We start from the raw sequence: 70,170 nt of genomic DNA, 5'->3' as shown, positions 1-70,170 counted from the left end.
GTTTCTAACCTGCCCTAAAAGTGCTGAACCAGCTTTGGGAGCCTGAAAATGCAGGGAACTACAGAGCAAAAAAGAGAACACAAACTCTTTGTTCTCAGTATCTCGTGATCTTAAAGTGCTCGGGGTGATCTCAGGGGTGTCAGGGCAAGGACAGAGCCACAGAGGGCAGCTGCTGGCTAGTCTTTTCCAGATCTCTTGTTCTGATTTTAATCTCCCCCATAACACCTCTTTTTTTGTGCTATGGTGTTGTAACTATTCCTAGAATTTGCAAAATTTCTACATTTCTTTCTTTATCCCAAAACTAAAACATAATTTTAACCACTTGGGCTAAAAGTGAATAATTTTGCCTTTTAAATACCTTTTAAGGCTTTTTTTTTCAGTTTCTACTCAAAAGAGGCTCGTGTTTGCTGAAAAGAAAGAAATCTTTTGATTCAGTTCAAACAAATTCAAACTCCTTTTTAATTAAGTATTTAATTTCTGAATGCTTACTTATTTTCCTGCTTTTTCCATCCCATTTCTCCCCCTTTCTCATTTCTAAAACACAAATAATTGAGGAAAAATCCCTTCTGAGCCACTTCTGTTGCTGCTGCCACCAACTGCCCCAAAGATGCTCCCAATCCCGTGCTCCCCTCACCAGGGAAGGAGTCTGCAGTGTCCCAGACCACTTCTGGTGTTCCCAACTCCATGTGCGTACCTGCCCAGCTGCATCAAAATCACAAGACAGACATAGCCATGGGGCTGGATTAGACAGAAAAACCCATAGCAAATCCAGCCTTGGGTTGATAGGACCCCAAAAAGGCTGTGGCTGTTCTATGAACTGTGTGAGAAGTTATCAAGGCAGAGGAGCATCACCCTGGGTGACCAAAGTGCTGCAGTACCCCAAATCGAGGATCCCCTCACAGACAATGTGTCTGTCTTATATTCTCTGTGTATTTATTACACAAATTCTACACATCTCAGGTTATAAATTACTCAAATGCATAATTAAATGTTTTCATTCACCAAAAAAAAAAATTGTATATGCAGCTGTTGAACACAGAAACTTTTCTCTCATGAGCCATCTCTGACCAAGGCATCCTCTGAGTGAGCTGCATCTTCCCCCACCACTCTCTTAAGCTGCACAGGAGACAGCCATTGTCTTTCCATTGATTTATTGATTAACAACAGCATTTTAGGTAAGTGAAGCCCAGTTGCCTTTAAGGGCAGAAAAAGATTGGGCTATGGTGTCATTCAGTGTTGTGGGCAAATGGAAAATTTTATTTGGTGGTTGCTTTCCATCACATGATCATCTGACATTTCATTTGCATTTCTAGAGGGCTTTAATCTATTTTAAGCTGGGAAAGGGAGAGGGTAGTAGGGCTGGTGGGAGCTCCAGTTTCCCTGAACAGCATGCCCTGAGTTGGGAGACTAAAAATGACCAGAGGAGCACCACAGGGATGGGGATTTACAGCAGTGTCTGGTTTTCCACAGCAAGAGTGAAAAAAGCTGAGGAAAGCAAGAAACAAGTGAGAGGGATGGAGTCATATCTCCAGCTACTCAGATTAAAACGTTCACAAGACAACAAGTTTCTTCTGGGCATGATGAACAAATCAGGAGGATGTTCAGCAGCCTGTGTAGCCCAGAGATCAAACAAAGTGATCTCCTCTGCCTTTTAAATGTATGAAGCTGAAAGATCTTAAGGGCAAATAAACTTACTTTGATTGCAGGGCTGAGATCTTGGAAGTCACATTCCTTTAATTTCCTGAGCTGGTTGCCTTCCCTGTGAAGGACATGCACAGGGTAGTGAGTTTTCAATGGAAACTGGTTTTGCCTCATTTTCCACTTCTCTCCTGTTACAAGGAAAGAAGTGCAGAGCTCCAGAGGCCTACCTGCCTCTTCCTATGCAGACAGAAAGGGCTGGGTGTCTGTTTTTAATTACAGCCTGAAAGAACTGCATTTAAAAGACAACAGAAAGCTATTTAATTAATACTTATCATTAGCACACATAGGAATGCCTAGCAGCAAATTGCAACAACAAAGCAATTCCTTTTTACTTTTTTTCCTTGCACTTTGGAAAAATTAAAAAAAATAAGAGTAAACAAATTATTTGCACCACGTTTGAGATGACATTTTGCAGAGTGAGAGTAGTGGGACTGTAGGTATTACCCTAGGAGAGCACAGATGTCTGAGCAACCTTCTCCATCTCCAGTTTTTCAATCTCCAGCTCTCTTGGCCAAGAAGCTTATCTTCATCCATCCATCTATCTACTCTTCTATCTCAGCATTTACACTGGGCTCATCCCCATGTCTGAGCGCCTACTTGTCTTCATACCTGTCCATAAATTACATGGGGGCCCCGGGGCATTATAAATAATAATTCAGCTCCCAAACCTTCAGAACACTGTTTTAAAGCATTGGCTTATAATTCACCACGTTGTGGGCTCCTCCCAGCTCATAAATGGAGTAGAAGGACGTGACAGCCCAGTCAGTGGAGTAATTGCTCAAAGATCAATTCATTGGGTGGCCACAAGCTGGAAGATGGGGATGGACATTGTGACAAAGCACGGCGGAAGTCTGGACTGCTCTGCTCATGGGAAAGAGACTCCTCACCCACAGCTCCTTTGGGATTTTATATTCCTCTCAATTTTATCTCAACCAGAGCAGCAGTCAGCGTCATTCCATGTCCCCCTTTAGCGAATAGATCTCTTAATGGCACTCTTAATGATTGGAGTGTTGAACCACAGCATGGCTCTGCTGGCAGATAAAGTCCCCATGGGGCACAGAGGCAGATGGCTTAGTGGGCAGACCCCATATGTAGTCCAACAGACCCCAAACCACACCAGGACAGGCACCGCAATCCCTTGTTGGACCTGCCAACTACAAGTGAGTTTGGCTCAGGACAGCAAGTTGCTTTGGTACATGTGAGTTATTGAGTAGAAACTCCAGCTGAGCCATGACCCTATTTCTCCGTCTCAACACACTGCATCTTCATCCCAAGACATTACTTTCTCCTTGAGGTAGGAATTAGGAACATGTCCCAGCCATGTCCCTCAGTGGGGGAACACAGTGTTCCCATGGAGTATGGTCACTGGTTTGTGGGCTTCACTATCTCCTCGGTGACCTGTCAGACGTGCTTGGGGTCAGGGACCTGAAACTGGAATTTTTGCTGGAGAAAAAAAGCAAGAGCAGTTGATGGATGAGATCAATTATTTGACAAGCCTGTCCTGGGTTTGTGATCAGCTCTGGAAGGTGCAGGACTAAAATACCATTAACCCCAGGAACATGTGAAGATGCCAGAGCCTGCAGCCACCCATCAGTGTTAGGTGAGGACCACTTTTTGTGTGACTTTCCTCCCTCCATTTTCCATCTTTCCACCACACCAGGCTGATCTTCCCTCTCAGCCAGAGACCCAAGGATGAGCAAGCAGAGCCCCAAGCACCAGTTCTGGGGACAGAGTGGGAGTTCTCAGTGTGAGAGTGGCCATGGATGCCATGGTCCCTGAGGAGGTGGTGTGACAAAGCACACCCATGGGGCCAGGTTCATTCCCACATCCCAGGCACCAGGCTGGCACACGTGGCTGTGCATTGCCCTCTATGGGAGCACAGACCCCCTGCGAGCCAAGCCTGTCTTGCTCCTCTGCCTTGGCTCCAGGCATGGAACAGGCTTTTCCTGCTATTCTTCTACTCCAGAAATCCCAGAGAGTGTTTCATAGTGTCCTACCCTAAAAAAAGTCTGATTTGGGCTGGGGGAGACGTAGCATCCTCACCCTAGAAGGGTACCCTCAGGGATGGTTGAGAATTAAACACCTTTTCACCCTGCAATGAGGCTGGACCCTTTACTCATCTTACTGCTTGAGGGGATGGGAGTATGGAATGCATTCGTCACGCTTTCTGCTTGCAAAACACACCAGGATTTTGGCAGGCTGCAAGTCCAGCCCCACTCACCCCATCCTTCACAGTGCTCCCCAGTGAGGGGCTGGGGTCTTTCCAGCCAGGTTTGCAACCTGTCACTTGGGTGCAGAACTGGGTGCAATTTCAGGCCTCTCCCCTCTCACAGGGTGTCTTGAGATATGATTGAGGGCTAAATTGCAACTGGGCCTGGCTGAGAACAGCAAGATTTGGGGAGGCAGCTGTTAAGGGCAGTGGGGTCCAATGAGCATAACATCCGCATCAGTGAAAAGGGAAGCTGATCATGGGGGTCAAAAGGGATCAAGAAGTTTCTTATTGCCACCCCCAGAGACGTCCTGCACCACCCCCAGTGCAAACCCATGCTTTGGGGAAGGGTTATTTGTGAGGATCAAGGTGCTGCTTAAATAAGAGGTATTTTGCTGGTTTGGCTCTTCAAGAAGGGTGAATGATGGCCTCATGAAACATCATTCCTGGACCCCACCTCCCAGCTGCTCAATCCATGCAAGTAGAGCTGTTAGCATCAAAAACATCCAAGTGCTGTGGTTTTTCTATCATTCTCAGCTAAGCTGTTTCCCTCATCCCCGTTAATTGGGATGGGGCAGCCTCAGCCTCCACCCTGGAGGAGGCACAGGTCCCTCCTCTCCTGCAGGGTTTCGGTGGGATGGAAGGAGGTGGCACAGAGCCAGCTGTACCAGAGGGAGCCAAGGAAAAGGCTGCCCGGGTGCCAGCAAGGCAGCTTGCAGCCCAGGCCAAGCTTCCCACTCTTCCCGCACATTCTGCAACATCCCAAGCTGAATCACTTCACAGAATTTACTTTTAGCCTGTTAAATGCCACTAAACCTTCAAATTAATTCTCCCATTACAGGACTTCCTTTGATGTCAAAGGGGGAATTTTTTTTTGATGGCAAAGGGGGATTTTTCCCCCCTGGTATAATTATTTCTATTTTTCTTCCCCCTTTTTTAGGCACAAGAGATTCCTGCCAGATGCATGACTTGTGGAGGCAGCTCCCACACAAGGTATTTATGTATTTATATGTATATGATGAGAACGTGGTATCGAAAGACCTGAAGTTTCAGGCAGAAGATAAAGGGAATTTCCCATTTCCTACTTGCTACAGTGGAAGTTGCCTGGGAAGAGTCTGAAGCATACTTGGACCCAAAAGCTGTGAGATACAGCACTGGAAAGTAGCTCTTTAAGATAAACTTGTCCAGGGAAAACTGCTAAATTTTTAACTGGAAATCTGCTATTTAAGACTATCACAGAGCAAGTTCCAATGCCTGGGAACAATCCCTGGCACTGCTTAAATTACAGGGATGGGTAAAGCAGATCCACTCCACTCTTTTATGTGTTTCCTATTGAGCATCTTGGGTGCTATTGGGATTGCTGGGCTGAACATCCCAGCACAGAGCCAGAATCACTGGATAATGCTCAAGAAGCAGGCAGCTGTGGGTAGTGCTATGACAGCTTTCTGTAGCTGCCAGTAATGATGGAACAGCCAGGTTTACTCAAGAGTTTTAATCACTTTTTCAGATTTATTAGGAAAAAGGGATACAATTGCAGTGCTCTGTGCTGAAAATGTTAAGAAATTATCCATATAATTGAACTCTTCACTGAAAATGTTATGAGATAGTCCAGTTACACAGGGAAGTGAATTCTTGCTAATAAATCATTGCATGGAGACTCCTAGCATAAGACAGGGCTTTTCTGGGAGTGGAGAATGAGCCCTGGGAATGTCCAGCTGTGCCCAGTAGTCAGGTCTGTGTGACTACCTGCCCTGGGGTACCGACTGACCCGTCTGTGCCTCCCACTGCTGTGCCACATCTTCAATCCGGCTCCGGAGCACCTGTACCCAGTCCTGTCCCCGCTCCAGGGGAGTGGACCTGGTCTCCATTGCTGTCAGAGCAGTGATTTCAGGGGGGATCTGGGGAACCAGGCCAGCTCGGAGAAGGGCATCCTGAAATTTGGCTGCAGAGGCTGGAGCCAAGCAACACCGGGGGATGCTGGAAAGGAATGACAAGCAAAGAAAACTTACAGTGTAAGCAAGCTGGGGCTGGAGATGCTGCAGGAGCAAGGGAATAGTCATGGTCCAATCCCTAATGCTCCTGACCATGGCTCTCCCTACCTGTGTGGCTGTGAGTAGTGGTAGTGAGCAGCCACGGCAGAGTGGGGGCACAGCAGGTACTGATTTTCCTCCCAGCAGCGCTGCATGGCTCCCACAATGTCCTGGTCAGAGGCTGAGCACGATCCCAGGGTCTCTGAGAGCTGTGGGGAAACAGGGAAGTTTGCACAGGGCACCACCACCCAACGTGTTTCCAGCTGGCTTTGTGCCACAGACACTCAGCAAAGCATGTGGAAATAGAGAGGCTGGAGGATGGGTTCCTTCAGAGACTGAAGGAAAAGGGGTTGCTGATGCAGCCTTGGGATGAGGCACTGCTGGAATAAACCACAAGGATGGAGAGTGGGCAAGGGGTTTCTGTCCACAGGTGCTGAGTGTGGGTGGGCAGGAGCCAGGACTCAGCTCCTCACCTCTGCACTGCTATTTCCATACTCTGAGGGAGTTTCTGAGGACTTGTACACCTCAGTGTAACAGCTCTTCTTGCTTTTAATAATAAAATTGTTTAGTATCTTTCTGCAGCACAAGCAGGAGTGGGCATTGGGCAAAGGCTGCTCTCTGAGGGAGAGCACATCGCAAATTGGACAGGAAAAAGCAGGATTTTGTACCTGGCCCTCTCACAACTCAAATGTTTGGTTTCCTTTTGTATCTCTCTCTGCTTTGTGTTTGTGCTCCCCTTTGCTGTAACAGCAAGGCTGAATTGCACCAAATTCAGCAGACCCACTCCCAAACACCCAATTTGTGCCAGCATCCAGTGTAAGATGCCTCAGTGCATGGCCAAGGATAGGCCAATTTCATATGCTACCTAAATAACTGCAGGTATTTTTTAAGTTACTTTTGTGAAGAAGAGAGAGCATTCTTAAAAAAAAAAATAAAAAGGGGTTTTTAATATCTGCATGCACACACATTGATATAAATCTGTTCTGGAGTCACACTTAAATTTTTGGTTGCATACTCTCCACTATGATTTTTTTTTATTCTGAAAATGAATTGGAAATACCTGGTAGCAATAATCTTACACACACACACAGAGGCACAGTGTTGTATGAATGAGGAACTGACTTTTCTGTGCAAATCCTCTGGCAGCTTCAGCCTTTTTGAGATGTTGAATTGCTCCATCAGAGTTTTTATCAGGCAGCTGTCAGAGCCCGAGAGCAGCCAGAGGATCCTCTCCACGTTGTAAGGCTCCTGGGATAACAAGGCAAGAGGTGAGGAAATTCAAACAGAGCGTGAAGCATCCTTGTGGATTCTCTGATGTCTCATTAGGGCTGAGGTCCTACCACTGTGTTTTTCTTGGTGGAAGCCAGGGTGGGCTTTTTGTCTTCCCTTTGCTCGCCTACATCCCAAGATCAGTCTTTGGGAACACAATGTCTTTTGAACCTCTGACCTGTCAGAGCAGTCTGACAGTGACCATCAGATTAAAACAGAAAATGAAGGGATGGCTGATGAATCAACAGCTTGACCACATCTGTACCATCACTGTGAGGAGCCCAGGCTAATAACACATTGCGTATTGGAGAACCAGAAATATCCAGCTGTTTACTCAGTGTTGCAGATGCTGCTGTGAGTCACCCAGCTCCTGCGTGACTTAATGAGACACCCAGCTCCCTGCAGGGCTGGCTGATAATCTCCATGAATTTATAGGGCACATATAGGGCCCCACTGGCCTATATGGCTGTGTAGCAATCAGCATTGCAACACTGCAGCAGAACTCTGTGCAAGACTATACAGGAGGGTCCCAAACCAATTTCTCTGCCCTGCCTCACTCCTGCACATTTACAAGCACCAAGAAATATTCATCCAGGTGGTTTGACTGAGATACCTTGTAGGGACAGACAGGACAAGGGCACCAATTTACAGTCCTCATCTCACCTCCTGGGCTCAAGTGTTGGGTTTGGATAAACTCTTCATAACTTTTAGCAGCTGACAATGCCCGTGACCTTTTGTCACTCCATCGTGTCCTACCTTGTCAAGTCATCAGGACTTACTCAGCCTTTTTTGTCCTTATCTGGGTGTCTTATGGGCTCAGTTCTGTTCCTCATCTTCCCACCATCATCTCCCAGAGCCTCCAGCCTCTAATCTTCAGTCTAGTCTGGGTGTAGCCTGCCCTTTGCTCTAGGCTGTCCCCTGTCTTAGGCTGTCCTAAGAAGGTCAGCATGCCTGGACTTCCATGACCTGCTCCTGGAGGTGCCTCCAACACTTTGATCCTGACACCCTTTCTCCTGTCCTTCTTTCTGCTGTTCCCACATCCTTCCCACATTCTTCCCACATTTCCTCTTCAACCTCCATTCCCACCAGCCTTGTGGTTCCATTACAGAACACTATGTTGACACCAGTAAGTTGAAGTGGGCCAGGGCACTGGTGCAAGTACCAGCCTCACCATCTAAGTAAGGGTTTTGCTTCTGTCCCACACCATCAGAGCTCTCCAGGAGAAGGTTGGGGCCCAGGTCATGGAGGGGACAAAGTTTTGGAGTGTGGATACGAGTTCTGTGGTTCTTCCTGACCTCAGGGACAAAGAACAGCCCCTGCCTGGCTGCAAAGACACAGCCTCTGCTGGGATTGTCCTGGGATTGCTCCTTGCAAGGTTCATCCACTCCAGACTTTCTGCTTCACCTTCAACTCTTCAGGCAGCATCTAACCGGAAAGTTTTCTCTGCCTTAGTTTAGTCTGCAGAGGCAGCAACCTAAAGAGGCTGTGCACTCTCCATCTTTGAAGGTTTCCTGCGCCCAAATGGATGAAGCCCTGAGCAATCCCACCTGACCTGAAGGCTGAACCTGCTTTAAACAAGTCCTAACCAGAGACCTCCTGAATTCCCCTCCAGAATAAATGTTCTCTTTAGCTACAGAAATATTTGCATGGATGCTTCAGATGTGAGCTGAACAATGGCAGCCCATGCAGCCATGGAGAGGAATGTGCAGAGGGATTCACTCATCCAGCTCCTAAGGAATCTCAAGAAATCTCCTCACCTGACTCTGCCCCCAAGATCCCAAAGTCTGGCACTTGCTGACCAGTGCTACTGAAGGGAGATGGGCTGAGAGAGAAGCCCAGTTACCCCTGGAGCTCTGAGAAACCCCACAAGTGCATGGCTCAGGAGGAAAGCCAAACTGCAGAGCACGGCCTGGTGATAGGGGCATAGGGACTTAGTGACTGCAAAGCATGGCAGTCCCTCCAGACTCCCAGGTCCTCCCAGTGTGTTTGAACAGCTTTTGGAAAATCCAGGTAGCTTAAGGCCACTGAGATACAACACCAAGGGTTTCCCACTTTGATCACTTGTTTGGAAGCAGATCCAATCCCTGGGGATCCCAGGATGGGAATGAAAGGGGAGTTATGTGCTTCCAGGTGTTTGGTTTCTGTACCTCCATGACTCTTCTTTCCAAGGCTTTTCCCTGCCTGCTGGGACTTGTTTTGCTCCGAGCAAGCTGCAGGCAGCCATGAACAAGGCATTTCTTCTGGACTTCTCTACCTCCTTCCTAGTCCTTCCTCTTGCTCTTTGTGGAACTTTCAGAAGCATCAACAAAACCCTTGTGACATGATGGCATTTTTAGTTCTCTAGCTGTCACATGTTGTGGAAATGTCCCTGTCTTGCTAAGCTTGCACAGAACGATCCCCAGAAACCCAGCACTGAACAACAAAGATCAGAAAATCAAGCCCTGAAAAGTGAGGGAGGAGTTTGATCTATCTCAGCTCAGCAGTCTGTATCATAAATGGTCAATATGAGTCACACCTCCTAATGCATCATTGAGTGGCAGAATTTTACAGGTAGAACAGAGTACAAGATTAAAAAAAGCCCCAGCAATATCTTCTATTTTTGCATTTTGGCCAGTTCACTACATACCTGGATATCCATGGCTGATGCTAACGTAGCCTTCACGCTCTCTGCCAGTGAGAAATCTCCATGTTGAACAGTCCTATGAATGATGTCATTGCTGTTCACCACAGTAATAAGTCGAATTGGGAGACCCATTTTCTGGGCAATACAGCCAGCTAGGGAAAAGAAGTGAAAAAAAAAATGCACAAGTGCTTGATGAAGAAACATTTGAAGGAGATTTAGCAAAGAAGTCATTGTACAAATTTATTGAGCATCTAGTTCAGAAGCAGACACAAATTATATTCCCTAGTGGACTCTGAGATATCTGACTTCAGTGGTTTGGTAGAGTACAGATTATAAAATCCAGGGATGCAAGGCTCCCCCTGCCATTGAACACAGACCCTTGCTCATCTCCACTTTTGCTGGTGGATAGGCAGGGGACAGAGAGTTCAGGCAGCTGACATGCAAACAGGTGAGATGAAGATTTTGAGCTTATGCCTCTCAGATGGAAGAGCAGTTCTACACCTATTTTGGGACTGAGGCAATCAAGGACTCTCATTTAGAAGGCAAGATTATGCAATTAAAAGCGATTCTCCTGACCATGCATTACCTTGCAAACCAGAGAGGACCAGGCAGGACTCCACACCTCTGTTAATGTCTCACTTAAGAAATCAGAGCCACAGTATTTTCCCGCTTTTCTGCATCAAACACATTCTGTCCTCTCCTAATGTGCCCACCCTCAAGATAGTTACAGTCATCATCAAAGGGTGGTTTGGGTTTTTCTGCACCTTGCAAATCATCAGTGACACCTAAATTGAGTAATAACCATACATGAGTAATAAAATATAAGTGGTTCTGAAGAAATCCTACCAGAGAGTGGGTGTTTTAATAAACAGCAATACCCAGTATCTGTAAAGTGCTTTTGGTCCATAGATCAGAGCATTCTCTCTCTCTTATCTAACCCATCTCTTTTTCCCTTTACCTGTGATATTTCCTCCTCCTCCCGTTGGCACAACAATTTCCACCATTGGCAGCTGGGTGGTATCCAGGGATGGGGTGCACTGAAAGTAAGCATAGAAGAAGTGGGCAATCTGCACCATAATCCTGGACCAATTGACAGAATTCAAACTCATCAGGTTGTATTTTCCAGCAAAATCGACATCAGCAAACAGTTCCTTGATTGGCTCATCGATTTCATCGCTGTTCCCATGAGCTGTCAAAAGGAGAAAGGAAAGATTAGATCTGCCAGCAGCAGTGCATCAGGCATGAGGTGCTTCTGCTCAGAAATAGGGTTGGTCTCAAGCCCTGGGGTTTGCTGTGGCCAGGAGTTGCCCATCTGCCCTGGGGGCTGTGTGAACCAGAGCCTGAGTGGCACCCTGTGGATGTCAGGTGGTTTCTGACACAGCACTCTGGGCTCTTGCCTCTACCAAATAGAAACTCGCCAGGAAGGCAAATGCTGCATCCCCTTGTGAGATGCCAAGGTGAGACCAGGCTGAGCACAGGAGTTCATGGGAACTCAAGAAGCTCAAGCACCCAGTGGTGATGCCAATCGACAGGGATGGCATGGTGGTAGGAGGTGGATCACCCATGAAGGCAAGAGGACAGAGGGAAGGGGTGGCTCCAAATCCTTTTAATGACAAAAAATGGCGCTGAATTTAGTTCAGCCAAACACCAACCACCTGCATGGAGGCTTGAACCAACCACTGCTTGGTTGTCAACCTGGGGATGTTGTCTCCTGTTAGCCAGATGTCTGGGCATGGTGATAGCAATGACCCAGCTGGCTGCAGTTGCTAAAGCTGCAAACCCCACTGAGCAGCCCCCTCAGACTTTTAGGGTCAAGGTTTTGACACAGCAGAGCCATAAAGTGGACAGTCCAAACAGCAGTGCCAACCAGCAAAGACGTGGACGTTGTCTTCAATGACAGTGGTCATCTGTAGTTCCTGTATCTGGGTGCAGAACCCCTTGGGCAGCAGAACAAAGATGTCCACATTCTTCTGCCCTCTCACGCTCTCGATGGCCGAGCTCCCTGTGTCCCCTGAAGTCCCTGTTTCAAAGTGAGGAAGCACCAAGAAAAGCAAACAATTGCTGTGTCAATCAAACCTGCATCACTGCACTTTAAGAAAAAGATACAGAGATGCTCCATGAGATGGTTTTGGCCAGAGCAGTCACCTTGGCATTGCCTGGAGATTATGAGACAATACCATCTGGGGCATCTTTGGGGAGGGCTGTAGGATGATGGCTCTCAAGGTAAAGGCCTGCCCGAGAACCTTACCTCCAAGGAGTCATACTCACCCACCAGAATATTGACATGCTTCTTCTTTTTCTCCAAGAAATACTGTAAAAACTGTCCTGTGCAGGACAAGGAAAGGTCCTTAAATGCATACGTAACACCATGCCAGAGCTCCAAAATGTTCAGCCCATCTTTCAGCCTGGACAGATGCACGACATTCTTGTGCCTGAATCTGCTGAAGGCTCTGTCGATCAGCTCTAGAGGGAAAATAGTAAAATGGTCTGTTAAATTAAAGGAGTGTTTTTCCGACCCATGGCTTCTTGCATCTGTGCTCTTTGTGCTCCTGGATACCTTTCTGCACAAGCAAAGGCTCTCAGTTGCTGGTGCAGTGACAGATATCCAGCAAGTTATTTGTGGTTATTAGGAATGAACCAGCCCAGCTTCATGCTATGTGATAACTCTGTGCTAAATAATCCCATGGAACATGCCACACAATCAGAAAACTATATTAAAACATAAAATACAGGAAACCCAAGTTTTAAACCAACGTGCCATTGAGACAGAGGTTGCAGCTGCCCTCTGGTGGAAAAGATAGCTCATAAGTGTTAGAAACAAAAAACACATGTCAAGGCAAGTGTGAAGCAGCAGAAAGCCCTGGAGAGAGCCCCACGGTGAGCAGGGCCACAATATCAGCTTGTTGCTGTCACCAGAACCCCAACTTTTACACAGGGGACACCTTTTTCACTAGTGCCAGCAAGGTGACACAGGAGAGCAGGCTACAGAAAGGAGCAGGCAATGTGCAGCAGGCTCCTTCTCTTGGTGGCTGTGAAGAGGATGGGGGAAAGGCAGGCAGATGCATGCAGACCCCCCAAACCCTCACGCACGTCCCCGCTCAGCTCACCGTTGAGCGCGTCCCGTGGGACCAGCCTGGCCGGGACGAAGAGGGAGCACAGCTCCTTCACCAGCTCAGGGTAGGACAGGCTGCTCCACCTTTGCAGGGTGTCCCTGTCCAGCGAGGGGATGTGCTGGGGCATGAAGAGGCCCCCATCGCGGGCATAGCCAGAGAAAAGGGCTCCCTCGAAGTCCGCGGCCCTCGTGCCTCCCCGTGTGCTGACGTACTCCATGGCTGCTGGGGAGGCACCGCAATCACTGCCAGCAACCCAAAGCACCCCCGCACCAGGAACAGGCCCTCATCCCAACACAACTCCCTCCAGACCTTCCCCCGTGGGCACACAGAGCTCCCCAGGGAACAAACCACCTCCTCCCACAGGAAGCTGGAGCAGCCGGAGTCAGCGCAGGACACTCGGCATTCTGCAGGAGGTGGAAAGGCTGCCTGGGATTTGTGCCAGGGTCGGAGCCTCCCTGTCCCGCTTGCCCTCCACCCTGCCCGGGGAGACACTTCCCGCCTGAGGAAAAGCCCTGGCGGCGCAGAAGTCGCTGCAGAAGCACGTCATGAACCTTTGTGGGCTGTTTGCAAAAGCTGGAGCTTTCAATTAAAAAAAAAGAAATCGCTGCGTTTCCAGAGCAGGCTGGTTTTCTTCAAAGGGGTTAAACTAAGGACAGGATTTGACGCGGCGTAGGAAGGGCAGAGCTAAATCCTCCGGACTGGCGCAGACCCCGCCGGGCGGCCGGCGCTGCTGGCACAGGCCTTGCGTGCCCCTGCCCCCGCAGCCCCGCGGCTGCGCCCGCCTCAGGGCCCTGGGCAGCGCCGCAGCCCCTCAGCGCGGCTCCGCTCGGCGGGGAAGTGCCCAGAGAAGCGGCGGCCACCGCTTCCAGCCCGGCCACCCTTTGCGCTTGTGCTCACGGAAAACTTGTTCCCGCTGCCGCCCGCCGGTGTTCCCGCTGCCGCGGCGCAGCCGGCAGAGTACGGCCCGCAGCAAGCCTGGGAATGGGAATAGGCGGGAGAGACGGAGCTCAGCTGCTTCTGCCGGTGCCAGGAGTCGGGACAAGGGGCAGCAAGTGCGAGCTGCAGCTAGGGGGAAATCTGGTTAAATATTAGGAGACAGCTTTTAACCTCAGAGTGATCGGGCACAGGGCATGGAGACCTTGTGGTCTCTTGTATAACCCTGGAGACATTCCTACTTCGAGTGGGGAAACATGGAGAAACCTGATTAAACCGTGAGTTTGGACTTAAATTTGAGATTGAAGCTGCTTAAAGGAGGATTTGGGTCAGGAAACCCCAGAAGTCCCTTGCAAGCACAATCAGTCTGGAACTCAGCTCTGCTCAGCCTCCCAACAGCCCTGTCACATCAACGGGGAAACTGAGGCACAGGGGAGAGAGGAGGCATGGGAGGGGTTGTTCAAAAAAATCCACCTCTTTGCGGGGAAGGGCTGTGCATCCCTTTGCTGCTTTTTATTTTAATATCATTAGCGTTTTTTGAAGGGCAAGATCAGCACAGGACCGGTGGCTGCACAAACCCAGGACACAGCTCAGTGCTGGAGAAAGCAAAAGGACTTCAGGCCAGGCAGGCAGGAGCAGAGGTACAAAGGATGTCTGATAACAGCCTGCTATGAGCCACGGAGCCCACATCTGCAGGAAGGGACATACCACCTGCCAAAGCACTGGAGTCTGACACTAAATACATCGCCTCTCTCTCTTTATTCTTATGGTTCTAACTGGAGCAATGAGAAAAATCTCTGGTAGACAGTGGTCCAGTCACTGCCCTGGGCAGTGGTGTGGAAAAAGACGATTCTGCACCCAACATCCCAAAAGACTCTTTCTGCAGGCTCTTTAGGTAGAGGCAGTAGGTAAATTTCAGGCTCTGGACAGAGCTGCTTTTGATGGTGTTGCTCAAGGTTGAACAGGGCAGCTGTAGCAGAGCAGGAAGCAAACAGAAGCGTTTTAATGATATATCTGAGCTCAAACAGTGGGCCAGAGCAGACCACACCTCTAGGAAATCAGCTAGGAAGGGAGCTACTTATCTATAATTACATAAATTATATCACCAACCAGCCTGCATCTCCGCACCATCTCTGTGCTCAGTATTCCTCATGACATTGCAAAGATGAAGCCTGAGCCACCCAAACCTGCTGTGGCCCCACAGTCCTCCCTGTACCTGTAGTCACCACATCCTCTTGTCACACTGGCACGCAGTGGGGTGCTCACCCTGTAATGGAGGTCTGTCCCCATTCCAGATGTGGATCCAGGTCTTTTCAGGAGGTTCTGGATAAAACAGCAAGTCTGGACCTTGTTCTTCAGGGATTGGTCCTAAATCAATGGTGAAACCTCCCCAATCACCATCCCTGGAGTCCCTGGAAGCTCCCGGTGATGATTTGCGTGGATGCTGAGGGGAGTGGCTGTTATCTCCAAAACAGTGTCAGCTCCTCAACATGCTCCACTGGTAGCTGACACAAAAACCTGCAAATAGTATCTCTGAACAAAACAGTGAAATATTAGAATTAAAAGAAATAGCAACAATTGCAGGATATGTGATTTGCCTCCTCTATTCCAACATTTCCCCTTCCCCATGATGGTGTGCCAAGGTGAATTCAGGATTTTCCTTCCTTACCCATGCAGTGGCAGAGCACACTTTGAGCTCAGCTCAGATTCAGGCTAGAACAAGGACAGGATCAAATCCATAGGCAGAACTGCACAAGCTGATAGTTTTTATTACCAGTGCATTTAGTATCACCAATGTACATCTTTGCAAGAGTCACCCAGCACACTTCAATGAGACCTCACCTATTCCTACCAGCATGGGACCTTACACCTCTAGGCATTCACTTACCCTATGTCTAATTCTCTTAATGTGTGTTTTAACTATGTGAAATTACTTCATTAATGCATCCAATTTTATTTTTCCAAGTGAAGAGCTTACAATGAGATTGATGATTCCTTCAGAATTGCATCCCTCTGGGATGCAGGAGCCCTGCAAATAAAAAAAAAACAAAAACGAAAACAAACAGATTACACCAGGATACCTGCTGCTCTGCATCTGCAAAGAGGCTGTTGCCATAGGCCTGTCCATGCCCTGGGTCTATCAGCACTGATAACCCTCATTAACAATGTCAGTGGTTAATGCTGGGGTACAGGGACTGCTGATGTGGCAGTCACAGGTGAGCACAGAACACAGCCTGGGACACAAACCAGGATGACACTGCCATTTACTTGGAGAGGTTTTCCCATGCTCAGCCCTACTTCATTTCCATGAACTCAAGGTTAGAGTGGCATTTCATTTTGGGTGGAGCTCTGAGCAACCTGGTCCAGTGAAAAGTGTGCCTGCCCATGGCAGGGGAGTTGGAACCAGATGATCTTTGTGGTCCCTTCCAACCCGAACCATTATGTGATTCCTTGAGTCAATCTATGATTCTTTAATATTATTTTGAATTTTTAAGAAAAAGAGGGGAAGAGTGTGTCCATGCTGCCTGTCAGGACTCATCCACTGCAGCAACAGATGAAGAGCTGGAAAATGTAATAGCCTCTAATTAACCTGGTCTTACTCACTGCCTCCATATTCCTGCTGGGATTTGCAATTCTGCTTTGGACCTTGCCCATTCCTGAGCAGTTTGTGGTCTCTGGACTCATGTCAGGAATCACCTGTATTTGCAAACCCCAGGTAAAGCTGCTGTCAGACTTTACCTTTTTCTTTTTTTTTTTTCCCCTTATTTTTTGGAATGCATCATTTTTCATCCAACCAGGGGAATTTCCTCAATCTCTCCAACTTCCAAAGGCATCCCAAAGCATAATGAGGACTGAGAAAGCATAAAGACATGTATAACAGCAATAATTCAAATTCTTCCTGCACAAATCCCCCTAAAATAGCATGTCCCAGCCCCAAACATTGCAGCACTCAAAGACAAGCCCAGCAAAACTCTCGGCTTCGCGTTTGCTGAGCAGCTTTCCCATCCTCTCCAGCAAAGCGTGCCCCTCTACATGTCCCAAGCACAAAAGGCACGTTGGGTCGCGGTGCCCGGCCCACTCTCCCGGCAGAGCATCCCCAGGAGCGCTGTGGACCAGCGGCTCTGCCGGAGCCACCGGTGAATCCCAAGTCACTAGATGGCGGCAGTGCCTTGTGTCCAGGATCCTGCAGGAGATGCACATCCCTTTCCCTGATCCCGTCCAGCCTTTCCCACCCTCGCATAGGTCCCTCCACCCTTCGCGTTACGGACGCTATCCCAACAAAAGCCGGGAAACACCTCTCCAAAGTTTTGGAGCTGAGAAAAAGGAAGCACGGGCAGTGTCCTGCGGCAGGAGGGTTGGATACAAAGCTGATGCAAGAGCTCATCGGGGTGGGAAGGAGGTTCTTCATGTTCACCCATCTTCTCCCCAGAGGATTCCATCCTGGGATTTTATTACCTTCTTTTTAGCAAGATCTCTCCTGTGCCCAATGAGACATTCAGAAAAGGGCACACAGAAAAGACCCCAACTCTCATCCAGGTCCAAAAAGCACCACATTTAATAAAAAAGCAACACGTAACCCTGAGCAGAACAAAAATGTCCCCATTACTCCCAGTCCTGTCTCTGCCCACAAGTTGTCTGGGGTCTGAAAACCACATTCAAACAAAAGCTTTCAGACTTGTAAGTGACCTAGACAACACCAGGCAGGTCCAGAAAGGCAGTGACCAGGATATCTGAGATTTTGCAGTGCCATTTACTGCCCTGTACAGAGTACCTCCTAGTGGGAAGTGTGTTAATTTGAGAAAAATTACAGGAGCGTATCACTGGGGGTTGTTGAAGTTATGTGTCCCCTGCCCTCTCATGTACAGAAGTGTGAACATTCACAGAGAGAACAGGGAGATTCTAGGTAAAAACTGCAAGGTTCTGGCCAGAAATCAAAGTATTTCAGTTGTGCCTTCTCAGAGGTAGGCACGACTTAGTCAGGCTCAGAATCTACATCAGGAAGGGGGCTAAGGAAGTTTGCAGAATGTCTTTAGTTGCACAGGCAAACATGCACCCAGAATTATTTATTTGATCCTCATATCAAGGAGATATTAGACAGAAATTTATGACTGTAAATAAATTAAACTGTACAAAGCTTCATCTGTGTTACAGCAAAGGTAGCTCTTTCCCCCACTTTCTAAACCTGGTCTAAATTGCCAATATCACAGCTGACGTGAGGCAGAACTTCCACATGGATCACCTCCTCTCATCTGCAAATGTGCACATACAGACTTTTCCCCCTCTGGTGATTTTGCAGGGCAAGGAGCTGCCAGCATGTTGGCCCTTTCCCCACATTTGGGTGCAACGCTCTTTCTTCAGAACGAGGTGTTTCACAACCAGGTCAAGGACATCTGTGTTGTGGTTTGTGTCTTGTAGGCCAAAGTGCAGGACCCACTCATAAAGGCAGAGCAGAAATGGAGCTCAAGGAATTGCGTAGTGCTGGCATCCCTGGTGGGATATTGGAGAAGCTGTTGTATCCTGGAGAAGGTTGTGCAATCTGGTTCTACTGTGCTAAAGTTTACATTATACCCCATAGCTTCTGCAATCCCATAGCATGTGGGCTCTATGACCCCCAATTAGGGACTGGACAGGAAGATGCTTTATCAGCTTCTCCAGGTGACTTTGGAAAAGTCAGGCTCCATAATGTGCAAAAGGGAGATACCTGTGCTCAGGAAGGCACTTTGACTATAAAAACACGTCATAACCAAGTGGCATGTGGACAGTGGCAATCCTGGGCTTTGTCCACAGCTCTGGTCTTGCTGGCACCATGGTTGTTCCCCATGGAGCACCTCTGTGGCCCTGAACCTGGCGAAGGCTCAGTTGCTGTCAGACTCCATGCAATTCTCTGCCCTCCTCGCAGCTGTGTCCTGCCTCAGCACTGACCCTCTGGCTGGTGCATCACTCTTGGCTCATTGCTTTCCGCAGCCAAGGAGCACTGTCTGCTAGGGAAGGTCTTGGGGGTTATTGCTTGGACTTTGCTTCATTTTATGTATAGATTGTGGTTATATATTTGCCTCAGGGAGAGACAGGAACAGACTCCTCCCCACGCTTGTCTGGCCCCAAGATGCTCTCCTTGACTAATCACTTGCGACCCTCTGTGAGGAGCACTGAGTGAGCCACTGTGCTTGATAAATCAGGATGAAAGGGAGCACAGCTGGGTGGGTGAGTCCTGGCCCACAGTGACAGCCAGGTGTCCCTCCAGGACTGGAGTTCATCTGACCACCTGTGGGCACTTAGAGGCTGCTGCCCTTTCCATGCCAACACGCCGGTCTCCTGCACTTGCTCAGATAAAAGTTTCCTTATCCCCACTGTGTCTCAGGGGCTTTTCATGTGCCTGGATCAGAGGGAAATGTTTGCACTGCAGATGTGCAGTGTGGTGCACATCTGTGTAGTGGGGTCTGATGCACCATTGGTTAAATCTTCACTGGCTCTGCTTTGGGGGTCTCTTCCAGACATTCCTCACTCAAGAACATTGACTGCTAATGTCTCCACTTCTTTCCCAACATTTTCTTTCCTTGTCCTGGCACAAACTAGTTCCATAAGCAATGAGCACCATTTTCAGTCCTTTACCCTGACTCCATAAGTTGGGCTGTGGGATGGAGGGCAGCCTCACCCCACCAAAGGCCAACCTGCTAGGACAATACACGTCCTCTGAGGGCACAAACAGAGGGTCCCTGTGCCTGGAGAGAGGCCACAGCTCTACACCACAGATGTTGGAGGCAAGAGAATGGGAAGTGGGTGGCAGAGCCAGCAGCTTTATTCCTATTGTAAAGCAAGTTCCCAGCAGCAAAGTCCAAGTCTTCTGTAAGCTCTGGTCCCCAGGTGATCATTGATAAGCAGAGCTAAGGCTCTTGTGCTATCGGTGATAGAGCCACCTTGACCTTGAAGAAGCAATACAAACCCTTTGCTCCCTTTGGCACTTTTGCAATAAGATGACAAGGGCTGAGGGCTGCTCTTCTCTGAATATCAGCATCGATGGAAAGCTTGATCAAGCAGCAGCTCGCTGCACAAGCTCCTGCTTTTGCATTCTTATCAGGACTCTGATAGTGACATATCTAATCTAAACCTATATGAAATGGTGCTTGCATATCTGCAGCTCGGAAGTTACAGCTTGGAGGCAGGAATCTCAGCAGACTGCCAAGGCCATTTTTAAAAGAGAAGAATCTGGGAAGGGTGCTGTATTTAATCTCAGTGCTGTCTTGGTAACACAGCACAAGGAAAACCAAGAGAGATGGAGAGTTCACGGCAGCAGCAGCATCTTCTCCATCTCATCCAACCTTTCAAAGCAATGCAACCATGTGACCTGATGAAGAAACCTTTGTTCATCAAAGTTCAAAATAATCATACCAGAGATGTGAAAACCTGGCAGCAGACCAAGTTTCCAGGTTCAAGGGCAGCAGAAATAGAATTACCCAACAATACTATAGGTTGAGACAGAGGGGAGCCTACGTGGGGATCTGTGACTGGCAAGCTTGTGACCAAGCTTTTTAAAAAAAATGGCTAGGGGTTTTGGGGTGTTCAACTGGACCTGCAGTAGAAGAATCCAGGACTGAATCACCCAAGGTCCTGGCTTGTAGCCTTTCACGTTTAGGCAAAGAAAATCCTGGTGTAGATCCCAACCCTGTCTTCCCAAAGCACTGAGGTGCTGGGCTCACTGGAGTCCGGGGAGTCACTGGTGGGGTAGATAAGAGAAGCAAGTGAGGTGATAGAGGGGAGATGCATGAAGACATTCCCAGACCTCCACAAGGCTGCTAGGGACCTTCCCCTGGACTACAGGAAGTGCCTCTCCCCATACTTTGGCTGTAAAGTCATTTTTGTAGTTCAGAACTTAATTAAGAATTTCAGTTTGAACTGAAGGAGGCAGAGAGGCTTTTTATTTTTTTTTTCTGTAGGAGCTATAAACCTCAAAATCTAGATACAATGTCCAGCTCACCAAGGAGTGCAGGTAGGAGAGTGGCTTCCCAGACACTGAGTGAAAGTGAGCTGAGCTCAGGAATCCCAGGGAAGGGTTGAGGGGATGTCATAAAAGGATGCAACTGCTCCACAGGCAGCTACTGAGGTGACAGAGCCAAACTCTTCCTGATTATGAAAGATGTTGTAACGTGAGGCACCAGTCACAAACTGCAGTTTGGGAAGTTTGGGATGAGCACCTCTCCTTCAAGAGGTGGGTCTCGGAGACCCAGGATGAGTGCCCAGGGAGACAGAGGAGGTGTGGTTTAAAATCTGGGCAAAACCATGTCGTATCCACTGATGATACCCTTGCCTAAGACATTCTGCATGTCCCCATCTCCAATTCAAGTGCAAAAAGCAGAAATAAGATACTTCAGTCTTTATTTTTCTGACAAGCTTCTAAGACCCTCTGCTTTATTTTCAAAGCAGCTTAAAGACAGAAGTACCTGCTGGCTTCCCTCAAGATGTAGCTTCCTCAACAATTTTTGAAAATGATCCATGCCTTTTCTCTTTATACAAACCAGATTCAAGTTTTAGGGTATGGATTTACTTTAATCAAATTATCAATTGACATGGCCTCATGTTAATGCAAATCGAGTGCATTTTCTTGGCCCTGGAAAGTTAAAAGGATATCATATTTTAAAAGATGCTGTATTCTGTTGGGGAGATGTAAAAGTATTCTGAACTTTGCTATTGAGATTAAGTTTATCTCACCTGCCATTTGCTCAGCAAGCCCTGCTAGATAATAATTACCTTGGCCAAATTTCATTCAATAAGCATTTCTCCTTTCTTTAGTACGAACAGCATATCTTTGCTAAAGAAAATAAAAGAACGTAGAGCCCAACAGAACACAAAGAAGTTTTATTTTTGTTCATTGATCAAAAATCAGTTGGTCACATTTCCAAACTTTCTAACAGCAATCCATAGTCCCCACTTAGCAACAGCAAATCAGGAGCACAGATATGTTATAGCTATTCTCAGTAAGCAGAGGAGGAGAGGATACCTACAGAAAACAACTTGGGTTCCAAATGGGGTGAATTCTCTCATGAGTTGTCCATTTCTGTGAATGGAAAAATTTCTGCCCTGTTACCAAGAGAGTCCTGGACAATTATAATCTCCTTGTAACATTTGATGAGTGACATCCAGCTCTTAGGAGCTTCATCTCCATGGACACTGTTGGCCTGGGAACTCTGCAGTTTTTTCAAGCCTAATCTCTCTCCCCATCATGCAAAGAGAGGGAACCTGAATTGCCTGGAGGAACAGCTGGAGGTCCAGGGCATGAAAATGCGGGAGGCACACATGTGCTTCCAGGTAGCCCATGGCCAGAAGATGTTGGCTGACAGGAGGCAGAGATCTAGCAGCTCAGGGTGCTGCCGGGACACAGCAAAAGAGGTCAGTCACCTCTGTCCCCATGAAGAGGACACTGAAAAGGACATGTTAGCACAGCCCCATGTGACACTGGGCTATTCACCTGAGGCAGGCATAAAAATGAAATGCAGTTCCTAACATGACATAATTCCTGAGGGGGTTAAATGGGAAAAAAAGCCAAAAAGCTGTTTGGGGAAATTGCTGAGTCAATCCACCCCTCCATGAACGCTCTCTGAACCTTCCTTGCTCACTCCATGGTGCATACGGATGATGTCCCTGCAGATTTTCCCCCCTCCCAGCCAACTTCATCCACTGTCCATCCCACCAGCCAAGGTTTTCCCTCTCTTGCCTCATCTGGCAGATTGCCTGTACTAATTAACCAGAAACTGAGGCTCATACTGCAGCACAGAGAGAGGGGCTGAGGTGGCAGCAGCAGGACAGACCGCAGCAGAAGGCTCTGACAGCATGTCCAAATTGGAAGGAGATAGGTCTTTTTCTTTCTTATACATGATTTCACTTCAAAAAAAAAGGACAAAGATGTGAGCTGACTTTGGGCTGGAGGAGGAATTCATTGAGGCAAGAAGCCCAGCCTGGGAGTTCAGACCCAGAGGATGGATGCTCAGATGTCATGAAGCAATCCTGGGGTGCTCAGCCAAAGGGACAGGACTGGAAGAGGAGCCCAGCTCTGAGTCCTGCTTTGGAGGGAGGAATTGGGCTCCCCTTGGAGGCTGCTGCTGGCCCTTCTTCTGATGTGGCACTTGGAGAACTGCAGCTCCAAGGGCTGGAATGCTTCTTCAGTACATGAGTGACTGTGGCTCCTATGGGAAAAGGAGATGAAAGTGATTTGTTCGATCAATAATGGCACCAGCTCTCTATCCACACAGGACCATAGAGGTGGAGCCTGATTCAAACTGCAGTTTTCAGGTGGGCCAGTGCAAGGCCAGGAATTGATTTGGAGTATTTTTCCTACAGAACAGTGATGGGTTTGTGCTGCTGCTACATCTAGGTTACACCAAACTCCACCAGCACAGGTCTGTGAGTGAGTCAGTCCCTGCCAGTGTGCAGCCACTATTCTGCCAGTGCTAAAGACCCACCGTGCACACACCAGTGAGCAGAAACCCCCCAGTGTTAGCTCCAGGGGACACACAGTCACCACACTCTCCTCCTCCACATATGTGCTTCCAGACTACAAACTCAGATGACTTGGCTCGTTCCTCTGATAATGAGCCTCTTTGCACAATTATTATTTTTTTATCATTGGTTTGTTGATGCCACGTTGCAAACCTCCATAAAATGGGGGTTTATGGGGTTTTCCCTGCCCCCACGTTGTAAATTGTGGTCTGTAAAATGTAGAGCAATTTATCAATGACCATTGCCCAGTTTTATGTTAATGTTTGAACATGCCCATAAACCAATTACATCATCTTACCTCTGGCCAACTTTTAAGGCAGAAGGATGATATAAAACCAAGCTCTGCTTACCAGCAAGGCACCTTCTCTTGTGTTAGGAACACAGAGAGCTTTTCCACCATGAGCTTCACTGGAAAATACGAGCTCCAGCACCAGGAAAACTTTGAGCCCTTTATGAGAGCCCTCGGTATGTGCCTGCATGTGCTATGTACTGCTTTGTCTCTGCACATCTCACTGCTTTTTGGGAGCCAACTGTGCTGATGTGCTGATGATGTAGATTGAGCCATCTCTGAGTTGCTATTTCTCTCTGTCACCTTTTAATTATTGGGATTTAAAATGTATTTGTGTGGAGATGTGATCTCAAAATAGAAGAGAAAGCATCTCTCTGTCTGGGGCGGCAGGTCAGGAGATGATGGGTGAAGTTTTATGGCATGCAGGAAGTCAGTCCTGGCAGGTTCTGCAGCCACTGGCCAGCATGGCTGAGTGCTGCACACATGTCATAAGCCAGCAGGCCCTTGGTGCCTTAGGGGCACTGCAGATCTGCTCCATCAGGCTGTGAAATTTGAGGGCAAGCAGGACGTTGCTCAACCACAGTGCTGCGATGCTGCAAAGCCTCAGAAAAATAGTTGGTTCATCAGAAAAATAGTTGGTGTTTAAATGCTGAATGATGAATGTGTCTGATAGATTTCCACTTCTGTGGAAGGGACAGAGAATTCTGTGACAGCGAATGTGGTCCTCCAGGGATCCAGGGGGCTTTGCACTATTTCTGCATGGTTATGTGCCAGAAGGGCTCTACCTGTCCGATCACCTTCAGCCTTTGGGAGAATATTTTATAAATTGGTTTTGAGGAACCCTGAATCTCATTTTAAAAACCTACTTTGTTCCTTTATTTTGTCTTAATTTAATCCATTTTTCCTTGCCTGTCAGTGAAGGAAGGAAAGCAGGATTTATTCTTAGTCAGGAAGGTGGTGTCTGTGCTCCCAGTCAGGTCAGCAAGACATGGGACATGTCTAGTTCCCACACAAAATTCAGGATGACAGTATTAATCTTCCTCCCCAGCAGACTCAGGGACATATGGCTCTTGGGGAAGCACCATCATTGAAAGGTTTTTCTACACTGAATAGAAATGTTCCCAACTGTAGGTCCCCAAATCCTACTACATTGATTTGTTCAGTGGCAGCAATTTGCCCACAGATGGCTCCACCATTCATTCAATGTCTCTTGTTCCTGGGCAGGGCTCCCTGAGGACCAGATCCAGAAGGGCAAGGACCTCAAGAGCATCTCAGAAATTGTGCAGGATGGGAAAAAGTTCACGATTACTGTGACCACTGGCTCCAAAGTGGTGAAAAACCAGTTCACCATTGGGGAGGAAAGTGAGATAGAGATGCTGAATGGAGAGAAAGCAAAGGTGAGTGAGCAGCCCCTCCTCTGCCAGGGCCATGGGGGCTCAGGGACATTAAATTTCCTTTCCAGTCATTCCCTCTGCATATGAGCAAAGGGACTGACCATACCAGAGGTGTTAATTAATGCGTTGCACTTCCTGCAGAAGAAGTCTTGTATTTCTGAATCTATTTTAATAGTCATTTTGGAAAACACTAGAAGCCAGTGTTGTAATATCCAATTTGGAAAAGGAGGATAGAGATGCTTTGGTAAAATTTTTTGACAGGAAGAGTTCTGAAAGATTTGAGGTGAAAAAGGATTGGCTTTGTGTCATGTTGCAACACAAAATATACCTCTGCCTTAATTTGGTTGACTCAAGGGTAGTGCAGGAAAATCAGACAATCAGCCATAAACCAATAAATCTCTCCTTTTAAGTCCCAGTAGCTGTTAGCTTCTCTGCTAGCCTTTCCCACTGCTTCAGGTTACCCTGGCTGGGATGATTTGGCAAGGTGAGGAGTTACCACCCTTGAACTTGGGTGCTCCCTTTCCTTGACATTAGTTTCCAGTGGTTCATAGAATGTCAAGGCAACACCACTGGCGAAATCTGCCTCTCATCTCTGCCTCAGGAGAAGATGGAATTGCAGGGACTTTTGAAAGCAGGAGGGTGATCCCCAAAGAAATGCCCCGTGAATGGGGCTCTGAGAGCTCTACCAGCTGTGTCACGATTTCCAGCATCACTGCACTCCCTTTGGCATAAACCAGGGGGAAGCAGTTATTAGAACACTTTTAGCCTCTGTACATCAGCAGCTCAAGGGCAAATGAACACATCTTATAGCTGGGCAAGACAGATAAACAGAAATGGGCTTTGCTGTCTAATTTATTTGATTAATTTCATTGATCAGTGACAGCTGCCCTGGGGGTGTCGGTGCTGTCTGTAGCCTTTTTAAATGTGCAGCTCAGGTGGCTCTGCAGTCCCCTCCTGCTATAGCAGAGGAAGGACAGCATGTAGGGGTCGAGGTGGTCTCCAGCAATAACATGAATACTTCTGTCTTCCACCAGGTTGTTGTGCAGATGGAGGGTAACAACAAACTGGTCACACAGGTGAAAGGGATGAAATCCGTCACGGAGCTCAACGGAGACACCATCACCTACGTAAGTGCAGAAGGGCAATGGCTGGAACAACAGGGCTGCCTTCAGGAGCCTGGCCTAGGAAGATACAGAGGCACTGCGAGGTGCTGGAGCAGAGCAAGCGCTTGCACACAGGCTCTGGAGGCAGTTTCTCATTACAGTATGATCCAGATAGTATTTTTTAAGACCCCAGTTTAGGCACAGCTGATCAAAGTTTCGGGTAATGAGGGCATGTTCTCACCCACCCAGAGGAACAGGTATGTGCCAGGGCCTGGCACTCTTAGAGAAGAAAGGTGAGACAAACTGATCCCAGCTGAGGGATGCCAGCTTATCCCTATGTGCTTTGGGGTATTCATGAAGAAATCCAAAGCTTTAAAAATCCAATTTATAAGAGATAGACTGGGGATCAGTCCTGTTTTGATTTGCAAGACCAGATCCTAAGTACAGTTTGGAGCTAAATACCATGAAGATCCTTATGTGTGCCTTCCAACTTGAGATATTCAATGATTCTACAAATTCATAAAAAGCTAACACTTTCCATTTCTTTTTTAGACAATGACCATGGGTGACCTCACCTTGAAGAGAGTCAGCAAGAGAATCTAGAAAGATTATCCATGCCAATAATTTACTGTGTAAAATGTGGCCATTAAAATAAAAATTTTATTGAATCCTCTTCATTGTCATCAACCTCTTCATTGCTACTATAAATAGATACAAGCCTCCAAAGCTCATGAAAGCAATGGTAGAAATTGGGCAACAAACTGATCTAAGGGTGTACTGATGCTGGAGAATGGAGTTGAGGCAAGGCACAGGCTCAGAGCCACTGAGTGACACGTGCTGATGAGTGTTATTCCAGCCCTTTCCTGGGGACAGGTGCCAGCAGCCTGCTGGGGATGCCCCAGTGAGTCCTTCACCCATGGCTGATCTGGGCTGGGGAGCACTGGGCAAGAAAAGGGCTCTGTTCCCTTTCCTTACAGACATGGCCAAAGTGATCAGAGTGACCAGCAGGGCCAGAGGATTTGGGGTGGTTCAGGTGGAGTCAAGAAGTGCCAGTGATCCTGTTTGCAAAGCTTGGGAAAGAAACCAGCATGGGCTACCAGCTGCTGTCTTCATCCTCACACCTCTGCAGTAGGATCCAGCCCTATAGCTCTGGCCACCCCATCCCCATCTCCTTCCCACCTCTTCCCACCAGCAGGAGGGTCACAACTGCCACAAGTATCCAGTGTGTGTTTCACCTCAAGCTGCACCTGACAAATCGGGTTGAACTGGAATTAAACACTTCTTCCAGGGTGAAATATAAATTTTCTCTTCTGGTAGGAGATGGGCTGGTTGTTCACAGTGTAGACAGAGGGAGCACCAAAGTCATCTCCTGTACTCTTGCTTGGCACTTCAGGCCAAATGGAGATGTGGTTTCCTGCTGCACACAGGAATGGAAACTCTTTCCTCTTATCTGCCTTTTCCAAGGCTGATGCCAGGACTCTTCTGTGCCCAGGAAAGGTTTTCATATTACAGATCAGCATTGATCCTCATGCCAAGAACTGAACCAATATGGATTGTCACACAGGGCAGCAGAGGCACCTCACAGACAAATGGAAGGGCTTAGCTAAACAGTGCCTAAAAATCAGGTGTTGGTCTTTAGTGAACACAGATCTGGAGAAACATCAACAAAATTACTGAGAATTGTCAAAGAGGAAAAGATCTGGTTTCATTTACTTGCTATTGTGCTGAGGAGCATGTAGGGGATTCTTGAATAAACCTTTTCCTCTCCTGACTGCCACTGAAAGTCTGCAGGAAATCAGTTGGATTTTGAGACATATGGGCAGACAACAAAGACATTTTTTTTATTGGCAATTCACTGGCAGCTGATCTTTGGACTATGCCTTTTTTCCTCAGTGCAAAATTGATTAAACACCTCAGTTAAAAGGCAGGTGTTTTAAAGCATCAGAGCCCCCAGCTCACCCAAAAGATGAGGAAGGATGGATTCCCCTCCCTGGAAACTGCTTGTCTAGTTAGAACAATCCACACAGCCAGTGCACCAAACTATAGTAACTGGCTTCTGGCATGGCCCCATGTCCATCACTGCAGACATTTTCTGATTTGTAACTAAGGAGAATAATTTATCTCAATTAATTTATCTTGATGTAAGGATTCCAGTTAGTCTCACTTGCAAATGGCCCACAGTTCAGTGTTGCACCTGTGCCAGCTGCAAAATCATTTTCTAGCAGTTTTTCATCAGAAAAAATATCATTTAACACAAAACACCATCAGTGGGTCTTGCCCACAGGTGTACATGACACTTCTTGGAACTGGCTTCCCACTTCTATCATCCCATGGACACCACTGGAAAGAAATTATGTCATCCCAAGGAAGTGGTAGAACCCCTTAGGAAAAATCAATCAAAATTTAACAAAGGAATTCAGAATCAGAATGTGTAGAGAGAAACATGCTTCCAATAAAAATGTAAATAATTTTCTAACAGGGTTTTTTTCTTTGATTATTTAATGCCTTAGTGCTAGAAAATGGGATGTTGTTTCTGCCAGGACCTCTTCTGCTTTAAGCCCTCAGAAGAGTTTTCAGGATGCTCCCCCAGCAGGTCCATGCTGTCAGACTTGTGCCACTGGAAACAATCCTTGTGGATATATCACATTCGCAGTGTTTGGAAGTGCCGTGGGTGATGTTACCCTGCAGGCATGAATTGGTGTCAAGCTCCAGGTTTATTCCTTTTTGTGGAAGAGGCTTGGCGTGGTCTCATTGCTGGGTTCAGGCATGACTTGGATCTTCTGGTTCTTGAGGGCAGCTTCCCTCATCTTGTAATACATGAACTCATTCTGCTGGAACATGCGCAGCTCCATCTCCGTCTGGACGCGCATGACCTGAGGGATACAGCAGGTTACAAACCCTGGGCTGTCCTAGGTTACAATATAACCTAGGATTAACAATATTCTATCCCCTCAAAACAAGTGAGTCAAACACTGCTGTCCTAGGTTACAATATAAAGATGTATTCTATCCCCATCTTCAAGAGCTGTTGAAACCAAGAGGGGAATTGTTTTTTCCTTATCTTCTGTTAATGCACCCATCAATGCCTTGCCCATGATTCAGAGATTACTCCCTCCGGGAGCCATTTCTGTTTAATGGACCCACAGCATGACTCACAGAATGATAGCAGCGCATTGTGAGCTGCTCTGCCCGGGGGGGAGGAGCTAAGCATCCCCACCTGGATATAATCTGGGGTTTGGGACAGAACAAGCAGCCCTTACCCACTGGTTTCCAGAGGACAAGAGCTACCAGATCTTTTCTATGGGATCACCACTTCAACAAGACCATTTCATCTAGACTACTACCACCACCCTAACTAGCAGGGTGTCAGGTTGTATTCTGACTCTGTTGGTGGTTTTTCTTTTGTATTATTGTATGTATTTTGTTGTGTGTTTTTTTTTCCCTTTTCTTAATAAATTGTATTTCTGACTTGGAGTCCCTCACTGGTTTTGCTTTCAAACTGGAACAACTGCCAATATTGGGCACGGTCCCCAAGGGATGTCCTAGGCCATGCAATGACCTACAAGGGGACACCTTGCCCTCGATGTCCCACCAGCAGGACCAAAGCTGGCTGGACACAGATATTCTGCCCCTTTCTCACTCATTTGCTGCCATGCTGAAGAAGGCATCAGCCTTTCCCACAAGCTACTGGGAAGCCTCAGGCTCCAAAAAGTGATGCAGGACCTAGAGGTGATGCTGTGCAGAGCCAGGAAATGAGTGCACTTCCCATCCACACCCTGGGCATGGCCCATCACCAGGGTAGGGGTCACCTCAAGTGGGAGAAGAGGGTTGCTCAGTCCTACAGTTGCACCCTTTAGACCCTAGGATTCAGCAGAAGTAGTCATTCCTAGTGCTGCATTATAGCAGAGGATCAGAAGTAATTCTAGAATATATTTTTACACCTGTCTGTGTGTTTATTCAACCCTTTGTTTAGGAGCACAGAGATAAGCATGTGCCATATATCTACTATTTTCTTCCTAAAATGTGAAGGGAAGCTCAGAAATTGAGGTATCTCATCCTCTGCTACTCATATGGAAAGAGTCAACAGGTTGGCTTTAGGTAGTAGATATTAATTTTTCTGAAGATATAAAATTGTACCAGTAAAGGTTATAGCTCTGCGATATGGGGACTAAGACATCAATAAAGAATTTCATCTGGTATCCTATAATTTTTTGGGGGTAATAAAGGAGAATGCATTAAAGCAAACAGGTCACATGAAGGGACTTAGGGGCTAAAGAAATAATAGATCCCCAGTTACAGTTGTAAATAATTCCTCACACCTGAGCAGATGTAATTCACTGGGATCACCACTCTTGACTCTAAGCTAGGAAATGCACCTATCAGTCATCTCAGGAAAAAACACACTGCTGCTGAGAAGGAGTGGGGAGTGGTAAATAAAGAAGAAAGGACAACAATAAAGAAAACCAAGTGGGAAACTGGGCACATCCACCACATGTAATTTGATATACTCAAATTGCGGTGTCATCCATCTGGGAGCAGTGAAATCAGCCTGCTGGAAGAATGGGGGGCTCTGTCTTTTGGCACAGCAATTTCAAAGAAGATTCAGGGGCCCAGCTGCCATTTCTCATGTATGTTCTGGTGCAGAATAAAAGCTGTTTTTCAGGGATGAAAATTTCCAATAAGAAAGGACATGCATTTCCCATCAGAATGTAACATAATCTAGATAAAACCACAGCACTAGTAAGAAGCAGTCAGCACTCAATACATCTCTCATCTCTATGGTCTGTTGTTTCTACGGCTTGGGTGTAATTTTGCCCAGATAGAGAGCAGAGACAAGACAGGAGATGACACCTACCTCCAGATCTTTGGTAATTGGGTGGGAAGGTCCGTGGGTTATCAGGAGAATGGCATAGGCTTTGCAGATCAAGCCATGGCCAGCTTCAATGAGGCCAGCGTGCCAGTGAGTCACTCCCGCCCGCATCACGGCCATCCCCAGCTGTGCATTGTTGGGATGGTAAATTTTCCTGGAAAAACATTGGGTAATTTTAGTTCAGGAGAAATCTGGGTTCCCAAAAGTGTCACTGACATGATATGTTTGCCAAAGAGCAGATTGTTTACTCAGGTGAAGAGCCTGTTGCTGCCAGTGCCCCCGAAATGTGCTCTTCTTAGAAAGGGACTGGGACACATTACACAAGGACAGAGCTGTACAGGGACATGAGTTATGAAAGATGGGATGTGGACTGGGAAAGTTCAACTCCTGGCTTGGAGAAAGTCAAGCTCTGTCATCTCATGCCAAGAGAAAACCACACTCCATCAATATTTTGGCACAAACAGAACACAGATCTGACCCTACAGCTCAGCTGGCACCAGCTTAACCTGACACACTTAGTGGACTAACAATGCAAAAATCACCAGTCCCTCATTCAAAGCAGGAAGAGAAAGAGGTGGTTCCGGAAACTCCAGAAATGTCCATCTCACCCTCTGCAGATGCATCCCTTCATCTGGGAATTTTAAGTGCCTAAGGCAGGAAAAATGAAACTTCCCCTCTACATCCAACTTTGAAAGCTGAAGTAGAGTTAGAAGCTGCTTGGACTTAGCTGAAAACCTGCCCTCAAGGGCTTCTTTGGAATTTTGAATTGGCACTTAAAGCAAGAAAGGAAATTACCAAAGTCCTCACCATGGTCTGAAAAGCTGAGGAACACAGAGTAAAAGGAGTTTTCTCTTAGTCAATTAGCTCAGCACCAGGGCTGGGACATGAAGTTGCTTGTCAGGCCTGCAAGCCAGGGAGGTGACCCTGTCACCCCTCTGCAAAAGAACAAAATACAGCAGGCCTTTTGGGGTAAAATTGACCAAAAAGACAAGTAATGAGTGTGAGATGTCCTCAGCAGGAGGGTGAATAAGGTGATGAATTAGGCTTTTCTCTCTTCTCAATAGTTTCCATTATTTTTCTTTATTTCCTTTTATTTTCCCCTTCTGTTAAATACTCATCAGTCCTGTCATAAAACCTCAGTAATAATAAAGCACTTAAGTTTTAATGTGAGGTTTACCCTGGATTTTTGTGAACTAAACCTGAATTTCTTTATTCTCACTAATTTTTTACCACAGAACTATATAATGAGCCAAGACAAAATCCATGTAACATTCAGGAGTGAGGGGATATCTTGAGTGACAGCCATTTGACATGGTTTCTCTTTGACCTCTGTGTCCTGCACCCAGGCTCTGTGTCTTGCTATCAGGGCAGCCCTGAGATGCCTCTGAGACAAAACAAAAGGGCCAGTGAAAGATGTTCCTAAACCATTTGCCAGTTCCAGTTTAGAGTTTAGTAAATCAAGGTGTTTGGGAGCCCTTGTGCATTTAAGAAGGGACCCCTCTTTGTCTGGTGGTACAAAAAGGTCCCCATATGAATTTCACCACCACTGCCCTCATGGGAGCAGACTAAGAAAATTATTCCTGTAAGACACTGCTTAACATGACACGAGCACAGAGAGCTGCCAGAAGTAGGGCACAGACATACAGGTAGCCATCCACCATCCTCTTGGCATAGTCAGCTGCTTCCTCAAACATCTGGAGGTAGGAGAGCACCTCGGAGGCAATGCTGAGGATCCTCAGCAGGTAGATGTTCGTGTCCCCCAGCACAGGCTCCTGTTTCTTCAGGCAGTCACGGCACAGCTTCACAACCTGAGTGCAGAGGAAGCAGGGGCAGCAAGGGTGAGTCCAAGCACCTTTGGGCCTGAAGCTGCCACACCAAGACCCTGTGGTTTGCACAGTCCATACCATTCCCCAAGGCTGAGCCAGCCTCTGTGAAGGTTGGGGAAGAGAGGATGTGCTTTGATTTGTTGAGAAACAATTTTCAGCCTAGGAAAATGATCAGCACTCACAGCTTTCTGTCCCAGGGTTACACTCATAAAACTAGTGAGGAAAAAGTGATGTCTGCTGCTCAGGAGAAGAAAGATTCCAGGAGGCTGGGTATTGTCAGACACAAGTGCCTATAGGACTCATACCCCAGTGCCATCCACCAGCCTCCTGAAAATATTCAATGCAAGGAATACTCCCAATGACCCACTGGGGCTGGAGACACAGAGCTGCACTGTTCCACGCCTGATCTAGCCATGAGTCAGTGTCCAGATTTCTGTTCTAGAGGGCTTCAGCCTTTTCCCAAAGACAGTTAAAACCCAGAGGTCACTACTCAACCTGGAGTACACTCTGAGGAGAACAATTAAATATTTCCTGGGTAAGCAAAAGAGGGGAAAAAAAGAAATTACTTGAGTTGTCTCACCCATTGCCCTTGTAGCTTGGGCTCCAAGGTGGGACATGGCTCACCCAAACCACATACCTATCCTCAGCACCCAACAAATAAGCAACACAAGGCACTAAAGAAATCAGCACAAAGACCCCTGACAGTCTAGTTCCTTTCCCAAACCCACTGTCCTTCTTTTTTTTTGAGGCTACCTGGCAGAGCTGACTTGTTACACCTGTAACTCATGAGTTTCACCCAGGAGCCCTGGGTTCAACACCTGTGTTGGTCAGAGGTGCTGGAAGTCACCTGAATCTCTTTGTGTCATCACTACAAAAGAGTGATGCCGTGTCTAGGATGCCTCAGACAGGGTTGTGCTTTACAGTTTCACCCATAAATTGGGAATGTAGAGGGGGACAAGGCCTCCTTTCCTGGGCAGTGTGTGTGCAGCAAGAGAGCAGAAGTACCAGGACTCACCTCATGGTAATGTCCCTCCATGCGGGCCTTGTTGATCTTCTCCAGGGTGTCCTTGGAGAGCTGGATCACCTCCTTCACCGTGTCTGCAGAGGGCTGGGGACAACAGTAGGAAAACCAATGAGGAAAATGCACTGCCTCACACATGCCAAGATATATTGGTTGAAAGAATGCTTGGTCCAAATCTGTTTGGTGGGATGCTTCCCACACCACCACTTCCTACTTCTGGTTGTAAATACCAGTGTACCTCAGACCGGCCCAAGGCTGAAATGGGCTGCAATGGTCCCAGTTCCAGGTCAAAAGGTGAAGGTCCTGCTGACTTCAGTGAGAGTGTTGCCCATCAGGGTAGTGGCCATGTGCCTCTGACATGCACAACTAGGTTCCTCAACCCTCCTCACCACTCTTCCCCTCTGGAGAAGGGACAGAATTCACCCTGCAACTGGGAGGTCTCGTGAGATACCAAAGAGGCTGTGAAAGCCACCAGCTGGTGAGTATCAGGTGCTCTTAGTGCAGCTGCTAGAGAGAAATGAGGCTCTTGAATGAGAGATGAGTGGAATAGGAAAGATCCCTGGATTTTACCTACCCTGAGAAATGCTGTCATTAGTTCCAATGCTGTCATTAGCTCCACCCTAAGATGGCTGAGCTCAGATTTCAGCTGCACCTCAATAGGGAAATGTGTTTTCCTGCACACCTCAAAGAAGTTTGTGTTTCACTGTGCATTTAGAGATATGAAGCACATCTAGGAACACACCTGGCAAAACACTAATGAGCTCATTATTAGCTGCCACCTCTTTATTCCCTTAATACTGAAATATAACATGATATCCAGCACAACCATTCATCCTCTGCTTATCTGAGCCCTTCAAATTTGCATTTCCCAACTATTCTAGCTATCATGACCTTCCTTTTAATAAATGAGGAAATCTGAAATCAGCCCACAGTCACGCGACTCCAGGAATTTTTGGAAAGAGCCTGGTCTGGAGACACACAGTAGAGCCAGCAGCCAGGAAAGACTTCTGGGTGTAGATCAAAAGCAGAGTCCCAGTATTGCAATGAAGGATGCAAAGATTTGGAATCAGGACTGTAGGACTGTCCTATTGTCTTTTTTCCACACCTGGTCAATTAGACTTTTGAGGAACCTGAAATTCATCTAGTTGGGAAATCCTCTTCAAAGTCTAGTATTGAAGGAAAACCCATAATTTTCAGACCCATTTACCCCTATCTGTTACAGACGTTATTATGTTAACATTTGTGTTATGATTTATTATTCTGTAGCGTTATACTGAAGCTACTGTAGCTCATCAGCTTTGGGCAGCTGTCTGAGCAGCATACAGCGTGTCCTGGGGCACAGAGCACATCCACAGGCACTGCTAATGTCAGTGCAAATCACATTGCTGTGCTGTCTGCGTCAAGATTCCCAGAATAGGGACCTTAAACAGCATTTCCACAGTGGCTTTGTCTAATAAAAATCCTCCCTTGCCTTTACAAGACTCCTAAGTCAGTTGCCACTATAAACAATGGGAACTGTGCTACTCTTTGGAAGGGGTGAAGGACTGGAGGTCAGAGCAGCTGTTGAGGATGGAAGCTGTCCATCTCCCATGGATTCCTAGCGCTTTTTCCATGCAGCTGTGAGTGCTGCTGCCCCCAGGCAAGTGTGCCTGAGCTCAGGAAATGTGACACAGCCAACGTGCTCTGCGGGTGAGGTCAGCCTGGATACCTATTGTCTGTGGATGGGGTGTATTTTTAATCGCTGAAATCATGCACCTTGCATACTCACAGGCTTTTTCTGCACAAGCACTTCACACTGTGGAGGACATTTCCCCAGAAGTGCATGTTTTCCTGCTGTGTGCTGCACAGCACCTCTGATGCTCACAAAAAGGGGATGGTGCATGTCTAGTGGAAGGGTGTCCCTGCTCATGGTAGGGCAGACGGAATGAGATGATCTATAAGGTCCCTTCCAAGCCTAATCATTCTGTAATTCATGGTCTCTGTTCAGTCAAGACTTGATAGCAGGTGTTGAATGATGGATGAGATTTCTTTTTAATGCTGTCTACTGGAGAATGTGTTCAAAAATACTCCTGCAGAAAGGCAGATAAAAATCCTTCTGCATCAGAGAACTGAGCTCTGGGACAGCTTTATAAGTGGAGAAGTACAGTAGTCAGGATTAGCTGTCAGATGAAGCTTGATAATTTAAAATGGGGTTATATAGCAGTGTCTTTTGTACCAGAGGAGAACTTGACCCAGCAAGGCAAGGGTGTCCTCTAGTCCCATCTCCTGTCTCCTATAAGGGAGCTCTGTTATATCAGCTCAACATTATTCCTCTAAACCTTTCTCAAGGAGAGATTTACACTCCAGAGTATCCAGCCTTTCCTGGCTGCCATGTCTCTGAAAGAAGAGTTACAGGACTGAGCTTGGCTTCCTGGCAGCTCCTGAGAGGGAGGCTGAGAGTTCTGTGCTCCTTCCCAGGAAGCTGCATCTCACTGGGCCTCTCCTGGTGGCGCTGCTTCTGTGAGGTCACATTTCCTCAGCCCAATTTTTCTGTTTCATTTCCCACCTGCTCCACACCATCCCCTGCGCTGTGCTGTCTGATTCATGGTGTGACTGCTCAACACTGCAGATCAATGGCTTGATGATACACTTATCGCTCTGCCTTGATTTACCTTCCCTTATACATTTTAAAAGGCTTGAAGGAGTAGAAATCCCCAAGCTGACACTGCCAGAGATCACAAAACCTATGAGCATTTATATCCTTGGGCAGAGGAACTAAAAAGAAACTCTTAGAGCTGCCAGCACCCTCATAAACTGGAGCTGCTGGCCAAGCAACACATCCCACTGCCAAGAGCAAGACACAGCCTTATACCCTCCTACTGGATGACTTGTGAGACCTCCAAGGAAAAGAAAGATTACTTAAAAATGAGCAGTTCAACATATTAATTCCTCGCTGTCAATCTGCCTGCAGCATGCATACAAAAATGTCAGCTGATGGTGCAAACTCCTTGTGACAGGCCTTTGCAAAGAGGGACTGGAAGTTCAGGCTTCCCCCATTCCTGCAGCCTGTGTGATGGTACAAACCATAGAGCTTCAGCAGCACTTGTTAGTCCTGTCACCATGGATCACCTGCAACACATTTCTCTTTCTGCACTCAAAATGTAGAGTCCCTTGCAGTTTTTCAGGGAAAAAAAAAAAGCTACCAAAAAAACCACCCCACAATCTAAATGCCAGCATTTTTTTCAGCTCTGGACCTTATTTTCCAATATTTTTGCATTCTGTCTATTGTTGGACTTTTAGGTTAAAGGCAACTTCAGGAGGCTTTTTAAAATTAAAAACTGTACTTACCTTGCATAATAAGGATTAAGCTGGCCTTGCATGGTGGGCTTGAATTGGTGTTGTGCCCAATCAAGGTCCAGTTCTGTTCTCATTTTTTTACATTGGCATTAGTCATGCTTTTGCCAAAATCTGACTATGTTCCTATCGAGTCTGCTGAGAAACCACACTCCTAGAGACCCACAGATGCCTTGGTAGAGGAGATGCAGCCACCACTGGGTTTGGACACTGCAGGACAAATCATACCTTGCTTTCCCCTGCCTTCACTGCCAGCATCAGGTCATCCTTGAGCTGTTTCTTGCAGTGCTCACACGTGCAGTCAAAGTAATATTGCTTCTTCAGCTGCTTCCGCCGCTCCTCGCTCAGGCTGAGGAAATCCACGTAGGAAACAGTCAGCTCATCCCCAGGGGAAATCTTGTTCAGGGCCCTCAGCTCGATCCTAGGGGCACAGGAGATGGGATGTGCATTTGGAGAAGCAGCAGAAGCAGAAGTGCAGCCGCAGAGCCGGCAGGGACAAATCCTGCAGCCTGCCCTGCCTTGCAGAGGTGACCCCTCGCCCTAAGGCACTGCTTTAAGTCTTCAGGGAGGCAGTGCAGAGGTGAACAGCAGTCTGGTTAACTGAATACAGAGCAAGAACACAGCCACACCAGTTTTCCCTGCTCCTCTACAAGTCCCTGGAAGGGATATGTAAAGGTCTGAGCTATAAAGAGGTTATGGCTCCATTAATTTATCCATATGGGGGCTGAACCTAGACATCAACTTTTAGTCTGTTGCAGGAGATCTCACCAGAAGAAAAAAACATTGAGATCAGAAATACACACCAAAATGCTGAGTTTGGATTTGGGGTCTTTTTTTAAGTACTGCTTTGCATGCTACCCACACACTCCTGGCTTTACTCCCAGATCCTGAGCTCTGCTGCCTTCGGTATCGTTTTCACTTTGAAAAGTTAAGACAAGTTCCCTCTGGGTGTGCATAAGAGATGCCCTCACCCTATTCATGCATTTCCACATAAAAGCATAGAAGTAATTATCTGGAAAGAGTCTATTTTTAAATAGCTCATTTGACCTATTACCACAATTCAATTGCCAGTCTCTGTTACTGAAATCCATGGCAAGCCCCTGATGATGGGATTTGGAAAGCCAGACCTTTGTACCTGCCTTTCCCTCATGTCATTCCCTGCAAAAGGTCTTAAATAATGTGGAGATTCAGAACTATTCCCTTGCTCTTTCACTCTACATACTGAATGTCCCAGTTACTCTGGGCCATCTCTCAGTTGTAGGGGCTAAACAGGCACAGCTGGCTAGAGAATTTGGCCAGAATGGGGAAAAAATCCATCAAATACCAGCTGTGAGGTGGTTCTTTTGTATCCACTTCCTCTCCCAGCTACTAGTGAGCTCAACAGTGTGTTTAATGTACATGTCTGCCCTGAGATGGACCTGGGGGGGACCTGCTGGCTTTCACCAGAACATGAGGTGCTCTAGGTGGAACCAAACAAATGCCTCACTAAAGGCAGAGGTGGCAGAGGACTCACAGGTATCACCAGGTGCTTTAGAAGTAAGCCTTTTGGGGAGGACGTGACTTATTCTGTGTGATCATGTTTTTGCAAAGGGATTGTAATTCTCCTGTAATTCCCTTCTAATTCCTTGGAATTCCTGTTACAGGCTCTCAGTACCAAGGGCGTAGCTCTGAGTCTTCCAGGTCTGCTAAAGCTGCTGTCAAAATTCTTCTCCGAGGCTGGTCTTGATCTTCTCTGAGTGTTGCCATATCAGCAACAAATTTCATACAAAATTTACCACCAAACATGCCATTGTCACGACGGGCAGCTGTTAGTTATGTCACAACCACAGGAAAGTGCCAGACAGAGAAAGGTGCAACCAGCTACTCCAGGAGGAAGTGCAAAAAAAAGAGCAATTCCCATCTGAAAAGTTTACACATATAAACATTCCTGTTCACACTTCACAGGATCCTCATCAAAGTGAGTCATGCAACCAGAGAAGCAAAATCACCATAGGGGTATTTTAGGCAGCATAGGAGAAGCACCATAGGGGTATTTTAGGCAGCCATCCCTTGTGTGGAGGGGATTGACAGCCTTTGGGGTAAGCCAGGAAACACATGGCATGTTTTAAATACTGTAGTTCAAGAGACACTGTCAGCTAGGAGCACACCACTGAGCTTGTCAAGGGCTCTTTCCCCAGTGTCTGCCACGAGCAGCAGGGACCTTGATAGCTGCACGCTCAGGCACAGCGAGTGCCCGATAGCTCAAAACTCAAATTGCCCCAAATAGCAACTCTAATCAGAAGTGAAACTCCTTTTCCCTTTTTTATGGCCCTATCTATAATGTACTGAGCAAGATTCAGCGTTGAAGAAGAGCACTTCAAATGTATTTCACATCTTCTTTGAGGAAAATGCATGCCTGCTTGAAATTAAATTTTAAAGACAACAGTGTCCCCTTAAGAACACTGACTATAATATACCAAATGCCATGAGTTAAACAAAGACTTTATTTTTTTGCACATATTTTTGTGATTTATTTAGTTTGGATCAGGTAACAGTGGCATCATTAAAAGGTGGAACATTAATCATGGATTATGGTAAAAAGGAATTGAAACCTACATGTCATGGTACTGCTACTGTAGGCACAACACATTCCTCGGGCACAGTTTGTTGCAGGAGAAACATGGAGTATTTAGTGTGTCAGTAACATGGTCATTTCTCATCTCCTAATGTGCAAGGTTTTATTTTGGGCTCTACAAGATTAGCGAGACCTTGTTCTGACTTTCATGCTCTTGCCATGGTCAGGGGAGGAGAAATGAGAAGTGAAGAGGGGAAATACTGACAGGGAGGAAGCCAAGGGACAGGGTGGGAAGGCAAAGAGGGAATTCACCCTGGGGAAGACAGTCTATTACTACTATTATTTTAATGTACTACAAAATGCAGAGTTAAGTGAGGTTTGGGTTTAGTGGGGCTTTACAAAGGGGAAGAGGAGAAGTTCAGAAACCAGGAAAAGTGGAATTTTGAGTAAACAGAGGGAGCCCCTTGGGGTCTTTGCATTTTTTCCATTAAACACGGGGCATGAGGGGTACAGGGGAATGGAGGAGAATGATGCTTTCAAGACTGACCCACCTCATCTGTGTGTGGAACATTGATCTTACAGCCTCATGACTGAAAGACAAAACAAACATCTGCAGTTTACACATGTACAAGTACAACAACAAAAAAAAATGGGTACGTGACAGCACTGGACATTGTGCTGACAGGAGACAAGGGGGTTAACTGTGCCTGGCTCATGTGGCACTGCATGACAGCTTCCCTTTTGATGTGCAGCTGCCAGGACCAAATTGTCCATCACTGGGCCATAGAGGATTTGGTGGAGAACTGCCCTGGCACTGTGATTTTAGGAGTGGTCTAGGTCAGGGAATGCGCAAAACCTGCACCTGATGTTTGGCAGGAACAAGGGGACTGGATCTCCTGCACAGAAAGGTCTCCACTGACATCAGCAGTTGTGCTCTATAGAACACAGCTTGAAATGGAAATCAAACTGGGATATCAGCCACAATTTGCCTGGCCAATAACCAGATGGTCAAGTTTAAAGTCAGTAACCAGATACGTGTGGGAGCTTTGACAGGCTGCCAGGCAAATCAATGCCATTCCTGTACTTACCCAGAAAGTCAGGGCTGTTATCACTGCTGGTTACCTGCTCCACTGCTGGGAGCTGTTTGGAGAGGCTCTCCTATCAGCCCACTATGGATCCAATCCAGGGCAACTGGATATCAAAGTACAGACTCCAACCTAACTTTGGATCAGACCCTATTTCCCACCGAGGTAATCATCCTAAAGCACTTTTGTTTTCTCTTGGCTTGCTTACCAGCTGCTTGGTAAATGCTGGTGTAGTTTTATCAGGGAAAACCAGCAGTGATAACTGGAGTGCAGAACCAATGTGTTAGTTAAAAGAGGAGCTGGGGGGAAGAGGGGTGGTTAAGTTATAGCACTAAAGTTTAGTGAAGACAGGTAGTTGTAAAATAGTAGCAGAAAATCAGAGGAAAGATAAGTTTTTGGCAAGCAATTTCCCACAGTTAATGTTTTACACACACTGCAACTTTCTGAATCAGCAGTAGTTTATACCTGTCATGGCTTGGAAACTGGGAAGGGCAGAGCATCCCTCCTGTGGGAGAATCCCTCCACTCCCAGCTCTGGTGAAACATCTCTGCATTTCCCAGTGAATCTTTTTCCATCTCACTCATTCTGCAGAGGTTTTCTCACAGGACTGGGGTGGGAATAGGGAAGGCCCAGAGACTGAGAGCATCCTGCACTCTCAGGTGACTCTGCTTGCAGATAACAATCACAACTGTCACTAAAGTCCTGTTTCTAAAGAGTTAATCAGTTAATTGAGATGGCACACTTGTGTTAGGAATGGTTAGGAACACACCAGCACATAGTGATACACAGCTGAGTGCAAGCTTCAGTTAGGAGAAACTCTTGGAGTGTAGACTCAGCATAATCCTTGATAATTTGCAAGTAGAATTACTCCTTAACTATCTACAAATGAGACTTCAATATAAGGGGTGAGTTAAACAGCTACTTACTACTTTAGCTACCTATTTTGAGTCTAGTTACAAAACTCATAAGACACCGGGGAGAATTCTTTGCTGGTTGCTGGATTTGGGGTCAAATTTTATGTATTTGTTAGTGCATCAGATGATAATTTTTTAAATAACAAGGAGAGAAACTAGTTTGTCTTTAGCAAGAAAATACTGTTTGGGGGTTTTCTCTGAGCTAGAGAAGGAAATAAGAATGAATAGATTTTCTGGGGCAAGGACCTGACACTGGGGGTGGCAGAGCCTGAGTTGGCTGCATCCCTGCTGCACCAAAGGAAAGAAATCCACTCACTTGCCATTGTTGAAGACGACAGTGCAGTTGGGCCAGCAGTCATGGTTGGCCTGGCAGAGGTTGGGGAAGATTCCCACACCAACAGCCTGCAGCCCTCTTTGGTCACTGAGGGTAAAGCCATTGCAGCTGATCTAGTCCCAAAACACAGGCAGGAAGAAGTGTTAAAGGAGAAAAAGCTGAAACACTCCAGTTGGGATAAAACATCAGAAGAGAAACAATGCAGGACTTGTGCAGAGGGAGCAGGCCAGAGCTGAGTCAATGTTATGGAATATTTGCTGTCAGTGTTCGCTTGGGATGCCTAAGATAAACTTGGTTTGGCCAGGCATTGATTTCCTTATATTTGGTTCCTGAAAATAATTCAGAAAAAGGTCACAGGAAAATGACTTTGCGGCAATTCAAGCAGAAAGCAAAGTTCACACTGATGAAAACAGGTATCAGTCAGAAATTAACCTTGACTGCTGCATTCAACCTGGTCATGTTTGCTGGGTTGCCCCCAAAGCTCATAAAAACCAGCTACTACTCTTTGCTGTGAATTTTCAGAATGACTACTTTTGCATGAGAGATATTCCAAGAATGAATTATTTCACTTCTCCATATGAAACACTGTTATGAACAGAACAGTTTTTAGTCACAAGCATAAATAATGGAAATATCTGCAAAGAAAAAATGTGATAGAATAAACCAAAGGAAATAATTATCTCAGTTGCTGATTATTTTACCCTGTTAATTTGAAATAACAAATATTTCCTTTGTGAACTGATTCTGTAGCTTTTTTGTACTTCCTTGCTCCTCCACAGACAAGCTGTGCCGGTCACTAGCACATAGGGTCTCCCTGTGTCCAGTGGACTGGGTTTTCTTTGTGGTGTGGGTGCCAAAGCTGTGTCCTCTCTCTGTACTGGGAGTGACAAAGGCCAGCTTGTCTTGCACAGCAGCCACTGGCAGAGGGGTGAGCAGAGACACAGGCTTCTCTTGGCAGTGTTGGGAGCTGAGGGAGTAATGCAGGGATACCCAGGGCTGGGAGTAGAGCAGCTCAGCCTGAACTGGAATTTCCCTCTTGGCTACACTGAGAGCAAAACTTTGTAGTTAACAACTTTGCAATTGATGTTATTAAATATATTTCCATTTTTTACTGTTTTTAGTGTATATATTATGTCAATGTAAAAAGTCAAATGCACACAAGACTAATAGACATTAATTTATCTACTAAAACAGATCTTCTATATTCAAATACATTCTAGTTGTAGTTACTAAAAGTATATTTTCTCAGCTCTCCCAGGTGTAGAGAGATGCCCAGTGGAACTTGTGATGAAAATGCAGCACCTATGATTGAGCAAAGCATTTGTCTGCACAATGAGACTGACAAAATATTTCAGCCCTTGCCTGTTGCCCTGATTTTTAAAAGTGTTAAAGTTTTCTGTTATAGTTCTTTTGAAAGTTTTAGAGTTCTCATAAAACTTCTTTAGCCTTCTGATAATGTTTACATATTTCTACTAGAGTTCTCATGCACTGTTCATGTAAATAATGATTGTTTTACATTCTTCTTTGTGAGAAGAGAGAATTAATAGACTGTTAGTTTGACCAGTGTGGTTGGAGAAGTAGCAATTTTGTGGATATTCTCAGTTCAGGCAGAGAGAAAAAGAGAAGGTTTTCTAACCAGGTGAGAGCCTGGGAGACAGTTGGGAAAGAATGTAAATAATTCTCTCATCTATCTTGTTGTTCCCATTGTTTATAGATAGGTTCTGCCACCGTGCGTCATTCACTGCACACCAATGGTGTGAGATGCTTTTACTTTAAGACCAATGAAATTGGTCCGCGTGATGTTCTCTGTAAATAGAGCGGTGCATTTGAAATAAATTGGAGTTCATTCTCTAGCCTTTGCCTTGGAGTCATTCTCGTTACCGTCCTACTCTACAGCGACACAATTTCATCCTCCAATCCACTGCCACTTTTAGAATTCTATATATTGCGAAGTCAGAAATAAAATTAACTCTTTTTCTCTCTTGAACTCACCAAGCTTCTGGGTACTCATTCCGTGTCCAATAGCGACACTTGCCCTCAATTTCCCAGTGTCAGTGCAGAGGAGAAGCAGGTGGGGAATGAGATGAAGTCAGCCATCCTCTCATGAGGCCAGCTGGAGAGTTTCTCCCCATAGCTGGCATTACAAACCCTCCCCACGTGCAGTGCCACCCCTTGGACATACCACCCCGAATATGTGGGAGATGAGCTGCATCCCGAACTGCTGGCACTGGGGCGGCCAGAACTCCAGGAAACTCTCCACGTCAGCGCGCAGCTCCTTCTTCTCCTCCTCTCCAAAGCTGTCCACGTGGTTCTGCAGCTCCTCGATGGCCACCAGGCAGCCCTCGGACAGCCCGCTGCCCTCCCGCTCCATCTTCCACAGGATGCGGGCAGCCAGCCTGGCCAGGACACGGCCACAGGGATTACAGCACCAGCACCACATGGAGAGAACAAAATTCATCAGAATTCATCTCCTGGGGGGAAACGGTGTTGCAGGCAGACCAGCTGAGACAGGCTCAGCATCCAATGGGTGATGGGTGGTCAGCATCCCCAGCCTTCTGAAGGACAGGGAGATGCAGGGTTTTGTCCCAGCACCTATGTTCTTATCTGGAGAAGCTCTACAGACCCTCAGCCCTCCACAGCTGCTCCCATTTCCTTGAGTATTCCTCTCATTTTTTTATGGTGGAGCCAGAATGTGAAGACAAGTTAATGTATCCTGTAGGCAAATTGGGAATAACCCATCTCTTCTTTCACTTTTCCACCTACTCCCCAGTTTCCCACCCTTGCTAAACCATGCAGGGTAAGTTTACCTCACCACATTCAGAGTTCCTGGGGCCCAGTGCCAAAAAAAAAAACCAAACAGGAACACATCTCTTGCACCACTGATGCTCCTCCACATACCTTCCCTGTCTCACAGACCCTCCTGGCCTATCCTAAACCTTCTCCCACCTCCACCTTGCCCAAGTCAGGCCACCCAGCTGTTCCTCGCCATGGGATGCTCTGTCCTCTCCCAGGTCACAAGGGCCAGCTCTCACCTGATGTTTTCTGTGGGTGCCTTGCCGTGTCTCTTGATGGCAGAGCACTCGTTTTTGTGGTTGAGCCAGGCTGCTCTCTGGCAGGTCCTGTCGCAGTAATGGGCAAACTTGCACTGCCCGCAGCGGTGCAGCCTCTCCTGCCGCTTGAAGCAGGTGTGACAGATGACGTGCGTCAGGCTGGAAGGACAGAAGGACACCTTGGATCAGTGATCACCTTGATCACCTTGGATCAGACCAGCTCTTCCCAGTGAAGGTCCTGCCAGTTTTGCAGCCCTGGGCTCCCCGCAGCCACACAAATGAACTTCTCAAGATTTTTGGGGACTATGGAGAAACATCCCACCCAGATAAATCGTTGTGTTCTTGCCTGGTGCTGTTGCTGTAAGTCAAATGGTGATGGAATAACTGGGACCCCTTCAAAAGGGGTATTTCATCTTTGGGGGATTCAAAACTGGATTTCCAAGAAGCATCCTACAGTTGTATGCATGTAACCATGACCAAGGCTGGGGGAGGATACTGATGAAGGAGTCTGACCTCTCCCTCCCTCTGAGAGTGTCCAGGGTCCCAGTCTGAGGGGAAACCTCCCCATATCCCCCTTTATGTGTCCAGCTTTTACTCCTATTCACTGAGAAGGAGGGGGAGACACTTTGGTCTCCTGTCCAAAAAATTTTGGGACTTTCCCCCTGCTGCTAGAGAAGGCTTTTCACTGCCTGATTTGGTGTCTGCAGCTGTCTGTTTCTCCAGGCAAACGCCCACTTTGTCTGGGCCTCCAGCCAGGCTTGACAGTACAGGAGAATTTAAATTCACACCACTCAGCCACTGCTGGTGCCAGAAGGGAGGTTCTCATCACTGCAAAAAGCTCAGAGGCCACAGAGGCTTCGTGATCAAAGAAACATTTATAATTGTGCATAGCACAGAGTGGGGAAACTGAGGCACAGGGAAATAAAAAAATTATTGATCACCCTGTAAAGAGGATGTGCCACAAGCAGGAATCAGACTCACAGCCCCAGAGAATCCTGCCCAAACATTGTCCTTCCTCTCTACTATACCTATACCTATATATAGATACACACATACATATGCATATTTATATTTATATCTATATCACAGCACATTTAAAATGCATTTTCTTTTCTCTGAAAATATGGTGTCAGCTGCTGACATAATCTACCCTGTGCCTTGGCTCTTGCAGAATAAAGAGGGCCACGGATTTAAAAGCAGGATGACCCATATCAGACAAAACCATGTGCAAAAATGAGGTTTGGAAAAAAAGGTTGAGGAAAGTGAGCAGTGCTGGAGGGAGCCCAATGCAAGACAAGCACATGGGATGGGCAGGGGGAAACGTGGCTGGGAAGGGGGATGCGGCCAGCTCCAGTGTGTCCAATGGATGAGCTGAGAGCTGGTGAGAAATGTGAGGCTGGGCTCTGTCAGCTGTCAGGTCAGGGGGGCAGAGAGGTGCAAGAGAGATTACACTCCTTGTAAGGCAAAGCAGAGCCAGAGAGCTGATAAAACCTACATGGTTACACCGTGCCAGGAAGCACAGGGAGATATCTCACATGGGGAATGGGGGTCCCTCCTGCCACCTCCTTTAAGGGCAGTCAGAAAAAAAAAAGTTTCCTTGTAGAGAGGAATGACAGGTTGGAAGGGAACATGGTGCAGAAAAATCCAAGTCCTCTGACAGGTGCTTCTCTCCCCTCAGTTTGCTCCCTGAGAATAAAAAAGCACTGAAATGCTGACTTTGCATTTTGCTGTTTATTGCATGGGGTGTCCAGATTTTCCAAAGCAAACCTGGCTGGTAGAACTTACCACCACCTCTGGAAATCCCTCATTCCTGAGGAGATGCAGAAATGCACCAGAAATGTTAAACAAGACTTTCTGAGAAAGAGAAGGAACAGCCCTTGTGGTATTGAAACTGCAGAGACAATTACTCCCAGGTAATCTGACTGGCAAGTGTAAGAAATACTGCGGCACCTACAAAGCCATTATGGGATCCTCCGTGCCCCAAAATGGTTTCAAAGACTGGATTTGTAGATACTGTGTGTTATCAGGACTCCAGAGGCCTGGGCTCAACTCTTGGCACAGTAAAAAATCTGGAGACACGAGTATTTGAGATCTATTCCATAAAACTTCGATTAACATTGCTTAAGCATCTGCGAGCACCTAAATCCCCCAGGTGCCCCTTGGCAGTTGTGAAACTCCTGCTGCGTCAGAGGAGCTCAGAGCTGGATGCCCCAAAAGGGAAGGACAAAGTGGGGCTTTCCCTTGGCTGGGTTCTGTTTCCACCTGTCCTGGAGACACACAACACCCAGACACCAAAGGCTTGCAGTGGTTAAAGGCTCCTCTCTCATCCCCTCTGCAATGTTAAGGTTCTCCAAGTGGAGCAGCCTGAGATTAAATTTAAGTCTGTCAGCCTGTGGAAATTATTGGTCTATGAGACCTTCTCTGGTCTAGAAAGTGTTTAACACAACCCAGAATGGTTCCAGGTATCCCAGATCTCCCCTCCAGTACAGAGAGCAGCCCACACCCATGCAGGCAGTTGCTGTGTGGCCAGGCAGCACTAAAAATTCCTGGAGAGGACCTGGGGAGGTGCCCTCTGCTGTGGCACCTACCAAGGAACCCTGGAGGTCTGAACCCTCTGGGTCGTGCTGCTCAGCTTCCCTTGCTTCATCACGGGGACAACACAACTGATTTCTGCTCTGTCTGTGCACACCACAGCCCCCGAGGTGATCAGTGCCCTCTTCCACACATAGTGAGAGCTGGTTCTCACCCTGCACCAGAGCAGGATCTTCTTTAGTACAGAGATGCCTCCAGCCCATCACCAGCTTGCCAGGTCAGGATTTAGGGCTGACTTAGAGGGCAGATGCCACTGACTGACTCACTGAATGACTTTCTGGGGAGCCTCAGGTTTCCTTGGCCTCCCACCCCAGCATCAACCGAGCTGAACTCTGAAGGGCTCAAGTGCTCTGGTGTCACTTAGGTGAGACACACAACCACAACTAATCCTGAATGCAGCTACAGTGACAAGAACAGTGATTCAACGTGCCAGCCAACAAATGCAAGAGGTAACACAGCTCTGACAACTAAACCATGGCTCCTGCAAGCACAGCTTGCAGTGAAAGCACAAGAAACAGATAACTCTTGTGAGTGCTTGGATTGGATTCAGACAGATTAAGGTCTGTTGGACCTGCCAGGTTGAGCACTGTCACAGGAAATGTATTAACCTCATCTCCAACACATGCACAGCCCAAACATCTGCCATCCAGCACACAAAACATCTCATTCAGTGGCCTGGAAAAGCCAGGTGAGATGGCTTTAGTGCAAAGAACAGAGGAGGATTTCATTGAGTAGCTGATAGACACAGTGAGTAGCTCCCAAACTGTCAAACATGGGTCCATGCTATCCTGTACATCACAGATGATACACAGAGCTGGCCTAACTTACACCTAAATCCTTTTATTGCTGGTTGGCAGGGCATCTCTCTCCTCAGTCTGCTACAGAGAACAGCATAAGAACAGCTTAAGATGTAGAGCAAAATCTCCTTGGTTTTCAAAGCAGAGGCTGTAACACTTCATTAAAGACAACAGCCTAAGAAAATGCACCTGCTACCTAAAGATGAATTATTAGCATAAGAATGGGTTTGCTTCTTTAAAAAGGAGTTGGAGCTTAGTACTTTCATCTTTAAAATGTCAGGGATGATATATCCTAGTTTTTCTGATTTGAGAGGAGGATTTATTTTAGACTAATTTTTGACTATTTTAATTTTAGTCTTTCATTACAAGATTTCCCAGCCTTTTTTTAGAGATGTGGGTGAGATTTTCTTTAAAAAAATCTAAGTCTGTTCCCAGGTTTTAATTAGGCTTTTGAACAAATGAGATAGTAATAAAAAATCAAACCCCAGAACATTTTTTAAAATATGAATACGATCACATTAGCTCTCAGTTTTTATTGGTGTCCGCTCAAATAATTTGTTCCCATAATCTTTTCAGTCATGCTGTTATGGAAAATTTTGTATTTCTTATATGTCTAGGTCATCCTAACTACAATAGCAGAGCTCCATTTCCTTGGAAAATGTTTTTGGCCTCTTTCTGCATCAAAAAGACATGCAAAAATTGCATGATCTCAGTTTTTTATCAATTTGCAGATCACTCATCAAGCAGATCTTCAGGTGATTATGGCTTTCCACCACATGACAGTTTTCCTTGACTACTGTCCCTCAAATCCTGCTGGTTAAAGAGCAAATTTCCCTTGGCAAAGGCTGACAGAGACATATGAGGCATCCCCTTGCTTATAGGAAATGTAAACTCTTACAGGCTTGAGAGCCAAGTGATGTGTCAGAGGAGAAGGTCACATACAGTACATCGAGCCCAGGAATGCCATGGTCATGAAGCTGATGGAGGAAAGGAGATCTGGGATCTTCAAGGAGAAAGCAAAGAGGGAGGAAGGATTACAGAAAGCTTCAGTGAGAGGCTCAGGGCCTTTGCAAATTGAAAAATTACCCCAACAAAAGCAAAGAATCCCTTGAGAAGATGCGTTTGCAGCTTTCTGCTTCTATGTCAGGGCAAAGCTGCCTGACAGTGGTGTTTTCTGAGTGATATTTCAGCTGACAACAGCAAGGCTAAATCAGAGATCAGGCTGTGTCTACACATTATCCTGGAAATCACACAGAGTTCTGCACACCTTTTCCATCAGTATTAACCTTTTCTTTAAGCAGCCTGCTCTCATTCAGGTAGAAACAACAGGGTTGATACAGGAATCGATGCTATGCAACTCTGTTAAGCAACTAAGTTATAGAATCATAAAATCCAAATGGTTTGGGTTGGAAGGGACCTTTAAAGGTCACCCAGTCCTAGTCCAACCCCCCTGAAATGAAAAGTTATCCTAGTGAGTCACACTCTGGCCTTAAAATCTGATTATGAGCTGGCTGGTGTACATAGGAACCTCATTTTTCTTTGAGTTTTACGTATTTCTAGATTAATGGTCTCTGGCACTGTGTAAGAGACTGCTGCTCAGGTCCATCTGAGGCTGAAGAGCACAAGCCCTCACCAATTTAAACAACTTTAGGGGCTTTCAGGGTCCCTGCGACCTTCAGGGGCTTCCAGGGTGGGATTCAGCCTGTAGATTTAGACACCAAGATGTACTCATTTGTCTGTACCCCCTGTGTCTGAGTAAAGATTCCCCAGCACAATCGGTGGGATCTGGAAAGCCGTTCAACTCAAAGATAGATGTCTGTGTTCACTGCACATATAGAGCTCCATTGATTATATCAGCATTTAGTGCTGGATTCACTTATCTGGACACAGAAGTCCAGTGTTAGGCTCTGCAGGGACACCTGATGATAGAATTTTGTCAATGGAAACATTTGTCCTTTTTCCTAGCAAAATAAAATCTCCACACTTCCTCAAACTCAGCCTCCAACTGAAAGACAGATGTCAATAGTGTGCAGTTGGGTGACAAATTTCTTTGATAGCTCCTCACATGAATCTGTCTAAGTATCTCTCTCTATCTACATCTATAAGTCAGGTTGGAGTCTGTACTTTGATATCCAGTTGCCCTGGATTGGATGCATAGTGGGCTGATAGGAGAGCCTCTCCAAACAGCTCCCAGCAGTGGAGCAGGTAACCAGCAGTGATAACAGCCCTGACTTTCTGGGTAAGTACAGGAATGGCATTGATTTGCCTGGCAGCCTGTCAAAGCTCCCACGTGTAACTTGTTACTGATTTTAAACTTGACCATCTGGTTATTGGCCAGGCAAATTGTGGCTGATATCCCAGTCTGATCACGTTCCAAGCTGTGCTCTGGAAAGCACAATGGTGTTGTATCTCTGCAGAGCTCCTCCTACTAATCTCAAAAGAGATCTTTGCTTCACCTGCATATCCTATGCAGCCATACAGAAATCACTGTGTGGCCTCTGCACGACAACCTCCTTCCATACACCTTTCAACAGCAAAATCAGGGGAAGGATTTCAGGGTCTCAATACCCACAGACTGGGAATAGACTTCCCAAAGGACTGAGTCCTTAAAAGGACTGCAAAGCAGAGACCACCTCTGCACTCTAGTGCATCTATGTGGTCCTTTATGCACAAAGCAAGCTGAGATCTCTGGAAAATCTGGTCACATATTTGGTAGGGCCCGAGCCAAAAACTTCAACCCAGCAATCATTCCTATTTGAGCCCCTTTTCCATAGTACACATACACAGTGCTTTCAGCAAGGCATGGGAGATACTGAGTTGAATTAGGATGAGGGACCCTGGATTTTGGGTTTCCCTGTGCAGGCTGAGACCCTTTTTTAATAGTGTAGCCTCAACAGCAATTTTAGGACCTATATACCTGTGTTTGTGGGCTAGGAAAAGCACATGCCTCTTCATTGGGCTCTTCATCCATGCAGAGGCAACAGCAGTTCCTCTAGGGTAAAACCAGCTACCATGGCCAGGTGTGGATTTAATTTGGCAGGAATAAAGAATATGAGGATGCAGGCAACCCTTCTTTGACAGCAATCATTTCAATGGAGTTCGGTGCAAATGAATACCCTGGGACAGCAATAGAAGGGACCTTTAAAACCAAAGCCCTGGGTGTGGAAGAAAAGCATCAGGGTAATTTCCACAAGAAAAAATGTGTTTCCATTATATCTCACACCCAGGCTATATCCTGCCAAGCTCTAATCAAAAAGCATTTAGTCTGTTTCAGAGATTTTGGGACTGTGTTTCCCCGCTGACCCATATTCAGTGCTTTGAGATGAAATGTGTCACAGGAGGGTAAGAATCCATTATTATTGCACAACAGTTGCAGAGAAGGGCTGTGTTTACCTTGACTTCTTGCTGCTCAGCCTCTGGACCTGCCCTCTGGGAGCTAAACAAGACCAGCTTGGAGAGGAAGGGAGGGAAGCAGGGAAACACATCTGAGGTTTTCTGTTGGAAGCCTCAGCCTAAGACAGTCTGCAGTCTGAGCTGGAGCAGTGATAGCTTCTGCCCTTATCTCACATTACACCAGTGACATTTGAAAATGCAGCAAAGTCGCAGCTCTTCAACATGGGCAGCTCTGCTCTATGCATGGTGCAACATTGCACATGGAAGAAAAAGAAAATGTAACCCATCATCAAAAATCAAAATGTTTTCAGTGGTTTTGGAAAAAAAAGTATTTTTAATAAGGCATATGACAGAAATAATTGCCCATAGGCACTTTCAAAGCAAATCACCACAAAATTCCAGCTAGTGACAGGAGTGAAACTGAAATACTAACTGAAGAGCTAAAAGGACACATCAAGGAGAAATTATTTTGTCACCAACTCCTTTAATGGAGCTCAGGGTTAAGACTTCAAGAATTCAACATTTTAAAGTGAAAAATTACATTTTTAATGTGAGCTCTTGCAATGACAAAATAAAAACTAAAGGTGTCATTCCTGCTATGGCAAAGATTTATAATCATGTTCACCCACTGACAGTTAAAGGACAAAGAAACAGTGAATGAAAGACACATAAAAAACTTATTTCTTCCTCTGTCCATTTAATATCCAATTCTCTGCTGCTGCCAGATCACACAGTGGCACTGATCAGTTCAGCTATGATATGACCAAGGTTAATGCAGCAGCACGACCTCTGCTTGTGCCCCATACTTCGTTAGCAGAGCCAATTCAATTAGACAAAACTCAGCTAAGCAGAATTGCTCACAGCCCTGTTTAGTGTGCAGGGTGCTTACTGAAGTTACTGGCTGTTTGGGGCTAAAAATTCAGTCTCAGGACTCACCATGATGCCCTTGAAGAACACTCACAACTTTCTTAAGCTCAGAATTAAACCTTCAGCTGCCATCTAAGTCCTCAGTTTAAAAATCTGGGCCACGTTCTGTTCTCAGTTACCATGTTATAAGGCTGAAGAAGTTTTATTTGTGTCAGAGGCTTTAATTTAGATTTAACCCAATGGAAATCAACACAGAAATCCATTCTTTGCATCTTTTCTCTTCCAGGTTATTTAAGTGAATCTTCCACTGATTCAAAGGGCAGAAGTGGGCATCTACCAGCCACACCAGCAGTGCAGGTTGAGTGAACATTGTGATTAAAACAAGCAGCAGAAAAGGAAAATATCCTTGCACCAGAACTCAGAGTCTGGCTACATCAGTGTGAACATAAAATTAAAACCAGTCTCCTGAAAGAGCAAATGCAGACGTTTGTCTCCAGTTAGCTCAGCCAGCTGTAAATTTTAATCTCTTTAACAGAAACAGTGTCACTTGCTGATCCCCACCAGCTCCTAGTTCGAGGGCAGCGGGTGATGAAGCTGTAAGTGCAGCTGGGGATGGTACACGTGAGCAGAGCACAGTAGAACTCACTTTTATCATGCATTACCCATCAGAGACTTCAGCAAAGTCAGTCTGAGATTCCTGTACCTGAATTACCCTGACTCCTGGCAGTTCTCTGCAGTGTAGCAGGGGGCTGCTTTTGTGAGGCGCTGAATACATGCAACTTCCACTGCTTTTCTAAAAGGTTGTGACACCAAGCACCTTGCAAGGTCACCTGCTGGAAACAAACTGCACCATGCTGACAGTGAACAAGCTGATCTGAGCCCTGGGAAGGACATTCACTACGAGCTGTGAATGTGTCTTTCCAGAAGTGCTTCTGACTTCCCTCCGATACCTTCTCTGATGTCATCCAGACACCTCCAAACTTTTATACAACCACCCAGATGAAATTTTGCAGCGAGATTATTTTTGGTCTGAGTTTGCCAAGTGCTTTTCTCTTACCTGTCAAAAACCACGGCTGCGTAGGCTGGCTCTGCAAAGATGACATCCCCAGCCAAGAATTCCTTCTGGGCTTTCAAGCCCCTGCCTTTGCCTTCAGTTGTGAACAATTCCACGGACTCCATTCCTCCTTTGGTCATCCCAGGGACCCCAGGGTTTGGGAGGTGGGTATCTCAGAGCGAGCCAAACCTCCCACCACTCCTGCCAACCTGGACGTGCTGTGAGGCCAGGCTTATAAAAGGAGGGCTGGTCTGCCCCCTCCCCTGGCCACATGGATTCCCATAGCAGGGCCAGGGGGTGGGAGCAGGAGAGGCAGGAGATCCTCTGCTCAATATCACCAAACTACGCAGGGTCGGGACAGGGCTGGGCTTTCTGCTTCATTAGGAAAGCCCTCTCCAAAAGTGACGCTGGGAGATGTTTCTCCCCAGCACAAGAAGTTGTATATATTACAACTCAGCTTAATTTATGCTCTCCCGTTGGAGAGAGAGTATATTCTCTTCACAGGGTATTTTTAGCCACCACATGCTTCTGTCTCTCAGGAAGCAACAGCTGAGACAGTGGGATGGGGAGGGCTGGGATGCCTGTTTCTGACCCCTGCACTGTTGTCTGGCTTTTTCTAGAAATCAAACAAAGCTGCTTTATTTTTACCCTCCAAGAGATGGACAGCAGAGTTTAGAGACAGAGATAACAGAGAAACATGTGCCTTGACCTTCTCAGCATCCTGTCACCACCAGGAAAAGAGGAATTCATGTCCCAAATGCCAGTGGCAGCGTGCGTACAGAGCAGTGTGGAAGGAGCTGGAAGGACACCAACAGTTCAGCACAGACTGTGGGAGCAAGCAGGACATCCTAGATACTCTCACCATCCTGGATGCACTAAACCTCTTTGAACCAGCACCTGAGAGCTGTCTCCCCTTCCAGTGCTCAGCTGTGGAAGAGAATCTGAGCCACCTGAGTGGAAAAGGATGGTCCAACAGAGAGACCAAACTCAGGAGCAGCATGGCTTTACTCTCTGCACCAGTGCAAGTTCAGGGAGACACAAGGAAAGGCCCTCACGTATAAGAGTGAACCTCGCTGTGAAAACTGAACCCTCCCACATTGCCCTTCAGCATTTCTTTATCATTTAATAGCAATTCACAGGGCTGGTTCCTGCTAATCTCACCCTCCACCGAGGAAACCTGATGCTGTTTGCTGCTCTAAGCACTGTGCAGATAACAATGGTTGCAGTCCTCTTGCCACATCTCTGTGCTGCACAGAAAAATTTGTCTGGTTAACAGCAAAAGTGAGCTGCAGAGAAATAAAGAGGGTAAATCCTGTGCATCCTATGGCAGTAAAATAAATCCTTTACGTCTCCAAGGCACTGGGGAGTATCACTGGGCTCTTCGAGACACGGAACTGCTCAGCACCTTCTGCTAAAAGCCTCTGGCAGTGTTTCTTGCCTGCAGATGAAGTCTGGTATCATAACAAATCCCTGTCTTATAGCCTGCCTGCATGTGCCAAGCACAAACAATATCAATCCACAGCTCCATAAATTCAGGGTGATCTGGCTATTCATGTGGTTATGAGCAGTATTTCCATAACAACCAGACACCTCCACTGCTCCTGAGGAAGGCCAGAGCTGTCCCAGAGCCACCAGCACAAGCCTCCCAGTTCATACTGTGAAAAAGTACATTTCATACTTTTTTCACAGCCTAGAAAAGGCACTACAGGCAATTAACTCCCACAAGCAGTTACAGTTTTAGCTGCAATGCTCTACGTGTGTAGTAGGAGATGTCAGGATGCTCTGGTCTCATCTCTTATTCAGAGGTTATTCCCTTGGCTCTAGGCATCTTTTAGAAACTGCCAGAAGGACTTCAGCACCTCAAAATCAGTGCTGATTGGATTTTTCCTCCCAAACTCCCACAGCTTGAAGTGTGGCTATATTGAATAGAGTCATTAATCACACCAAGCATTGTTTCTGGTTCCCAGATAACAAATAATACAGAATAGAATAACAGAATAATAAAATTACAACAAAGATGCTGCATATCAGGGATTCCTTCTTTTTCAATCCATATTTAGAGCAGTGAACCTACTCTGAGCCCCTTGAAAAAAACATTGAATTTCAGAGCCAGCTGGAGAAGATCACCAGTTTTGGAGCGTGGAACAAGGCTGAGCCCTCAGCAGGAGATTATTCTGTGCTTTGGGTCTGTCTGGATTCTGGGCTGGAGGGGCGAGTGGCCCCATCCTCCCAACAGGAGAGCTAACAGCACCCTCTGCTGCCCTCTAAAACTTATCCAAAGCACGATTTTATCAAATCCAATGGCAGCAGCTTTGGACTGTTGCCAGCAGAGCTCAGATAAGCCATGAATGAGAGAGGAAAAAAAAGGAAAAAGCATGAGGAAAAAAATCCCTGTGCCAAGCAGGAGCTCCTCAACCTCATCTTGCCGCTGCAATTCAGCTTTAACATCCAATGTGACCCCTCACTTGAGGCCCTGACCCAGATGAAGCCCCTTTTTGGGGCAACAGCAGGGAAAAGTGGGGGGAAATTGCTCATTCTCCTTGGGGTGGAAACAATGGGAGCTGAGGGGAATTGGGCCCTGAAAAGGGATGAGTCAATGGGGCCATGAAGGGAAGGGCTGGTATTAGGTATAGTATTAACTAGGCAGTTACAAGGCAGTTACTAGTAGTTATTAGGCAGGTATTAAGTAGCTACTAGGAGCTGTCAGGCTGTGACTGTTATTTACTAGGCAGTTACAAGGCAGTAATTAGTAATTTAGTAATTGTTAGATATTTAGATTAGTAAATGTTAGTTATATATTAGTAATTGTTAGATATTTAGATTACTAAATATTAGATATATATTAGTAATTGTTAGATATTTAGAATTAGTAAATGTTAGATATATATTAGTAATTGTTAGAAATTTAGATTAGTAAATGTTAGATATATATTAGTAATTGTTAGATATTTAGATTAGTAAATGTTATATATTAGACAGCTACAAAGTTGTTACCAGCAGTTGTTAGGCACTAAGATGTTACCAGCAGTTACCACAATTATTGTCATATTAATATTATATTATTATTATGTCATTGCAGTGTTGTTAGACTCTTCCTAGGAGTTACTGAGAGGTTCTTGTAGTTACTGAGCAGTTCCTAGAGACTTACAAGCTCTAGTAGTTACTAGGAATTACTAGACATGGGCTTCTAGCTCTGAGGCAATTACAAGGCAGTTACTAACTAATTACTAGCAGTCACTAGCAGTCATTGAATGGCTTTGGTCAGTGGTTTATAAGCACTGACTGATAGGTTCTAGGATGAAAATCAAGTTAAAAAACTAAAAAAACCACACACTTAGCAACACATGAATGTGGGCTTTATTTAAAATCTGTGAGACATCCATCAGCAGCAGCTTTCCCCATTGTCAGTTAAATTTATTAGTATTCTTGGAAGCAGAAATAACTCCAGTGGAATTAATCACTCCCTTTAGAAAGCTGACAGCTATTTTAAGCTGTCAGCTTTCTGGAGGAAAGTATGAGAGCTCTCCAAAGGAATATACTTGGGGAAAGTTGCAATATGGTCATGCTATGTTTAGGTTTAAATTCCTATTTCCACACATATTTCCTAAATTGAATTGTCATGTTTCTGAACTCCAAAATCTGCTTTGGTACATTAACAGCTTCAGAAGCACTTTGACCTCCTGGAAATTTCAAGGGGTTTAGGAGTCTGATGGTTGTGGTTTTTAACCTTTAGAGGTAGCTCGCACTCTTATTTTTAGTGCAGAGCTGGTACAGGTTTTGTCATGAGCCAGACACAGCAAGGATTGGTGGTTGTGTTTGTCAGTTCACACCTGTGCCAAACAGAAGTGTAGAACTGCATATTATGGGTATTTTCTGGTCTGAGAATCTGAGAGAACAGAGGGTATCCTTTTCTTCAATGCAAAATCAGCAATAACTTGCAGCTTTGGAAAGAGTCAATGGCACAATTCTTAATAATTTTATCACACAACACACACATCCTCCCTTTGGAGCATGTGTGTGTTGTGTGATAAAATTATAAAGGATTTAAATTTTTTGTTTCTTTTTGTTAGTTTTAGTGTAAGGAATTTCTTTTGACTCAGTGTTAACAAGATAAAACCCCTTGGTACCTGTAGGAATGGAGTCAATCTGTAGTTAAAGTCCTGCATCCTTTATCAAGACTCAAGAAATAGCTCTCATATGTTAGAAATTATTAATTTTCCCCTCTCCCTTCTTCAGCACATCTTATTCAGTTACTGGAGAGGAGAAAGAGTTTGGGTACCAATTTACTGATCATGTTTCTCACCCAGTGTTCCACAAACCCCTCTTTGTACAAACTGCTCTCTTACAATCATATGGGAGCATTTGTATGTCAGAACAGGGCTGGGCAGAAGACCAAGTACCTTGCCTTAACCTGCCCCAGAGAGTCTGCAAAGTGAGGTGCATTTCTTACCGTGTTCTTAGGGCACAAGGAGGGCTAAAACATGCCAGTGTGCAAAGGGAAAAGAGTCTATTATCCTAAGGATTCTTCTCTGGGAGGAATCAACCACTCAGCATAGATGTAACCAGCTTTCTGCTGCAGCCTAGTCAAGTTTTGATGGTGTGTTTCAAGAAGTAAAGCACAGCTGGATCAAACCATGCCCACAGAAACTGAAACAAAAAAATCAAGTACTTGTTTTCTGAAATCCTGAGGTATTGGTTTCAGTAAAATTTTTTGACACTTTAAAAAAGTGCAGTTTTTAAATTTTTTCCTGATAAAATCCAAAGAGCTGATTTCAGACTGCTGCAGCACTGATAATCTGGCCCAGTTCTCATGGGGGTGATAGGAAGCAAGAAGCAGAGGACAGGCTTAGTCCTGTGTTGTAGCCAAATTAATGCTAATGTAGTGTTCAAAGATGCATATGAAAACTTGTAAGTTAACTCTTTTTATGGTACTCTGTGGGGGGAAATTCTTAGGGTTTGAGTGATGAAACTTATGAAACATGCAGTGCCGGCATTAACAGCATTCATTTCCAGGCAAAAACCAGTTTGGTGTTTCATTTTTTTGCATTCCCATGAGCTTTGAAAACAAAACAAAAATCACAAAAATATATACAGAGAGTAAACTCACTGAGCAAATGAAAATTTAATGCTACTACAATATTGTTTCCTTGGAAAAAAGTCTTTTACCTAACTGCAGAAATGGAAATCTCACTGGTAGAGCCTCCCTTCCTCATTTGGAATACAGAGCTGCAACACCACAGCCCAGTGTACCTGATAGGGGATTTAAAGTCTATTACCTTCACCTGCCCTTCCTAAGTTGAGTTTCTGTGGATATCTGAGTGAATTTCTACGTTTGCTCCCTGACTCCTCCTGTGCACTGACCATGCTGTGGGATTTCAGTGCTGCTCTTTGCCTGCAGTTTGACATCTGATATTCTCAGCATCCAAGTTTTTGTCCATCTTTCCCCCTTTTATGGAGCAGGGATACGATGGCCTGATGCCAAGCAATAGAGTTTTAACATCATGTGGAGCTGCAAGCAGTCAGCTGGGACAATGACAGCGTGCAGGCACCTGCCTTTGCTGCTGGCAGAGTGAAACAAATGCATGTGGATTAACGAGGTGCACCTGATGCAAATTAACCCGTGCTCCTGTGCTGCTGGGGCGGGTTTGGGCATGCACAGTTACAGTGGGGGCTGGCAGGTTGTGAGTTTGTGGGCCCCAAGTTGGGCAACTCCCTGGAGCAGTTCTGTGTCAGGAACGAGAGATGCATTGGACTTTTTCAGTCTTCAGCTTCTGTTTATTGTTATCTTATCTAAACTTCAGCACGCTGTCTGCACCAGACTCTGCGTGCAGGAAAAACAGCACAAAAATGGCTAGCAATCTCTTGTCACAAAGCCTTTTAAGTCTAATCAAAAACTAAGCTACCCAGTTAAGAAGTGACACCTAGATTATTTTCCTTTCTAACCCAATAACTGACCCCTAAAGACCCGCAATGCGGATTTTTCTGCCCAATTACAAGATACCACCTAAACCTAAGAAGAAAGAGGAAGAAGAAGAAAGAAGAAGGGAACTCAAGACAACACCCTATATCCTCCATCTTGAACCCATCTATAACATACTAAAAATCCTAAAAACTGAATTTCTCAGCCATGTAACATACTACACTACTCTCTACAATCTCCACAATCTATTTCACACTTTTGTGGTTTCTAGTTTACCTTGAGGCTTTGGAAGTTTTCTCCTTGAATGAGGGTCAAAGTCAGTGCTCCCCTGGGGGTCAGGACACCCCAGAGCAGACAAGGAAATATTCCTGGTCCCTGGGTTTCCACAGCAGGTGGTCCTGGTGAGGTGTGTGACCCCATTATTGCTGGCCAGGGGTCTATGTACAAATCACCAACGGGACGGGACTGCTGTAGGACACCTCTCAAGTTATTTTCCAGCATCAGTCTCATTGCATAGTTATGACAATGGGAAGATGCCAGCAGCTCACATCCCCGGCAGCAGACAAAGATCTTAATGTTACAACTCACTTTAAAAGCTTTTTGACCCATCACACAAAGCAAAAGCATATTGACAGTAGTTCTATCCAACCACCATAAGCACACGTACCTTTGGTTAAAACAATGCTCGCTTCTTTCAAATACAATACCTGCTTGTAAGCCTTAAGATACAATGCACAGAGCTCCATTATTAAGCTTAGAACTTCCTAATGTCTTGCTAGATATGCTTTTCTGTAGCTTAGGGAATTATTCTAGACAAGCATTAATACACAGACCATTGTTCTGTTTGTCCTTACTTTCTACATCTCATATAACTTTTCTGCTGACAAATCTTATGGCCACTGCTTAGCTCTAATCGCAGTTCTGCTCTCTCTGAGGCCTGCCTTTTGCAGCTTTCCCAAAACCCTCTGATTGTGAGGATTCCCACACCCATGGCTTGTGAGGATGTGTGGAAGGGCTCATAAAGTGAGAAAAGGTGTGAGTCAGTGTTTGCTCTTGAGGAGCTGCAGTTGTTGTACCTGATTCATGCACATCCATCTACTTCTCATTAAAATGCTGTGTTTGCTGTTGGCATCTGAAGGTACAATTTGGCCATGTCCTTTTGTGGGTTTAGTACCTTGAACTTGAAACTTTATGCCTTTGCCTTAAGGGGTTTGTCTAGCCGAGACATTTTCTTTACTCCATTATTCTGTTTTCTGTCTTCTTTGCCCTGAAGTATTGGGAAAGAAAAGTTAATAATAGGCTAAAGCTGGGAGCATTTCCTTTTTAATCAAGTGGTAGAAAATCCTGGGGTGAACAGACGTTTTAAAATTACCTGGTTTCTGATATTTTAATTAATGTTACTATTTTTCCTACCACGTTTATATTGCCCACAGGGAACACTTTTTTCCTTGCCTTTCCTACATGGAATTCTACAAAGATTCCTCTACAATTAATGCAGCAAAAGTAAGAAAACAGACAGCAAAGGTTTAAAGTTGGAAAGACATTCTCAAGCTTCTCTCAAGAGGTAAAATTTGCAAATATAATAAGGTTAAAATGTCCTTAAGCATTCTCCCATCAAAGTTTTAGTGGCTTTATGGAATTGCTGTGACAATGAGGAAAAAAAAAACTTTTAAAAAAGCTGGGTGTGATTCTAAGATCACAATGGAGAATAGAGAAACAGTTAGCAAACCATCATCTTTCAATTCACACAGTAAGAATCTGATTCATTATTATTAGGCAACTTGTTCGGTTTCAGGTTTTCAAAATCCACCTCAGTTACTTTTATTATTTTTATTTATTTAAAGGGCTGAAAGAGAGCCTAAAGTTTCCATTGCCTTCTCAATGTCCCTAATTTTGTGTCCGAACATTGAAACAATGAAGTTGTTTTCTGTCTTCTCTGTTATTCACTATTATCTCAAACTGCTTTTAATGTCACTTCATCTGATGTCTTAGGTGCTGTGTCTTCTCTCAGAATGCACAAGTCAGAAAATTACACCAATAAATAGTATGCATTTATTGTTATTATTTATTCTGCTTTAATAACAGTTTCTTTCTATTTATTCATGCCATTTTTAAGTCACATTGAAGATAAGAATGAGAAGTCATTTTTATGAGAGCAGAAGTGGATGTGTTTAGGAAACTCTTCATCCACCAGTCTTTGTAAAGTTTGAGTAGGTTTTGGTAATTAATAAATTTTCAGTGACCCACGGCTTGCCTTATGCTGGAGAACTTGTAAGACTGAGACCAACTCACTAACACATTAGTTTTGGAACAAATTATTACCTTACAAACCTCTGTCTTGGGCTTTTAAAATGGTATTGTAAAAAGTTAAATTATGAGGCAGAACTCCAAGGTGACTTAAGGTGAACATTGGCTCAGAGGGAGCAGTGATGCAGCAAATTCACTGACTGTGTTTGCTCAAGGGAGTCAAGCACTTTGAACAGTTTTGAAACACCTGTTTTCTGATAAAACCAGTGAATTCAAACAAAGATTGTTCATGCTCCAAATGAAAACAGTCATTTTAAGTGATGATGCTTATGCCAGTGCTGCTGCTTAGGGTAATACTGAAAAGTCCATCAAAGTTACATTCATAAGAATTAAGTTTTAACTCATCCCTTTGCAGTGACTCCTTTCTCCTGTGCTACCTTTGCAGGATTCAGAGATGCACAGAAGTGAAAACCAGATTTCACACTTAAAAGCCTAAATACAAAAGTACCTACATGTGAGCATGTATATTTAAGGGTGTTCACCAAGTCTTGTCCCCTGTCTCTGTGCAGAGGCATAAACCAACTTTCCAGCCTTCTTCTTTCTCACCTCCTCCCACCTGTCTTTCTTCTCTGTTAGGGCTCCACAGCATCTGGAGCACATTTGGAATTTAAGTCTGATTGTAAAGCAGCCCTTTATTAAAATGCCCAAGTACCTCAGGTGACTACTATGAATGAATAGTGTTACACACCCAAGAAGGAATACGGATTGACTTTTGTGTGCACGTGCTTTGCTTTTTTAGCATTTTGCAGGCATTTTGATAGATAAAATCTTTTTGGCACCGATTCTCTGTCCTGGACTTTAAGTTCTTGAATCACCAAAGAGCTGAAGTAATCACAAGAAATACTATATGGCTGCTGAGAGTTGGTTGTGAAAAGAATTGTGTCACTGTGGGTAGCAGTAGTCTCCAGGGTCTGCTTTCTTTGGCCTTGACAATCCAACAGCAATAACATTTTGTTTCTCTTGGCACAAACATCTGCTATTTAAAGAACAGCTTTTAGGTAGTACATTCATGGAAGTCTAGGCTGTATTTCACATTTACTTTCTGGGCACACAAGTGAAGGATGACAGAACAGGAAGATGTTGCCAGTTTTATTGCTGGATTTTCCCTTTATGCCTGGATGGTGCCTGAACACTCATTTCCCATTCTGTCTAATCAGCTTTGACAGGTACTTTTTGCAGCCCAGTTCCCTCTGAAAAGAAGTATTTCTGTAGTGCTTAGGAAGGATGATGGGGCAAAGCAAATGGTACAGGTGAGGCAGATGGTGTGTTGTGAAATGAAAACGGGGCCATAACTGCAGAGGTACCAATCTGTTCAGTGGGATTTCTCACCCCAGAAGCCAGAGGGGATTGTTACAGTGCTCCACACTTCCCATGAATGTGAAATTAAATCTTTGAGGAATCTTTGCCATTCTTTTCATGCAATCTCATGAGTATCTGAGGCAAAATATCTTGTGCTAAAATCACCTGCCAAGCCCTTCTTAGCATTTCAGTAGGATCAGAGTCATAACTTGTTTTCCATAGACTCCTTATGTTTTCTGCTTCACTTGTGCATTCCTTTTAGATACTTAAACTGCTGTTAATATTTGCTGTAGCCACGGTATGTCAGTGGACTTCACAAGCCATGAGCTCTCACAGCATGTCTGTGGCACTGCCAGGTTCCAAAACACAGCTGAGGAACCCGTGGCAAGAACAGACCATGAGATTTACTAATATTGCCATTGGGTCCTGGTAAATAGGAGATGTGGGCTGGATCCATGTCTCCAGTCCAGAAATCTGGTTTCCCCTCTGACATTTGGCTGTTGACAAACAAATTGTTTAGACCAAAAATAAAGGGAAAAACAACACTGAAAATTATTGGTTGACTTCATCATGTGTTACAAATGCTTGTGTCTTTTATTAAAAACAAAACAACAACTAAAATCTCATCTTACATTTCTTAAACATTTTTATCAATATCTTTCTATTAAAGAGCTGCACTTTTGTGACAATCAGTAGTTGGTCTGCTCTGCAGCAAACCATTTGTTAATGTCAGAAATTCGTTCCACTCCAAATTCACACCACCAGCACCATTAAATACTTTGGAGGCATATAAATGACACTATCAGTCTGGCAGTTCTGCAGGGCCACAGCTTTTGATTGATTCTCTCAAAAGTTTCTGATGACATAGTTACAAACTGTCAGGTAGTCTTCTAAAGAAGTTTTTCTTGACAGGAAAGATGTCTTGTGAATCTGAAAGCAAAAAACCTAAAATTCAGCTTAATATTTATAGAACTGCTTGCACACAGGCAGTGGGAATGTAGATCTCCCCATGCTCTGTCAGTTTTGTGTATAACAAATGGCCTGGAGGCAGAGTTAGAAGGAGAAAGGCCAGGCTTGTTCACGAGCCCTCTCTGGGAATGAGCAGGGCTGCGTCATTTAGCAGTTGTGGATGTTGTGGTGCCCTTGGGAGGGAGCCTGCAGTGTCCCAGACCAAACTGAAAGCTATTTTCAGCTCGCTGCCTGGTTGGGATTTAAGTGAGAGACACATCAGTTTATTCCTGAGCTTGCCTCATGCAGTTTGGCAGAATTCCGTGTATAAATACCCTGCCCATCATTACATATATATTTTTTAATATGTATACACACACAAACATATATTTGCCTAAAAATGTGGTAACTACACAGAAATAAAAAAAAATGCTATGTGTGTTTGTACATTTTTTTCTGTGGTTTGAAGCTGAAATTATATCAGATCAGGGTTTTTAAAAGTGGTTACCCAGCACTTCTGAAGCTGCTGTGCTTCCAGCCATGCCCAGCAGCAGCTGCTGTCCCCATTTGTGGCTCAGGATGCCCTGGCCTTGTTTGGGCAGGGGGAAGCAGGCGAGGCTGAGCTGTGCCTGGCTGTGTGACACTGGCAGAGCTGGAGCTGAGCTCCCGTGCTTTTTGCTAACGGAGCAGCAGGGGAGTGCCAGGAGCTGCTCAAAGCAGGTGACATTGCCATGCTCGAGGTGCTGCCCTGCCTTGGGAGCCCTGTCACCAGAGGACACAAGGAAAAGCGACGCACCACAGCTTTGGTCACCATGAAGAGACTAATTTATTTTTTCTGACTCCAATCGTTTATAATTCTCAAAAGGTGCCAGTGGATTGGAAGGTGAACGTGCCACCTCTCCAACGACACTGGACAAACTACCAGTACATCAAATTTCTCCGCCTCTATGAAAGAATGCAAAACAATAGGTGGCTCACAGAAAGCTGCGTGAGAAAGTTCTCTACAAGAATGTAAACTCAGAAGGCTTTAGAAAATCCTAAGAAATCAGGGCGACAGAGCCCTGCCTGTTTCATGTCAAACGCGTTCACATCATCCTGTGACCATGCAGAAAACCTGAGCAGAGTGAATCTTTAGGGCTCTGAAATGGAGACAAATGTTTTGAATTGTGTCTTTATTTTTGAGGCTGTTCCCCTCCTGGGACAAAGGAATTAACAGCACTATAAGTGTTAGACTGAGGTAAGAGGTTATTGTAGCTCTGCATTCATCACTGCTGACTCAGCTGTAGCAGCTTTATTTTACATCGGCAAAGATGGAGCACAAACAGAGGGACTGCATTGTTAAGAGGTGGGAAATTGACTTAACGAGCAAGAGAAAAGACAATAATATGAAAAGAGAACTAAAATATGACGAATTTACAAAGAAGAAAGAATCTTGAGTCCTGTCAGCCTTTTTACAACACCAAGGAATGAAAATGGATCTTGTAATAACAAAGAAGGGTAATATTTGAAGCTGTCCCTAGAATATATTTCTGTGCAATTTATCAGCTACTGTAAAATATTGAGAACAAGGATGCAGCATGGTTCAGGATGGCTCCAGGAGGCACAATAGATGTTACTTGGCCAACCAGACTGTTACTCCCTATAATCCAATCTTTTCAGTACAGTGGTCAGCAAGAAAAAGGTGAACTAAACCTCATTTTAAATTTTACATTATAAAGTTTTAGGGCTTTTTTGTAGTGTGCACTTGGTTGGGTTATGTCTGCCAGAAAGGCTGTGCAGTTCACTGCTAATCCAAGGAAAATATACAGAAAGTACTGTCCTTCATTCATATAAAGAAGTCTTTCTTTGAAACAAATACATGTTTTCCAGTGAGAAGTTATGCAAATTGAAATAGAGTGTATACTGCCCATGATAGTAACATTTCACAGACTTGTGCCTTGCTGCAATTGGCCTTTTTTTAACTGGGTGGGAGGTTTTTGATAGAGAATATTGTTCCATCTGTCTGTCTCTAGGTAGCTGTTTTTACAGTTCAGTACACTTGAGCAAATTGCAATTTTCCTCTGTAAATGCCTTTTCTGCTACAAACACTGGCAATTCATGTATTTTGTGTGCAAGAAGGGCTTTCATCTAATGGCCAGAACTCAGTCACTGGATTTTCTTGTATGAATCAACTCAAGTTCTTGTGTCCATCTTTCCCTCTGCTGGAGGCATTAAGCTGCATGAATCGGTAATGGTAGAATAGTGAACTTCTTTGGATGATTTACAACACAGCATACAGAATCTCTAAAAGATGAGCCACCAGGCCTATTGTATGTCATAAAAATAAAGTTTTTATTGGAAAATTAATTCCTGTATTGGAAACAAATGGCACTCCATGCCAATCAGAAGTATTTTGATACCCATTTTGGCATTCCTTGGGGTGGTACTGTCTCACATAATGTTTAAACTGATCTTATTTTAATGAAATCTGGACTGACTAGATTGGTATCTATCGGTGCTTGCTTTGGGTCAAGTATCTATAATACTGTTTCATTTTTCAGAATGGTTTCTTCTCAGCAGCACTTGACACCAGTTTGCTGGAATTATCTTGCATCACTTCAGACATCAGAAATACTCTTTGTTAATGTTTAAGCCATGGTTACACTGCAACAGGACACCTTACGAGCTCCCTTCATAAATACTAGTGTAAGATTCATAAATTCTAGCGTAAAACTGCAGCAGAGGCTGTATTGCTTATAAATGCTGTTTATGTCATTGTGTCAGGACTCTTGCACGGGATGCTTTGAGTGCTTTGAGTTTTGTGCCTCTTTTGCAGTCTCTAACCTACAGGTTCCTTCTCTTCAGCAATTGGGGCTGGTTGTTACCTGTGCCCTGTCTGTAATATCACACTTACTTCCATAGTAAGTCCATTCCATAACTCCATTCTCACATGGAACAAAATAAGCACCAGTTTAGGTAAGTCAGTAAGTCTTCTGTTCCTATTCCTCTGTAGTTTGCACTCTCAGACTTTTCCATGAGCCCTGTTGTCTGCTGTTAGCAGTTCTTGGGGACTTTTTGTTGTTTTGGTTTTGGATTGGGTTTTTTACTGTTGTTTGGTTTAATGGTTTTAAGAGGCAGTGACTGCTTGAACTGAGATGCAGTCCTAGACTTCTCATAGCAGTGACAAGCCCAGGGAAGGTCCTTCAACCTTTGCCATTTTCCCACTTATTTTGCTCTTTGTGGGTAGCAGCACCTATTTTGGCACAGCACCTGCAGTGCTCAGTCTAGAAAGAAGTGGTCTGAACTTAAAGATTCACTTTGACAAGGTAAAATTACCTTAATCTTGAAAAGTGGCAAGTCTGCAGCAATGGTGTTGCTTTCAGGATTCATTTTACATTTGGCATAAGATATTGAATTGAATTGAATTGAATTGAATTGAATTGAATTGAATTGAATCGAATTGAATTGAATCTCTTGTACCTTCCCTTTTACCCAGTAGAGGGCTGCCAACTGTTAACTGAAAAATTGATTTTGTGGTGATTTCAAATACTTTTTAGAGAGTGCTGTGCAACTGGACTAAATATCAAAATTGTTTACATATTGAGCATTTTGATAAAACATTTTATAGAATTGTTAAGGTTGGAAAAGACTTCAAAGATCATCAAGTCTGGCCATTAAAATTTTTTAAGTGAAGGCACAATAATAATAAAACCACAAAAGATTGATGTAGAACTTGTGTGATTTAAAATATTTGTTTAGAACAGAATTACAATCCCCCAAAACAGGACTGTAGGAAACTGCTATAGGCCTATCTACAGTTTAACAAAATTGTTCCAGATGTTATTTGCTATTGGGGTTTTGGTTTGCTTTGCTTCTTTGGTTACCAGTTCTAAGTGGAAAAGGAGTCCATTAAACATGGAAATGTTGCTGTAATGTATACATAGTCTGGGAGATTTTCTTCCTATATTCCTGATTTGTAAGGAGTAAGAGCAACCCTGCTGAGAAGGACTTGGAGGTACTGGTGGATGAGAGGCTGGACATGACCTGGCCATTTGCACAGGCAGCTCAGAAAGTCAAACCTGTCCTGGGCTGAATCACCAGCAGGGTGGGCAGGCTGAGGGAGGGGATTCTGCCTCTCTGTTCTGTTCTGGTGAGACTCCACCTCAATACTGCATCCAGCTCTGTGGTTCCCAACATAAAAAACACTTGAGTGTGTGGCAAGCATTTCTCTCTCTCTCAGGATTTTTCATAGAGGTGTACAGAGAGAAAGCAAGAAAGAAAGAAAGAGAAAACAATTTCTGTCTCTGCTCCTTGTTTTTCCCATGTGGAATGTGTTTGGAGAATTGTTTACCTGGGGTGATTGCTTAATTAGATTCTGGTGAGGATTGTTTGGGCCTGATGGCCAGTCAGATCCACCTGGGTCTGGACTCTCAAGAGAAGGTCACGAGTTGTGAGTTAGTTTGATATGGTAGTTAGAACAAGTAGGTTTGTAGTTTTAGTATCTTCCTTTAAATAGTACATTAATGTATTATAGCATAGTTATAATAAAGAAATCATTCAGCCTTCTGAACTGGAGTTGGACATCAGCATTTCTTCCCACTGGGTTTGCCTGCATTTGCAATATGAGTGTGCTGGAGAAGGTCCAGAGGAGGCCACAGAGATGCTCAGAGGACTGGAGCACCTCTGATGTGGGGACAGGCTGAGAGAGCTGGGGGTGTTCTGCCTGGAGAGGAGAAGGCTCCAGAAAACCTTCCAGCACCTCCAGTGCCTAAAGGGGCTACAAGAGAGCTAGAGAGGGACTTTGGGCAAGGACCTGGAGTGACAGGACAAGAGGGAATTGCTTCAAATGAGAAGGCAAGTTTAGATTGGATTAGAAGATCTATAAATCTCCCTTCCAACCCAAACTATTCTGTGATTTTATAATTCCATAATGTGTTCAAGCTCTTGTGCTGCTCCCAGGACTCATGAGTGAGACCTTCAATAAGCCACAGAGATTGGAAACATCAGCTTCTACAGGGCCTGGGATAGGCAGGGAAAGGCAAGAGAAAGAGGGGAATTGCACAGTCTGCCTGCCGTGTTCAGAGCAGGGCTTGTGCAGAGCACCTGAAGCCTCTGTGACATTTTATTGAAAGCTGCTGGACTGAGCAAATACAGTGAAGTTCTGAAAACTGATCGTTTAAAAGCTATTTCATAAGAGGCTGTTTAGGCTCTCTCTCATTGTTTTCTGGTCACAGGAAAGCTTCTGTAAGCCTTGATGTGGCACCTGAAAGCCATCACACTGTTGGTGTGCACCACTCCGACTGTGCTTTCCCCAGGGTGGGTCTGTTTGAAGAGCCACCTGTGCTCAGCTGCTGGGCTCAGTAAATCTGCCCAACTGAAGCTTTCTGTGGTGCGTTATTGTGCTGTGGGATGGAGTAGAGACCAGGGCCCTCAAAACCTTGAATTCTGTCTGATTTCTCTTAGTTTTAGTTTTGTAAGTATATGAGGAAGGTTGAAAAGCCCTGAAAAATAATGTAAAAAATAAAGTCTGCTTTTTCTTTCTGTTTTTTTTTTTTTTTTTTTTAATTTGTGTTTTGTAGTTGATTACAAACTTGGCTCTAGATTTTTCCTGCTACTGCTAAATTATATAATCTGGGTAGTCAGAACCTGAGCTGTCAAGTATTTTAGTCCATCCTCTAACAGACAAACTGAACTAAGCTAAGCTGAGCAGGGACATGTAGGTGTCAGTAACAATTCATTGGTCAGAAGTCCCAGGAACCTCAAGCCAAGCTCCATGAGGATTCAGTTTTAAGTTCAAAGTGTGCATGGGGTTCTGGTTTCAGTCCCCTTTCCTAAACTCTTCTAGTCTTTATTTGAGACTGATAATGCCTCTGCT

General features: G+C 45.4%; 3 protein-coding genes across 5 annotated transcripts; 1 reads left to right on the top strand and 2 right to left on the bottom strand.

Annotated features, from left to right (window-relative positions):
* Window positions 1–5,395: 5,395 nt before the first annotated feature.
* THNSL2 (threonine synthase like 2) lies at window positions 5,396–13,635 on the bottom strand. Of its 2 annotated transcripts, none has more exons than XM_068188984.1 (9): window positions 13,297–13,635; window positions 12,940–13,164; window positions 12,101–12,295; window positions 11,700–11,852; window positions 10,791–11,021; window positions 9,836–9,984; window positions 7,063–7,188; window positions 6,010–6,149; window positions 5,396–5,887 (listed from the first exon to the last, which is right to left on the bottom strand). In XM_068188984.1, exons 2-9 carry the CDS (start codon window positions 13,160–13,162, stop codon window positions 5,653–5,655), a joined length of 1,452 nt encoding a protein of 483 aa, XP_068045085.1. In that variant the 5' UTR covers window positions 13,163–13,164; window positions 13,297–13,635; the 3' UTR covers window positions 5,396–5,652. The 2 variants fall into 2 exon arrangements, with proteins under 2 accessions (XP_068045085.1, XP_068045086.1); XM_068188985.1 differs by having other exon boundaries at window positions 13,497–13,632.
* A 10,037-nt stretch (window positions 13,636–23,672) lies between these two features.
* FABP1 (fatty acid binding protein 1) lies at window positions 23,673–26,826 on the top strand. Its single transcript, XM_068188983.1, has 4 exons — window positions 23,673–23,832; window positions 24,881–25,053; window positions 26,085–26,177; window positions 26,706–26,826. The coding sequence occupies exons 1-4, from the start codon at window positions 23,766–23,768 to the stop codon at window positions 26,754–26,756; spliced, it is 384 nt and encodes a 127-aa protein (XP_068045084.1). The 5' UTR covers window positions 23,673–23,765; the 3' UTR covers window positions 26,757–26,826.
* A 1,774-nt stretch (window positions 26,827–28,600) lies between these two features.
* On the bottom strand, window positions 28,601–54,317 carry SMYD1 (SET and MYND domain containing 1). Of its 2 annotated transcripts, XM_068188980.1 has the most exons (10): window positions 53,846–54,317; window positions 45,122–45,298; window positions 44,272–44,485; window positions 42,072–42,202; window positions 40,308–40,346; window positions 37,431–37,623; window positions 33,864–33,956; window positions 32,667–32,830; window positions 31,008–31,176; window positions 28,601–29,026 (listed from the first exon to the last, which is right to left on the bottom strand). In XM_068188980.1, the coding sequence occupies exons 1-10, from the start codon at window positions 53,980–53,982 to the stop codon at window positions 28,868–28,870; spliced, it is 1,476 nt and encodes a 491-aa protein (XP_068045081.1). In that variant the 5' UTR covers window positions 53,983–54,317; the 3' UTR covers window positions 28,601–28,867. The 2 variants fall into 2 exon arrangements, with proteins under 2 accessions (XP_068045081.1, XP_068045082.1); XM_068188981.1 differs by lacking the exon at window positions 40,308–40,346.
* Window positions 54,318–70,170: the final 15,853 nt, after the last annotated feature.

This window comes from Anomalospiza imberbis, chromosome 4 (assembly GCF_031753505.1).
Source record: "Anomalospiza imberbis isolate Cuckoo-Finch-1a 21T00152 chromosome 4, ASM3175350v1, whole genome shotgun sequence".
In the NCBI taxonomy this organism is placed as follows: domain Eukaryota; kingdom Metazoa; phylum Chordata; class Aves; order Passeriformes; family Viduidae; genus Anomalospiza; species Anomalospiza imberbis.
Note: the sequence above shows the minus strand (reverse complement) of the source record. Positions and strands in the feature narration are given on the sequence as shown.

What these genes read in the sequence shown, in the direction of transcription:
- SMYD1 (XM_068188980.1), bottom strand. Translation starts at nt 53,982, where the DNA reads ATGACCAAAGGAGGAATGGAGTCCGTGGAATTGTTCACAACTGAAGGC. An exon ending in ATGTTCCACACACAGATGAG is followed by an intron (nt 37,624 to 40,307) that starts GTGGGTCAGTCT and finishes CTGTGCCCCTAG; the next exon opens with GATCGAGCTGAGGGCCCTGA. An exon ending in TGGAGGGACATTACCATGAG is followed by an intron (nt 32,831 to 33,863) that starts GTGAGTCCTGGT and finishes CTCTGCACTCAG; the next exon opens with GTTGTGAAGCTGTGCCGTGA.
- THNSL2 (XM_068188984.1), bottom strand. Translation starts at nt 13,162, where the DNA reads ATGGAGTACGTCAGCACACGGGGAGGCACGAGGGCCGCGGACTTCGAG. An exon ending in CCCACGGGACGCGCTCAACG is followed by an intron (nt 12,296 to 12,939) that starts GTGAGCTGAGCG and finishes TTTTCCCTCTAG; the next exon opens with AGCTGATCGACAGAGCCTTC. An exon ending in CACTACTCACAGCCACACAG is followed by an intron (nt 5,888 to 6,009) that starts GTAGGGAGAGCC and finishes ATTCCTTTCCAG; the next exon opens with CATCCCCCGGTGTTGCTTGG.
- FABP1 (XM_068188983.1), top strand. Translation starts at nt 23,766, where the DNA reads ATGAGCTTCACTGGAAAATACGAGCTCCAGCACCAGGAAAACTTTGAG. An exon ending in TGAATGGAGAGAAAGCAAAG is followed by an intron (nt 25,054 to 26,084) that starts GTGAGTGAGCAG and finishes GTCTTCCACCAG; the next exon opens with GTTGTTGTGCAGATGGAGGG. An exon ending in ACGGAGACACCATCACCTAC is followed by an intron (nt 26,178 to 26,705) that starts GTAAGTGCAGAA and finishes TTTCTTTTTTAG; the next exon opens with ACAATGACCATGGGTGACCT.